Genomic DNA, 72089 nt, shown 5'->3' with positions numbered 1-72089 from the left:
TGTCTGAATATTTTGCCTGTGATTTTGTCCTTTTCTGCTGCAGGCATTCCCAAAGTTAGACCCATAAACAGCTCACGGTAGCTTTGTTACTCCTTGACACAATTTAGTCCCTTCATTGTAGGAATGTCAGATGCCTCACTGAGCTGCATAAGCACCATTTGATTTCTCTCAAAGGGAAGTAGACGCAGAAAGACGAAATGACTTGGCAAAGGTCAGGACATGAACAAGAGAAACTTGGGGCTCTCATCCTCCATGATCCTTTCCTTTCTGTTAGGTCATCCATAGAAAAGGTCCTGCAAGCACTCCCAGGCCCATCCCTATAAGACGGGATCCCATTCCTATATAAGAGCACAAAAATGCTCACGGCTCCTGCAGAACTGGCAAGCATTAACTCACGCTGTCCTATCTCCATAACTGCACTTCTACCCTCCTGGACTGGAAACCAAGTGAAGGCAGTGCTGAGCTGTGGTTATTATTACGGCCTGTTTTAGCTGGCTGTGTTAAACACATTCACACAACTCCCAGAGTTGTGCACCCCAGCAATGGTGTGTAGAGCCAGGTGCCCCAGCCCACAACAGGTCACACAGATGTACCCTTATAGATGTCATGGCCTGCACTAGGCTGGGCATCCAGCAGCAAGGCACTTACCTGGCCCAAGTGAAGGATACAGAGAATAAGGGACAGATGGAAAGTCCTGATGCCATCTCATCTCTTCATGCTTCTGGGAGATACAGAGATGAACTACGAGAGGAATAGAGCAATTGCGAGGAGGTGGGGTGGCGCTTACCAGCTCTGATGAGGCTGGAGAAACACGAGACCTGTCAACAGCATTATAGTGGATCATAGCAGTTCCCATGTTATGGACCAGCTCAATGGAACAGGGGAGGATAGAGTTTGAAAGGAGGCTTTCTGAGATGCCCCAGCTGGCCTAGGCTCATTTATTTGGCTTCTTCATGGCTACTCACTGTTATCACACCCCACAGGCTCCTTCTGGAAAGGAACAGCAAATGGGACCAAGTGTGGTTGGATGGCCACAGCCATATGCTGAATAAGCAGCCAGCAACAGGAAGGAAGCAATGGACTCTGAGCTTTAGGAAGGAGATGTTCAGCTCTAGCAGCCCAGAACTTCTAGCTCTTTGTTGGCTTTTATGCCTGGTTGTGCCATTTCTCGTATCTGTTAAATGAAGCAGAAGTGTTTGTGTCTTCTGGCATCCAATGTTAAGACTACAATACCTTTGTAGGATATTCCGATGAAGTTCTTCAAGATTTTCCATGATCTACGAAAAGAGAGCTTGGCCTGTCCTTGGATGAATGATGTCTGTGTCCAAACGACACAAAAAGAGAAGATGTGGATTTCATAGTCACCAAATAATTCACTTCGTCCTAAAGGGAAGAACTTTCAACCCCAGGGTTGAAAAGGGATATCAATTTTGAACCTTAGAGGTATTTTACCTTCTTGGATACCCCATTTCTGTTTTCTGCTCACTGTCCTGTCAGAAGGTGACACTATGAATAGAGAATCAGTGATGAAATGCTTGAATTATTTCTCCTAATCATGAAAGTGGGCAGCTAAGCTGCATTTCCTTGCAATCTTAAGTCTCCTGTGATTGTGAGCCTCTCCCATAGAACACCCAAGTACCTTCTCCAGTGATCAAAGACAGCATGTCAGATGATGGTCAGGTGATTGGGAAAAAGCTGCAGCTTCAGACTGCAGGACAACTCCTCTGGGAACAGGAGACCCACTAACAGGACATCCCTCAGCTGTTTTGTGGCCACCAGGTGATGAGTAAGCTGCTGACAGGTGAGTCCAGCTAGCTGTCCCATGAAAGAGAGGTTAGAGTACTACAGAGTGGAACTGCAAATATATGACTGCAGAATGACAAGGCCCCGAGAGGGAAGCCAGATGTGGGATTTCTCTGCTCAGTAAATCAAGTACAGTATGTGTGCACCCAGCAAACATACTCTTGACCCTTCCGTGTTGGTGTTAAACCAGGCCCTGCATGGAGGAAAGGACTACAAACCTTCTGAGCAGAAAAGAGTGGCTTGAGTGCCTTGGGATGTTCTCTCCTCAGAAGAACAAGATGACGTCCTTCCAACTGTCTCTCTCCTCCATCTCATGGACCACGTCTGATCTTAAAAGACCTGGTAATGAGCATCCTTTCATTAAGGCCACTTTGATTTTCCATTTGGGGAGGAGACTAGGCTCCTAGTTTTGAACTGAAACAAAAAGAAAAAAATTCCCAATATTCAGTAGAATGAAACAATTAATTTTGGCTGACTGAAGCATTTGAAGTGACCCCAAACAAATGATTTCCTTCCATTGTCTTGAGACTTTAAAAAAAGCCAAGAGGCAAAGAAAGTCAGATAAGGAGGCTGGGTGTCCTAGCCAAAGCCATTGAAAGAAATGCTGCATTCCTCCTCACTTTGTGGCTGAAGGTCTTAAGCAGTAGTGAGAGGGGGCTCTTGCCTCTGATGTGCACAAATGGGCTTCAAACCTTTGGTATAACCAGTTCAGACTAAGAGACTTGCATTGACATCTCATAGAGGGTGAGAGAATGGAGATGTGCTCTGGGTGTTGATGTTGTTCCAATTGCTAAAAATGATAACTGTACCTACAAGAGGAAGTAAATGTGTGATGAGGAGGACTTGAGGCTGGAGCTGAAGGAAGCGAGCTCCACCTGCGGGCAGTGAACACCCATCTTCTTGCACCTGACATTGACAATGACTGAAAACCACAAATGAGTCAGGACAGCTTCAACCAGGATGCTGGGGAGAACGTCCTGATGGTGAGGAGATTCAGCTGGGGAGCCCCTGAGCAGAGCCTTGAATCAGGCAGTAAGGATATTTGAACTCAGGTCAAAAGTATTTGAACCAATTGCCTTTGTACTAGGTAGTCAGGGGAAGCTCCAAAAACAACCTCTCTTGGCAAAAAGGGCCCCAGTTCCCCTGAGAAACCAACCCCTTCAGATGGAAATCATTTGTATCAGAAATGTCAGCACTGAGCATAACTAATGCTGGTGGCCACCCAATGTTGGCTTTTGGCAAACCGAAGGTGTGTCCAACTCTTCATCTCTGAACACGTTCCTATTATCAGCATTGCCACAGTTACGAAATGAAGGACAACCATAATACAGGAATTTACTGAGCCTTTGGATAAACAGTATGATGGCACATTCACTACCTAGACTCACTGGCTGCTAACCGTGTCATTTACTCAGGTTTCTTGCTCTGCCAAGTCCGCATAAGTCATCAGGAGAAATGCAAACACATTTCCAGTTTCTTACATGAACCAGAGTCACGGCACAGGCTTTCTTATATTTTGCTTCTATGGAAAATGCCTTTTTTTTTTTTTTTTTTCATTTTGTACCCGGCAGTTTTCCTCCTACACATCATGGAGACAAATAAATAGCCTCACAATCTAGCCAGGGAGGTTAGCAGGCTTGATACTGTGCTGCGTCTAACTGAGCCAGTCTTTTACATATGTTATATATTCACCTTTTCTCTGGCATCTGCATTGCACTTGGGAAAACACTCGCACGCAAAGGGATGGGCTCTGGGGAGTGGAGAAACATTATCTAGCACGGGAATACTCAATTAATTTTCAGCAAGCAGCTTTTATAATACATAACATACACTTAACATAATACACTTTGGTCTTGTGCCAGAGATTCTAAATGATTAGGCTGTATCAATTTACTCTTGAAACACTGATTAAAATCTCAAAACTTTCATAGCAAATGATGCATGAACCAGAATCTGAAATGTGATGATTGAAATATTGCGATGTCACAGATTCATCACACAGCCTTTCCAAATCCACTCTCGGTTTCAGCTGGCCCCTTAAATGTTCTCCTCACACGTCCTAGTGATCAGCTTTTTTCTCCCGCTCTGTCTCCCCCCTCCCCAACCCTCTGCCTCTTGGAAAGATAATAGCCAGGCCTTAATTGAAGCAAACAGGTCATTAAAACAGTAATTTTGTAGACATTCGCAATGACAGACATTCATTCACTGCCAAAGACAAGCAAAGAATCAAGGACTGGATATTCCACGCACATTAATTCTACCATAGACCCAATCAAAGTTAAACATCCTCCTCCCTTCTTACTGTGAGAAATTTCCGTTGGGCACAGGATTTAAACAAAGAAAAACAAAAAATAACTATTCAGCTCTTGCCCTGTGAATCATGCCCTCGAAGCAGGACTTGATAAACAGTGTCACTCACCTTCTCCTACAAGGAGGACTCTCATCTCCTGTTTCTTGGTGCACAGTCACATCTCATTCTTTGTTGCAGATAAGAGAGGTCAAATCACCCCAATTATTTTTACAACTCCTCGGTAGGGTAACTCTCATCACAGTGTCACTAAAATGCACTTATTTCTCAGTGGAATCCAAAAAACCCAAGCCAAATTGCCTGCTGTGTGAAGCACGTCCAAAGAAGATGCCTGACCTAGGAACCATTGTACAAGAGGTTTTTTTAAATGATACTTTAGCAGCAAGCCATTGCTGTAAATCTAGTATTGAGTCTCAAACGTCTGTACAGATAAGCACACTTGGCCTTCTTCAAATTGCCAGTTACAGGTCCCTTATGTAGCTGTCAAACTGCAGTGTCTCCAGGGAGAAGTGATGTGCGATTCGGATAGTCTGATGGTGAGGGCGTTCTGACCTGCTCCTGCAAAAGGGAGCAGTCATCACCCTGAAGGTAGGCATCTGAGCCTAAACTCACCTCATTTAACTTCAGGTCAAGCTGAGAGTATTACACCAGGATTTTTCCCCCACAATCCATGGAGAGAGGCATCACAAGACCCTTTGTCAGCACTCAAATGAAGACACATTTCTGTCTCCAGTGACTCTGGAGAAACTGCTCCTAAAAAAGTGTTCAGTTAAATGCCTGAAGTGAGGTGAGGTGACCTGGGCCAGGCAATAGCCCAGTGTAGCTGCCTCCACACAAACTGCCTAGGTGTTCCATTGCCAAGTCCACTGGCAGGTTAGGACCAACATGCCTGGCCATGACTGGCATCACATTAGCACCTAAGGATGCTTGGAACTAGGGCTTGGGGAGATGACCTCAGCGCCAAACTTTTTAGGGGCCATGCAAAGGAGGGAAAAGTCAGAACAAAAAGCACATCATCATTTCAAGGTGCATAGTAGATGTCTGGCTAGAACCAGCAGCAATCCCCTGAGGGCTCCCGTCCTCCCAGCTGGCAGTGCTCTCCTCTGTGCTTCCTGTAGGCTTGAAGCCACCTCCGTGAGCTCTCCTGGTTCATCACACTCCACTGTTAGGGGACAACTGTGTTCTTTTCAGAGCTTTTACTCTGCTCCAGCTCAAGCTCTATGTATGCAAGAAGGAAAAAAAATAAAAAAAGCCAACTGAATGAGATCATTTTTCTCTTCTCATCGCAGACATTCAGCCTGCTAGCCAGGGTTACTGGAATAAAGCAGGGAAGCTCTTTTTCCATAGCAAGCCATCTGGTTGACATAGACTCACACTGATGCTAATCTGTTGGTTTCTTTCTTTTTCTTTTTTTTTTTTTTTTCCTGAGGAACACTTCATCTGCAGCTGTAAATTCAGACCTGCTCCCTCTGTGTGCGGAGCATTCATTTTGCACACATATTTATTACCGCATTATGCCCCATTGTAGGTGTCAGGAAATCATTGTTATCCTTGGTGTGTCTACGTTGTTCTAATGTCAGGGATGTACTTTCAAATGGAAATTAAGCAATTATGTTTCACATGGGGAAACCTGACAGACGCATAGATTTTTACACCACTGGCAATGTCGCTGTCACAAAAGCAGACATTGTTCTCGGTGGACTGTCAAAGAAATATAATGTATTTCAAGAGCAAAGCGGGGCGAGGGAGGGGAGCAAGGAGGGGGAATGCGGCGTAATTAACTGTGTGATTCAAGTTCATAGATCACGGAGCTGTATAACTTCAAAACGCAGTAACGACATGACAATGAGGCTACTTAACTCATCCTTGAAAATGAGGTTTTGAGTAGTCTTTTAAAACACAAGTAAATGGTTTCAACCCTGTCTTCACCTCTGCCCGGTTAAACCGGGATGCTGCTATGTGTTTACTCTTTGCACTGTTTATTTAGGAATTGGTTTAAGTAGCCACCAGGACAAGTGCTGCAGGAGCGAAGAGCCGTGGTGGTTCCCAGCTTATTGAAGATCAGCCCTCTAGCCGAGCTGGCCGGGTGGTGTCCTTGGGGCAGGGAGCTGCGCCATCCTTTGCCTGGCGAGAATCCTGTGTCGCAGATTGGTGCCGCACATAAAATAGGGACGGGGACCTTCTGCTCGGCCATCGTGGCTCCATCGTTGTGATGCAGCACACAGCACCAGTCTAGAGGCTCTTGCAGCACAACCCGCCTTCCCTCCTCCTCGCCTCCCCCCAGTTGTTTTTGGTTTGTTACAGGCTTTATTCAGGAGTCTTTTGTGTAACTCTCCTCTGTTCCTGGTCATTAGATTCATGCTACTCCCCTGCGTGTAGTAGACCATCAGCAGTCCAAAGCTGGCCTCCAGTGAGCACAGGCAAAGGGTTATACTTGTGCCCAGCCGAAATCAACAGGAATCTGGGGCCCAAGGAAGACGATATCTTAAATAATGAAGTATTTTTAAAATGTTTCAATAAAATATTCACCAGTAAACACATACGTTTTACAGCAAGAGCTGTACAGAAGTACAGCAGTGTACATCGAAAACTAAGCATCCAGTTAAATGGATTTCTAGACAAGACCAAAAAGCACGTAGCACTGTTCAGGGAAACTTGATTTGTTTAATGGATATTTCATATGGGTAAATCCTGTATTTTCACTAAGGCAAAATTCTTACTATTGAGATTACAGAGGGATAACTGAAGATCAAGACTCTCGTAAGCCAAGAGCTGCATGAACATGGTTGAGGAAATGGGCCTCACCTCAAGGAGCTCACATTAAAAGTATAAGGCATCACAAAACCACTAACTGGGGAGAAAAGCAGAAATTTATATATTTCCTCCCTTCCATGAGGCAAAAAAACCCCTATATATCTCACTCCAGGTCTCGGCAGAGTATTGGAGCAAGCCAAGAACTGAACCCAGGCTACTCAGATAGATAGAATCGTAGAATCATTTAGGTTGGAGAAGATCATCTCCTTTAAGATCATAAAGTCCAACCATTAACCTACCACTGTCAAGTCCACCATTAAACCATGTCCCTACGTACTACATCTACACATCTTTAAAATACCTCCAGGGATAGTGACTCAACCACTTCTCTGGGCAGCCTCTTCCAATGTTTGACAACCCTTTCAGTGAAGAAATTTTTCCTAATATCCAATCTAAACCTCCCCTGGTGCAACTTGAGGCCATTTCCTCTCGTCCTATCACTTGTTACTTGCAAGAAGAGACCAACACCCACCTCACTACAACCTCCTTTCAGATAGTTGTAGAGAGCGATAAGGTCTCCCCTGAGTCTCCTTTTCTCCAGACTAAACAACCCCAGTTCCGTCAGCTGCTCCTCATAAGACTTGTGCTCCAGATCGTTCACCAGCTTCGTTGCCCTTCTTTGGACACGGTCCAGCACCTCAGTGTCTTTCTTGCAGTGAATAGCCCAAAATCGAACACAGTATTCAAGGTGTGGCATCATCAATGCTGAGTACAGGGGGACAATCACTTCCCTAGTTCTGCTGGCCACACTATTGCTGATAGAGGCCAGGATGCTGTTGGCCAGCTTGGCCACCTGGGCACACTGCTGGCTCATATTCTGCCTGCTGTCGATCAACGCTCTCAGTCCTTTTCTACTGGACACCTTTCCAGTCACTCTTCCCCAGGCCTGTAACATTGCATGGGGTTGTTGTGACCCAAGTACAGGACTCAACACATAGCCTTATTGAACCTCATACAATTGGCCTTAGCCCATCAGTCCAGCCTGTCCAGATCCCTCTATAGAGCCTTGATGCCAGTCTGGGCTTTTAAGCTCCTCCTCTGATCAGTCAGGTCACCTTTACCTATGTGAGCGGGGAATAAAACCCATGGCTGTTTGTTTAGGTCCAGCTGGGTGAAGGTGTCCAGGGTCCACTGCTCCTAGAGATGCAGAGCAGAAGCACTTTTTGGTACCTGGACACATCTGCTGAACGTGAGGAGACCCTATCCTGTCCCCAAGGAGCCTCACTGGGAAACTACGCCTACTGCCTGCCACCCAGAGCTCTCAGGCTGGGAATCAGTGTTGATGTCATTGGCTTCATGACGTGAACCCTCTATCTCTGTCTTCTGCAGTTCCCTGTTCACTTTTCCTGCCTACTCACTGACCCTGGTTGCAGGCACTCCCCTCCTAATCCTTCCTCTTGACTCTTTTATTTCTGCTCCTTGCAGAAGATAAGCCACATGAAATCTGAAGGTGCTCCTCAAGGAGATTAAAGATCACTGGACAAACAAGTGCTGCTGTAATACCAATAGATTAGCACCACAGGGCTTCCTCAACAAGAGACAAAAATCAATGTCCCACAGATAAGGTGGGTAAAATGAACCAACAAACAAGCCCAAATGATAAAGCTCCCTGTAAGTGCAGAAGGGGCATCAGTACCAGCATCAGCTGGGCTTCTGCCAAGCAAGGATGAGGCGGAGTGAGATGACCTCTTTTGGTCCTCTGCAAATATATATTTTACAACAACTTGGCAAAATGCACAAAATCTTTCCTTGGAATATCTGCAGCTGATAGGGTGCTAGAGGAGAAAAACAAGTTAGTGACACTGTCAGAACCGTAGGCCACAAGAAATTCATGTGAACGGCAGTGTTTTCATGCCTGGGGGTAAAGAGCAAGACTGTTCCAGAAAGCAAAGAATCTGAGAAAAATGATTCCAAAGCATCAGGCTTTTACCCATCTGGTTGCCCATCCATCTAGACCTTAATGTCCCAACTGGGTAGAAGAATACTATGGGAAGGCGTGTCAAAAGCTTTACTAAAATCAGTGCAAATAACATCCACCGCTCTTGACTCAACCACAAATCCAGTCATTTTATCACAGAAACTCATCAAGTAGGTCAGATGTGAATTATCTTCTCATAAATCTGTGCTGGTTTTCTTCTTCATGTGCCTGGAAATGTGCTCCAAAAGAACTTGTTCCATGCTTTTCTCAAGGACTCCAGTGAGGCCAACTGTCCATTAGTTCCCTAGGTTACTCTTTTAGCTACTTTGGCAGATAGGCGCAATGTTCACCTTTGTCCAGTCATCAGAGACCTCCTTCAGTCTCTACAATCTTTTAAAAATAGTAAAGAACAACCTAGAAAGGGCATCAGCCTGAACCTTCATCAGCCTTGGATGCAGTCTGTCAGTCCTATGGACTTGTACAGGTCGGATTCACTCAAGTGGTCCCTGACACAGTCCTGCACTGCTGGTTGTTCTCCTTGAATCCTTTCAATGCGCACAGAGGTCTGGCACACCTTTTTTTGGTGAAGACTGAATCAAAAAGAGGCTGGAGAGGTGGGCCCGTACCAACCTCATGAAGTTTAACCAGGCCAAGTGCAAGGTCCTACATCTGGGTCATGGCAATCCCAGGCACAAATACAGACTGGGCGGAGAATGGATCGAGAGCAGCCCTGAGGAGAAGGACTTGGGAGTACTGGTGGACGAGAAGCTCAATATGAGCCGGCAATGTGCTCTTGCGGCCCAGAAGGCCAACCGCATCCTGGGCTGCATCAGGAGGAGCGTGGCCAGCAGGTCAAGGGAGGTGATTCTCCCCCTCTACTCTGCCCTCGTGAGACCTCACTTGGAGTATTGCGTCCAGTTCTGGAGTCCCCAACATAAGAAGGACATGGACCAGTTGGAGAGGGTCCAGAGGAGGGCCACGAAGATGATAAGAGGGCTGGAGCACCTTTCCTATGAGGACAGGCTGAAAGAGTTGGGGCTGTTCAGCCTGGAGAAGAGGAGGCTCCGGGGTGACCTTATAGCGGTCTTCCAGTACCTCAAGGGGGCCTACAAGAAAGATGGGGAGAGGCTGTTCAGGAGGGCCAGTTGTGATAGGACAAGGGGTAATGGTTTTAAAATAGAGGGAGGTAGATTCAGATTGGATATTAGGAAAAAATTTTTTACCATGAGAGTTGTAGAACACTGGAACAGGTTGCCCAGAGAGGTGGTGGATGCTCCATCCCTGGAGACGTTCAAGGCCCGGTTGGATGAGGCCCTGAGCAACCTGATCTAGTTGGAGATATCCCTGTTTGTTGCAGGGGGGTTGGACTAGATGACCTTTGAAGGTCCCTTCCAGCCCTAACGATTCTATGATTCTATGATTCTATGATTCTAAAAGAAGGCACTGAGCACCTCAGCACTGTAGGTGTCCACTGTCAATATATCACTTGCTCCATTCAGCAGCAAGCCCACATATTTATTGTTCAGCCTGTTACTACTAACATAGAAGCCCTTTATGTCCCTTGCAAACCTCAATTCCAGTTGTGCTTCGGTTTTCCTGACACCATCCCTTCATGCCTGGGAAATGTCTCTAAATTCCCTCTCTGTCATTTGGCCGTGCTTTCACCTTCTGTATGCTCGCTTTTTGAACTGGAGGTCTACCATGAGTCCTCTGTTTTACCAAGCTGGTCTCCTGGTTTATCTGTTTTCATGAATTTTGGGGTGACCCGTTCCCATGGTTGAAGGATGCTGTCCCTACAGACCTGCCAGCTTTCATGAAGTCCTTTGCCCTCCAGAGCAGCCCCCATGGGATCTTACCTACCAGTCCCCTGACTAAGCTGAATTCTGCTCACCTGAAGTCCAGGGTCTGCGTTCTGCTGCTCTCCTTCCTCAATCCCATTAGGATCTTTAACTCCACTATTTCGTAGTCATTATAGCTAAGGCTGCCATTATCACATCCTCAACCAGTTCTTTCTTGTTAGAAAATAGCAGATCCAGCTATGCATCACTTCTGGTTGGTGCATTCAGTTACCTGAGTGAAGGAATATCTCTGACACCATCCAGAAATCTTCTCGACTGCTTGTGTCCAGCTGCGTTGCCCTTCCAGCAGATGTTAGGTAGGTTAAAGTCTCCTGTGAGAAGCAGGGTCTGTGATTCAGGGACTTCCTCAAACTGCTTAAAGACTTTGTATGCTTCCTTGCCCTGGTCTGTGACACACTCCCACCATGATGCCAGGCTCACTGTCTTCTCTTCTGGTCCCATTCCACAAGCTTTCATTCAGGCCGTTGTTGGTCCTGTAGAGGAGCTCCATACATCCAAACCACTCTTTCACATACACAATAGTCCCTTTCTTCGTCTTCCCTGCCTCTTTCCTGAGCTTTTATCAGTCCATCACAACTCTCTACTTGGGCAAACTGTCCCACTATGTCTGTTATACCAAATGGTGTTGTAGTGTTGTGGCTCCATGCAGGGGTCTAGTTCCTCCTGCTTGTTTCCCAGACTGACTGTATTTCTGTAATTATACTTGAAGCAAGAATCCCTTTACCCTGCTTTATCATTTATGAAGCCTTTCTTTCATCCAACAAGCCACAACCTCTGCTTTTGACCTTGTACACTGCTACCTCGCTTAACGGGATCATCATCACCGCCTTCCTCCCTTGTCCTTCCTAGTTCAGCTCTCCTTACCAGGTTGGCCAGACTATTGGCAAAGATGCTTTTGCTCCACTTTGTCAGGTGGATCCATCTCTCCCTAGCAGCCCTCAATCCTCAGAGTGGGTGCCATGGTCAGAAATGCCTGATTCCTGTTTACACCGGGTGTGCAAACAGGTGTTGACCCACTGGATCTCTCTGTTCCTCCCCAAGCCCTTCCCTTCACTCATGGAGACCAGGTATTGTGGGCATAATGGCTTAGGCTCTGCCAACCTATAAACATAAGTATGTTATACACACTGCTCATTTAAACAATGCTTCCAAATCCAGGAGAGAATTTAGCTGCACAACTCCCACTCTACTCAATGGGATTTGTGTGGTTACACTTTGGTAGAGTTGAAAATACTCACATGCACATAGAGCAGAACACAAGTATGAGGACATCTGAGAATGTCACTGTTTGTAGTTATTCTGCAAGTCCTCTGGGACAGATACCTCATCCTTCAGTGGTCTTCAAAGCCAAGTAGGACTTTTTTGTACACTAAAAACAGTCTTCTATAAAGAACTGCTGAAAAGGCCCTGGAAAACTCTGGACTCAGAATCTCGCTGATCCTTGTAAGTGCTACTGAGAAACTAATTTCTGTGGTGGTTTTCTCTTTAAAAGTTCCAGTAACTCTTCTTGCCATGGAGTAGCATGTCCGTTCTAATGCGTTACTGCTTTTTAGTAGTTGCCTGCTACCTAGTGGTTTTCACATACCACTGGCACAAGTAAAGAAGAACATTTATTGCACAACTCCCAGACAAAATGAGAGGATGGAAAAGCGCTGAACCACGGTCCTCTTTGCTCCTCTGTGCTGTCCAAGCTCTCCTCTCTGCCCTGTGTGTGCACCCTTATTTCCCATCTCGAGCCTTTTTTCCCCCTTAACTTCCTGCAAAAAAAAAATTACTCTGATCCCTGTAGAAGACTATTGGGCCCATGCTGCTGGTCACTACGCAGTAGCCCTGGAAGGGAAATGTCAGTCTCTTCAACCTTGACGTATGCACACAGGGACAACTTGCCTTGGAACCAAAAAACACAGCAGACAATCCTCCCTGAAGGTCTCCCCTCTGCCAGAGCTGCACTCTTTAACCAACTGGCTGGGAAAAAAAGGACATAGCACACCCGCTGCAGTTCTGTGGCAGTACATCCATTACAGATTTCATAGAACAGCCCAGGCTGGAAGGGACCTCAAAGGATTATCTGGTCCAATCTCTTGTGGGAAAGGGAGCCTAGATGAGATTACCTAGCACCCTGTCCAATCGCATCTCGAAAACCTCCAGCAATGGGGACTTCACTACATTTCTAGAGAGGTTGCTCCAGTGAATGATTGTTCCTACTGTAAAAATTTCCTTTCTTATGTAGATATAAAACCTCTCCCAGTGCAATTTATACCTGTGCCCCTTGTATTCTCCATGTGACTCCTCATGAAGAGAGAGAGCTTCATTTCTCTTTGTAGCTGCCATTTAATCACCGGAACACTGTGATGAGGTTCCCCTTCTCTTCTCCAGGGAGAAAGGACATAACTCCTTCAGTCTTTCTTCAAAGGGCAGGTTCTCCAGCCCTTCAAACACCTTTGTAGCCCTCCTTTGGACCGTCTCCAGTCTGTCTGTGTCTTAGTTGAATTGTGGGGACCAGAACTGGATAGTTCTCCAGGTGCATCCTGACAAACACTGAGCAGAGTGGAATGACCATGTCTCTATGTCTGCTAGATTTCCCCACTACACTCAAACTTACTTCCTCATTTCAGTCTCACTCCAGTTCTGCCCCTGCTCTATCTGCTTAGAGCTGGAGCAGGGCATACTCTTACGTCTGTACTGGGTGTGGAGCACTTGCGAAGGTTAAAATGCTGTCCTTCCTGGGAAGAGCCCACATGGGGAATCTCTCCTTGTCTTCACGTATCTTGGCAAGTTGCCTAAATAACCTGTCATTCAGTAAGTTATCCTGGGAGCAACTATCCTGCTAAAATGCCATTAACATGATGGGGTTTTTTTGCTAGGCTTATGGTATAAGCAGACTCCAGGAAGGCCAGAAGTTACAATTTGTGCTTTTTAAGGTCAAAATGATACCAAAGCAGCCCAAAAACTGTAGAGGCTTTTGTCTGTGGGAGCAACTGGCAGCATTAAATCCTCCACAAAGCTTCTATTCTGCAGAGCCCAGCCTAAACCAACAACTTGTGACCTGGATCTAGAGAAAAACTTCCCTCCATTAAGATTTGGGAGCCTGGGTCAGGGCGCAGTTACTCTGCAGCAGGTTGTCTGCCTCCCACGGTGTTAGGCACCAAGTGGTAATCTCACATTGCTTTCCCTGAAATTGGAGAAAATCAGTGTCTCTGCGTAACTCTGGTCTCCAAAGAGGTATTCCTGCTCGTGGCAGGCTTATGGGAATTCAAAGTAGTTCAGGCTGAGTTCACTGGATTCGTCTTTAAATGTATTTTTATTTAAACTGTAATCCTGTGAGCTAGTAACTGTCACAACTTACCGTGATGAGGTAGGGAGACGTAATTCACAGTTTATAGATCGAAGGCTGAGGGACAGAGAGCTGAAGTACACTTGGACACACTCTTTCGGTGGAGCCTTAACAGCTTAAGCAGTTACGACCCAACTGGCTGTTGGTCGCCGTTTTAATTCACACCGAAAAGCTGACTGTGCCTCGCGCAGTAAGTCACGGCATCGCAGCCAAAGGGGCAGGGGGCAGTCAACAGCTGAGAAACAATAACTGGAAATTAAGGGGCTAAAATTCCTTGAAATCAGTCACAAGAATACGTCTGGAAAGGGGAGGAGAAGCCCAGATCAACTTACCTACCTTCATTGCTTGCAGATGAAGCTGATAGTCCAGCCTAATGCCTCAGTGCTTCCTTGTGGGCTGGTGGGAATGTTATAGGCACCAGAGAGTAGACTGCAAAATTATTTAAAGAAATTTTGCCCTCTCAAACACAGAAGAGTAATTTGGGGAGGGGGGGATAGTAATAGGGCAAAATCTCATTGATTGCATTAGTGGGCTGTAGGGGAAAACAATATGGCAACACTTCAGAAAATAATCCATAGGGTGGAGAGGTTTCTCCTCCCAACAGAACAGGTTAAAAATTAAGTTTATTATGTTTATTACGTATTTATAAAATGAGGAGAGAGAAGAGAGAAATAATATTTACTGGAAAGCTAAAGAGAACTTGAGAGCCTGACCTATCCTGTCTAGCCTGGAGGCTAAATTCAATTCCTGAAACACAGGACTGCCTCCCGTTCTTGAAGGCACAAGAGATAACACTGAAGGCAGCCATCTGCAACTTTTGTGTGCAGGCACACACAGTGTCTAGGCTCACCCCACCGTGCATGAGAAACAGCCACAGTTCTAGTGGATGATTCCTCCTGGAATACAAAAGTCACCTTTTCAGGATGCTCTCTATTAATAACAGAGAAGCCGTGTAGAGATGCAGAGACCTAACTTTCAGGTGGTTAAAATGAGGTGGAATGACTCCTTAATGACTTCCTTCAAGGAAGCTTCAGTTATGCCCAGCTATGAACCTCTGTAACCACTGTGCTCAGTTTCTCCAACGTAGGACTGACTACAAGAGCAGAAAGTGTATCAGCTTTTTTTTTTTACTTTCACTCCTACTAAATCAAGTTTGAACTCTTTATGAAGAACCTCTAGCAATGTCAGCTGCACAGGGAATTCGAGAGGAAGAGGCTGGTGGTTTCATTCACAACCAGGACCAGCTTCACTCATTTGTAGAGTTGCACAAAGCTTTGATTTTAGCCATCTTCATGAATCATAGAATAGTTTGGGTTGGAAGGGACCTCAAAGATCATCTAGTTCCAACCCCCCTGCAATGAGCAGGGACACTCTACACTGCACCAGGTTGCTCAACGCCTCATCCAACCTGGCCTTGAACACCTCCAGGGATGGGGCATCCACAACTTCTCTGGGCAACCTGTTCCAGTGCCTATGCAGGTGTCAGTTCTGAAACAGTTTGCCTGGTCAGCCTCAAGTCAAGGAGAGGCGGGGCTGTACCAAGTTCTCATCTTTTGAAAAAGAAGAATCAGGCCCTCGGAGTGAAAAGACAGAGGGTGAACACAATGAACATAACCCCAAATCAGAAGCCAGATTTTAAAGCATAGCTTTTCACTTTTCTATCAGCTTCTCTTTTTTAAAATGGATGAGGCTCACTGGGGCATTGTTTTACCTGCGATAAAATTGCTTGCTTTGCAACTATCTCCGGGTACCAAATGCATTTTAAAAAGGAGCTTTGGAAAAATTGGGGCAATTTGCAATGTGACAGACACTAAGAGACTTAAGAGTTGTGCTCACAGAGCGTACTAGGGAGCTAAGCTCAGACAGGTGAGCTATGGCAGTTCTTTGAAGACGAAAAGCGATGTGCCATTTCCTTTAGCCTCTGCACTACTTTGTGAACTGGCTTTACTGAGCTCTGCAGCATTTCATATTCAAATAGAAGCTGCCTTAGTGCCGTGTCCTTAGCACCCGTAATTCTGTTTCTACAGAGAAGCGCAGGTGAGTGATGGGTTTGGGAAATGGTACAAATCTCACTGCTTTTCTTGCTTAGTTCTCATTAACACCAATAAACCAACTTGACCGCCAAATAAAAACCCGCCACCTTTGCTTTGCCTCTTGTTCCCTGGATTTTACAAACGAACAGCAAAAACTCTCCTAACAGCCTCGAAGCCTCATGTCAGCACTTAGCACAGCATCATGGTGATACCAGTATAGTGTTTTGGCAGAGGAACAGCTTTTCCCTCGAGTTTGATTAACTGCCTGCTACAGAACACATGGGGAAGAACTGTCTATCAGTTCTGTGCGAGTCCGTGATGGAGCACTTACATACTACGTATGCGATGGCACAGAACATGAAATACGTAAAAAATGACATGAATATCACATCGTTCTCTTCACCTCAACTCTCCTCATCCTGCCATCACTCAGAGATTCACCACCACATTCATGAAAATCAAAATGGCCAGACTGCTTAGGCCAACAACGGTATGTACACAGAAAATGGGTTTTCACTAGAGTATCTGTACAGTAAAGTTCCTCCAGGATTAGCCCAGTTGCTTCACTGAATCTGTCTTGATGAACTTTTAGCTTCATTGTCTATCTCAGGATTCATTATTTCCTTCAACTCAGTCTAAGGACTACTGCTAGCTAGCAGTAATCTGATGAGTAGTCTGATTGCACTGCATTTTTTTTTTTTGTATTTCTTTGTGAAATTAATGAAGTAATAATCGACAAATTATTTCAAAGGTATTTATTTCTTTCTTCTACATGAATTAAAAATAAAACTTTACCAAAAAATGGATCCACACTTTACTGAAATACATAATCGTACATTAAGCATTTTTAAATATAAGCTAGAAAAATACAAATTTCATCTTGATCCCATATAATATTCTTGCAGTAATGTCTAGAAAACTACATTAAAATAAGTATTTTTTCCTTGAAAAGTGACAGTGCACATTGCTTAATCAGACGTGTAAAAGTAGCAAAAATAATTCAGTGCAAATTTCTAAAACAAGCATTCAGATTACATTTCCTTTCATACATGATTTCTAAGTGGTTAACAGTTCAGGTTTTTCATATTCTGAAACAGATTTGATCAGAACCAGTTGAAAAGAAAGTTTAATAAGCTATCGCCTCTTTGTCTTGGAATTTAGTTTTCAGCAATGTCCTAATAAACTCTTCCTGGAACTCTCGTTTGACTTGAAGTTAGGCAGAATTTGCTAGAGTAGAAGCAAAATATTTTTTTACTTTTCACCTAGAATGCTTCAAATATATTCAGGCTCTACAGAACAACATTTTGGCTATTTGCTGTAGGTGTCTGTGAATTAGGGTCATAGTTAAAATTTACAGAAGTACACATTCATTACGCTCAAAATCCTGACAATTATTACTTTTTAAAAAGTTTTGTAGCAAAGAGTTGGATATTAATGTTAGTTTGATAAACAGGTATTTAAGTTAAAAGCATCAGATTGCATCTGACACACATCACGTAAGGATCTCATTAGCACCCATTTTCTGCATGTTTTAGTCACAAGTTGACATTCTGGTTGAAGTTCACTCCACAGAAAGTGTCCCTTACATGATTAAAAAAATAATAAATAATTAGGTCTTTTTTTTTCACCTTGAGGATTTTATAGGTTTTGGTTTAGTTCTCAACACAAAATGTACATGTTATTTCACACGTTTCTAAAGTTTTAATCCCTTAGAAAAAAAGAAGTAAAATCAAAATACAACTTCTCCATCTGTCCTTCTGAACACACATCCTACCTCAAGCTTTAGCACTTCAGGAGTCAGATTGTCTGCACAACCAGAGCTAGGTGACATCTTCTGGATAAAAGGTCAGGGTTGGACAAAAGGATTTAAATGAAACTCAGTGAAATAATTTCAAAATATGCAAATGTCCTAAAAAATAGAGGTAGCTTTTTTTTTAATTTTGGATGATTCTAAGTCTGAACATTGGACTTTCAGTCCAAAAAGGCCACCTTGCTGAATTCGGCTAGATTTTGAAAAGGAGAAAATTGCATACAACGTATTTTGCTATGCAGCTTCTAAAACTTGTAATTATGGCTGCTAAAATCACATGCTCTGTTAAAAAACGAGTACGAAAAAACAAAATTCATACAAAACCAAGTAATTATTTAAGACTTGCTCAAGGATGCTGTTAGTCTGACCTTGCAAAATACTTAGTCAGGTGCTTAATTTTAAGCACGCGAGTCATTGCGCCAAAAGCGATTTTATGGTGAACACTAATGCACAAATATTAGTGAGGCTGGCTCTTCCACTTCAAGATAAGCATGGATGTAAGTGCTTTGCTGGATATGGATCAGGATGCTCAGCACCTAACAGGACTTTAGGCGCTGATCCAGCAAAGCACTTATCCACATGAACAACACTGCTGACTTTAAGATCACTGCTCATGTGCTTAACATTAGGCATGCTCGTAAGTGCTTTCCTGGAAGGGCCCGATAGACCAATAGTGTATAAGCTATAAAATTTGAAGCAGTGTATGTTTAACACACTGCATATTTAACAATGTTAATCTGCTGAGATTTGATTTTTCTTGGAACAAGGCATGTCTAACTTCAAGCATTTATTTTCAGAAAGTGCGTAAAAAAAGCCTTTAAAAGCTGCTTTGAGATTATGGCAAGTTAAAATAATATTAGCGAGTCTCCTTATGCTCCTTTCATTTCTTCTTTGCATGTCTTTTTGCAGGCATCTGAAAACGAAAGAGAAAACCCTAGTCATAAATGTTAATGTATTCAAATAAGCATCCGTGCATTTAGTTTCCCTCTAAAAAGCATCAAGTCATGCAACCAACACCTGAAAACAAGCACCACCAAACTCTTCTGAACTCCAGATCTGAATGCGAATTCTGCCAACTATGCCGCCTTTTCCACTGAAAATACTCAAATCACCAATTGCCACTTCTACAAATAGAACTAAGTTTATTACTTAAGACTGAAAATGATGTGTAAGTTCAACCCTTACATATCCCTAAGCCAGTGCTGGTATTTCCACATGAAGGCTTCCATGCCCACTGATGTCAGTCCATTCGCAAATGTCTAAAAACGTGGAAACGTTAAGAGGTGCTTAATCCCAAAACAACAACTACAAAAGCATCACAACTCATCAGATATTTACATGAACATGTAGAGATGGTATGTTAATGCCAAAAAGAAATACAGTAAGGCCACGTTTCTACAATGGTGCAGGCATATTGTTTCATACTAAGCTAACCAAGAAAGAAATAGCAAAGCAGCACTTCATAATGACCTACTGCTACTGCTGGCCAGGCATAGTAACTATATTTAAACCCTCATTGTGGTAGGAAATATTGTTTTATGTATTTGGCACCAAATGCTCTTCATAACTTCTTAAAGCTACATGTTGAGGAAGTTTCAAAGTTACTAAATGTATTTCATTCTTTCCTAAAGGGAAAAGAGTTTTTGTTTTCACGTGAAAGCTCTAATGGCTTTTGGAAATAGCTTATTTTTTTTTGGCCATATACAAATTCCCGTTCAACCAAAAGCACAGTCACTAGTAAAATTACTATTGTTGTAAGTTACGGCATAGCTGACAGCTGAAGTCGAGATGTGACACACTAAAGCACAACGCATCTACGCAGAGAGGAAGAACTCCAGATTTAATCCTTGAGTGTAGCAGCAGATGCAAAAGTCATGTACAGAGAAATAAACTGGTACCCCACATAGAAGTCAGCACAAAGCCCTCTCGTCTCTTATCGGAATTGTCCCCCTTCTGTCCTAAATTCTCACCAGAGAAACTCGGACTTTTGCTTTGAAGATTCTTGAACTGTTCAGTTGATGAAAAGATACATTTCCAAAATTTATTTCACAAAACTTTCGAACTATTAAAAACCAAACCCCTACAGCTAGCAGATTTAAATATCCAGAAGAGCTTCTGCCATGTATCTGTCCTACCTCATAGTTCCTGTTTCTAATGTAACTCACTCTTGGTTTTCCACTCAAACATTCACCCCATGCTTGTTAGTCTTCTCAACGTCTTCTAGTGCTTGGAGTTGGCTTTCCCTTAATAGATGCACAACTCCTTTCCTCTCATTTACCAAAATACTCCCTAAGATGTTGCTTACTGCACAAAGAATCATAGAATCATAGAATCGTTAGGGCTGGAAGGGACCTTCAAAGGTCATCTAGTCCAACCCCCCTGCAAGGAACAGGGATATCTCCAACTAGATCAGGTTGCTCAGGGCCTCGTCCAACCTGGCCTTGAATGTCTCCAGGGATGGAGCATCCACCACCTCTCTGGGCAACCTGTTCCAGTGTTCTACCACTCTCATGGTAAAAAATTTTTTCCTAATATCCAATCTGAATCTACCTCCCTCTATTTTAAAACCATTACGCCTTGTCCTATCACAACAGGACCTCCTGAACAGCCTCTCCCCATCTTTCTTGTAGGCCCCCTTGAGGTACTGGAAGACCGCTATAAGGTCACCCCGGAGCCTCCTCTTCTCCAGGCTGAACAGCCCCAACTCTTTCAGCCAAAGCTTCTCCATTGACAGGACAGTATGTGCCTGTTGTTTTTATCTTTTTTTTTTTTTTTCTATAACATTATCCTGCACTTTTGAGTGGTGGTTTCCAAAAGTCATCATCACTGGTGCATTCCTTTTCCTACTTATTTGAAGTTGGGGGGTTTCTTTGACTGTCAAACAAACTGCTGGGCTAAGCTGAATGTTTTTCAAAATCATACCAAAGATCCATTGGGTAAATCAATACATGCTGCTACAGGGCTGGTCTTCACTTACAGCCTAGACAAGTTAAGGTAGGAAAAAAGCAAGATGGCAGTTCTAAAGGTGCTGCGCATAGGAATTGTCACAGACACCTACTATTAATTTTTAAACTCGTCTGACAGTTAACGTCAGAAAAGGAAGCTTTATTGATATGGCTGGTGAAATTCTGCTACAGACAGCTGAACAACAAGGCACTGTGGTATAACAGGAACTTCTCTATGGCTCCATGTACTAATTCTTAGGGTTTTTTTGTGTTCCCTACCACTCCCCACCCCCTTACATTGTTTCAGAAAGTTAGCATTCGTGACTGGAATTTTATTCAAGCACCAAATGGCTTGGGATAATGATTCTAACTGAAATATCAACAGTCTCTCCATCTGAATCGCACGCTTCTCAACCTACGTTCAAATACTAGTACTACAGGGTGATTTTCAGAGATAAGGAAGACTTACAGCAGTGATTAGGAATGCCTGGAGCATTTTTTTCTAAGGAACTTCATTTGGGTTCTAGATAATCCACTTCAGACAAACATTTTTAGAACTGGGAACATTAACTGTAAGCTATTGAGAGGCCATCCAAATTTGTTAAATAAATCTCTCTGTAATCAGAGATAATAAATTCCATAGATTTCCAAGTACTTTCCTCTATCTGGAATTCCAACCATACTGACTTCCCCATTTACAAACTATGCTCCAAACTTTGAAAAAAACGCTGGTTTGAAAGGCATACAAACCTCAACAACAATTGCAAAACCGGACGCAACACACAGCAAGGCTTCTCATTCATTTCCGGTTGGAAGAGAATGCCACAGAGCTCTTTAACCTAACAGACATCACTGCAATCTACAGGTTGTCAACAGCAGCAAGATCAAGTTGTCAACAGATCCCAGTGACTCCACCTCTTTTTCAATTCCATGAATCAGGAAAGTTGCAACATAGCAGCTATCCCTCTGGATATACAGGAATGCTCTATTGTCATGGTTTAGCCTAGCCAGCAACTAAATGCCACATAGCCTCTCGCTCACCTTCTCCCACCCCCTGGGGAATGGGCAAGAGAATTAAAAGGGAAAAGGAAGGAAACTCATGGGTTGACATAAGTACAATGTAATAATAATAATAAAAATTAAAGTAATAACGGTAAGATACAAATGTATATTATTTAATGATGATAATATATACAAACAAGCAATGCAGAGAGTAATTTCTCACCATCTGGTGTGAGATTATGAAACAGTCAAGTCCTGACACCACAATCCTGGATGACTGAGAGGCCTGAAAAGAGAGCGAGAGAGACACAGCACTCCGAGAGAGCCCTCACAATAGAGTTCCTGGAAGAAAAAAAGCTTCTTCCTGATCAACCCTCATCTATATACTGGGCATGACATTGCGTGATATGGAACACTTCATTGGCCAATTTAGCCCTCAATCCTAAGTCTAAATTCAAATCATAAGGGGAGCTGTGGATCCTTTGTCCTGGCTATGCTCCCCCCCAGCCTGTTGTGCTCCTGCACACTGGCAAAACACAACAAGCTGAGAAGTCCTTGCTGCCTCAGTACCAACTATAAACATCAGTGCGTCATCGACACTCCCCTCCTAACGAATCCCAGTCTGAAATCAAAACACAGAGCTCTTCTAGCTGCTAAAAAGAAAAAGTAATTCTGTCCCAGTCAAACCCAGGACATTTATGAGGAAAGAACACATCCAAGAGCAAGTAGTGCATTTTAAGTAACAGTCCCACCTAGCGCAAAACTTCATAAAACTAAATCTTATCCAGGGCACTCATACTTAAACATTTGAATTATGCATCTAGCTCCAAACAGGCTTCTTCAAAAGTCCCAGTTTTACCTTTAAATACATCTTTCCTTAATTATTTTTGTAAGGACCTGCTGATCTTGGAACTGAACATAAAAATACCCCAATATTGCTATGTGTTAAGAGGTATATCATGTAAGCCCAAAGTGATGTTGTAATTCTTTAACAATTAAAATTTATACACAGGAAAATTATAGAATCATAGAATGGTTTAGGTTGGAAGGGACCTTAAAGATCATCTAGTCCCAATCTCCCCGCCACAGGCGGGGACACCTTCCACTAGATCACGTTGCTCTAAGCCTCATCCAACCTGGCCTTGAACACTTCCAGGGATGGGGCATCTACAACTTCTCTGGGCAACCTGTTCTAGCACAATATCAAAATCCCTCAAGAAATGTCCTGAAGCCTAATCTAACCCTGGAAACATACAGCAAATACAACAAGCACGGATTTGTTACACAGAGCACTTTATTGCATTACATGCACGTTGACATTTATTGCAATTTGGTTTTATCATATTCAAAAGAACCACAATCTCAATATAGACACTATCTCTGCCTCAACAAATTGCCACCAACAGCAATGCTGACATCAGCACTTAGATTTGGGTTAACATAAAAATCTGATGATGCCATCCTACTCTGGTGTTGTACTGAGTAAAAATCTCCAGAAAGTCTCAAAAAATAATGCTCCTTGTGAACAAAAAAAAAATCTCTCCTTAAAAACTCATCAAAGGAAGGCATGTTTGCAGCCCAGAATGGAACGCAATGGAGAAAACTCTGTGGTGGCCTTGACTGAGCTTGCTCTAGAACAAGCAGCAGTACAGCACGGTACTGTGCTAAACCTTGCTGCTCAACTCACAGGACCATGCAAATGCAGCTAGACTGTCTTTCTGACCTAGGCTGGAATATCTGCATGGTACTGCCTTGCCCCACTGAGAGGTAACAGCTCTGTCCCACACTAGCTCACAGATCTTCTTCATCACACTCCACCATGTAGACAGACATGCCCTGCATATACTAGACTAACAAAAAAACCCAGGAGACATCTTTAGCTTAACATAAAAATAACCACTGTATAAAACTCTTTCAAGAACAAGTCTTTATTTTGATGCTTTAGGCTTGGAGCTGAAGAAAGTAGAAATGGATTTCATTCCACTCTTATCAACTTTGGCCAGAGCCTTCTGTGCTGCAGACATCTTGCTGTTTGCCTGTCAGTGAAATGATAAACAGAAAAAGTTAAGCAGCATCTCCATAGGAGGGGAGCATAAGCTACAAACTCCTAAATACAGAAGTCAAGCAAGAAGTTGAATTGCTTTTTTAGTATACAGCAGTAAAGATAATGTTATGCAGGCTTTAAATTGTAGGGAAAAAACCTAAGTAAACAAATTTGAGATTATTCAAACAGAAAAATACTTGTCATGAATTACTTAACCTCAGACAGAGACAAAGAATCAATTACAAGGACACGGAGGTGAAACATCTTTCCTTTCTGCAGAATGAGGTACCCCAACTCAAACATTTACTTTGGGATAATTCCTGAGCGTATATTAAAAGGAATAATGCATGCAATATAACAGATGCATACTGTACCCTCCAACTCAATCTCATGATTATGCTGTCAGCAGGCTGAATTACAGCCTTGCATTACAGATGATGAATAATTCACACTGATTTATTATCAAAGACTCTATGCACAGCGAAATAAAGGGAAAAGAGATGAAAGAACTAAGAATGAAGAAGGTAACTAACATTTGCAAAGCACCTCAAGGCCACTGGGACAACTTCCCAGACTTTTACGCCTAAAACACATTTTATGAGCCACGTTTTATAGAGCTGACTTCTTTTCTTCTTTACATTTTAAAATGTTATGTTTTAAATCTCTAGCTGTTTTCCCTATTAAGAAAACTTTGCATTGACCTTTCTTTATGATACTCCTCAGTCTGCAGGACTTCATAATTACAATACTTGGGATCAGCTAGAAGGTTATGGATAGGATGGAGATATGCAACAACAGTATGATCGTCTGTGTTACTATACAAACAAAACCACTGCCAAAATATTTAAAAAATAGTAGTATACTGTACGGAGTCCAAGAGCTATCTTTTCTTTCCCAGATTCTCTCATCAATGTGCTTCATTACTTCAGAAGTAAATCATACTTAATGTTAAAATGAATTATCTCTCCTCAGTTAATTTCTATCTTTATGCTCAGTTCAAAAGCTATAGGTACAAAATGGAGGAAGGGGGGAAACGTGCATATTTTAAACCATTTATCACCTTCACTTAGGGGGAAATCCTTTTCTTACTTCAAAATTATCATATGCCCTGAACACAAAAAATTCTGGAGGTTTTGGGGTGAGGAACGAATGCATGTGTCACCAGCTGCTTCTTTTTGCAAAGGGATAAAGAGTAGTGAGCATTAGTCTGAAGATCACAAGACCAGCACAGAGGGCCTTTTTGGTTCCCAATGGACTGGAGAAGGATTCATTTTCTTTCAATGTTCAGACAAATAAGCCAGTGCAAGCCTCACAACTTTGGCACACACAGAAAGAATCTATTTCTTTTCACGTCTCTGTTGCTCTCCTAGGAATAGTACAGTGGCAGGCACCACTGGACTCAGATTTGAATTGGCCTCCAAACTTGCGTTGGAGCTGGCAATCAGCAAGCTCTGCGTTGATTTACATTAAGTTGACAGAAGTAAGTGCACAAGCAATATTTCTAGGTAAAAATAAAGCCTGTCTTAGCATCCTTTGGAATTTAAGTGAATGCTGCCATCTTTATTTCTTTTTCAAATAACTTAAATTTAACAGTTGCTATCACTAAGCCATAGGATTTCTTATCTAAAGATATCAAAGAGCTTTGGAAACATTAGCGGAGCACCTTAACACATGTCAAAGTCTGCGAGGTTCACCGGAATGTTCACAGATAAAACACAGTCAAACAGTAACAGAATAGAAGAGTTCAGAATGGGACTATCAAAGTTAAATTAAACCTGAATGAAAAGTTCAAGGAGATATAACTATGGACATCTGCCATTTTGCATTTGCTTTTCTCATATAATTTGGACGAGAAAAATAGGCACTCTGCTAATGCTGGATATTAAACCATGCTTTAGTAAAACATGTATGAATGCAAGGCTTGCTTACCTTTTTGGTTTTCAGATTGCTGCTGTTAAACTTAGTATAGTCTTCTCCTGCTTCCACAGGGACATCTGATAATTTCCTTTTCTGAAATGTTAGAGTGAGGAAGTTGCTCTGTCAACCGCTTTTATGATGTATACATCATGGAAGTTTAAAACTTTGGTTTTATAACGTAACCATAGCACCAAAATAGGACTGGCAACCAACTGAAGAATCTGCAGTAACAGTGGAAGATTTCTCTTTGTAATTGTCTTCTTTACACGTGAATATATACCATCTCTACAGTATTCAGAAGAGATCATTCAGTGTCATGGGAAGCATATTCTTCTTCCTAGCCTTTTGAAGAATGACTTCTAGAAATCACTTGAATACTGTTTGTAACATCCATGACTGTGACTTTGGTGTCAAGAGTCTATATACGGAGAACCTTTACAGAGCAGCTGTTGGAAGTTAGTGCCTAACAGCCAGGGAACCTAGACTCTGGTCCCCATGTCTCATGGAACTGTGCAGCAACTCCAGTGTTACTGCTATCTGCCAACACGAGCGTGTCATCATCTAGTCTATTATCTGTTTGAGCACAACCTTCAGAAGTAATTAGTTTCTACAGTTTGGCAACAGTGAAACACTGACACAGTTCTGCTGACTGCTTCATCTCTTGAATCCAACAGTATATTAAGAAGCTTGACTCTGCATGTGAAACTTCAGAAATAATGGAAGTGAACGGTTCTCGGCACCTCACATGATCAGGCCATAAGAATGAATATTTCTTTCCATAAACTGTGAGCATGTGTTTAGTATAAAGGTGAAAACTTCCTGGTATGTTTCCAAATGTGAAAAAAAAGTATATAGTATTTTACAACACTGTATTTTTATTATTATTATATCTGATATTACTATCCTGTCCTTAATATCCTGTGAAATCTAAACTGTGGCCTTCCTAGTTTTTGTGCCAAAGAGTGATTTTGCAAGCAGCTTGGATGGTACCATACATTTTAAGATCCTGTTTTATTCATTTTGTTTATGGTGCTTGTGATCTCTCTCCCCCACTCCCCGTCTTTGGCACAGAGGCCAGGTCTGCAGCTTAGATTTCTCAGCTCTTAGAACCAGATCCAACAGCAGCCTTTTCTTTTGATTTCAACGGGATCTGGATCAGTCTCTCTAGGAGGCTGTTTACTGTGCTGTGATTACATTTTCAAATGACAATTTAATGAATAATTACTATTCTCCTCTTTTTGGAATCTGATAAACAAGTTTTTAAAACTTACAACAAAATGTTCGCATTTCAGCAAAACATTTGCTGTTTAGTTGTAGCAGAGCCTACATATTCTTTGTAGATGTCTGTCATCATCTGCCAACGGCCAAACTCCCTGTGCTGACAAACTGGACAGTATGACGATTACAACATAAGATCAATGGCTTACAATTAATACAAAGAACATGCAATTTTGATTTAATCATTAAATCACAGAGTCCAGCCTGTACCCAGTTTACTCTTGTACTAGAAGAGAGAGAATCTGTTGTAGCTTTTCTGTAACCACTGAAGTGTCTAAATCTCTCCTCCCTTCAGAATTTATTTTAACATCATTTCTAAACATGCAATTACTTTACCATAATAGGAAATACATCTTAGACCCTTCTTTATTTGCAATAATCCTATACTATGTCTGTCAATACACCTTGCCCTCATGAAGAGAAATGTCAATGCAAATGAGTAAAAATAGTCTGAAGGAGACTACAGGTTTCAGTGTACAAGCCTGCCTTGCTCCTCTGAGTTTAGGAAATAAAGGAGCGTTTTAATCTCTGAAGTTGCAAAGACTTTAACACAGAAGCATCATACACACCCTGGTCAGTGCTCTGGAAATTAATCAGATCCTCAGCAAGATTTTACTGCCCAACAACTAACAGTTCTAAGCCTCATTTCCTCTGTAACCCAACTGCTGAAATAAAACTATTTTTAAAAATAGATTCTCAGAACTATCCCAACGGTATAAAAGCTATTCGTACATAATATGTAATGTACATCACATGTAGTTTAATATAGCTGTTGTAGAATGCTTATATGGCTAATGAATATCAGTTGGCTCCTGATGTGTGTTTAATATTTCTTACAATGCATAAAGATAATTCTTAACTGAATCAAAGGGCCAAGTAGCTATGCAGCCAGAACAACTGTCCAACCACATGGAAATAACTTATATCCATGGATATACATTGGAGAACAAATGCTATTAATAACAGTAGGGCCCAATTATTCCTGCATGTGCTAGCTGACATACTGCTTAACAGAACAGGCACTGAAGCAGCCAGAAATAAGGTTATTTTAGACTTTGTTTCAGTAAGTAGAAGGGACATAAAAAGTGGAGTTCTTGATTCTAGAGGGGCAAACTTTGCAAACCATATGCCTTACTCCTCTAAGCCAAAGCAAAAGGACCTGACATGTGAGGAGGACACTTGGAATGTAGAAGAAAAAGGTGGAAGAGGCGATTTTGGATCTTTTACTTCAAACAAGGTGAAAAATCTTGAAGGAAAGAGCTTCTCAGACTAAACTATATGAATGTTCCCCCTTGCTCACACAGATTCACACATATGCCACCCCACTAAAAAAAAAACCAACAACTAGGAGGAAGCAGAATTCTACAACGAAAGGGGAAAAAAAGACTGCCAAAAAAAAAAAAAAAAGAAAGAATTGTTTTAGGGGTCAGGTAATACTGGGATAAAGCAAGACCTGCCAAAAAGTCAAGCTGAGTTAGACCTTGGAAAGGAAATTAAAACAAATAGTAGACGGTTGTTTAGCCACAGAGGCAAAAAGGGAATCAAAAAAGAAAAAGTGAGGCTGCTATACAGTAAGGATTGGATAGATATTAATCTATGTGTAGCCCCAAAATGGAATAAATCCTTTGCCTCAGTAAATTGTTTTCAATAAAGATGAAGAGGTTAAAAACAGGGGCAGAAAAGAGAATAGAAATAACTCTATTCAAGATGGAAGTAAAACTCAGTATGCTGACACTGTTGGGAGACTGCCCCAGAAATCACAAGTCCAGAGATAAAACCTGGGAACTCTTCTATCAGGTAGGGACCATATTGCTGCAGAATAGCCAAACACCCACCTGTATGTAAGGAGGAGGAAAAAGTGATAGTAGGCGTCAGTAGAATGGAGGAGGGAGAAAAAGTGAAACAAGGAAGAATAATTGAAGATACAAAATAAATGAAAACTAAACATAGGTAATGCCTACCGACTTATCTTTTTTTTCTCAAAGAAAGGATTGCCCGAGGACTTGACATGGTGCCACTTAAGCAAATGAAATTATAGAAAACAAAGACTGCATAAGAATTTTAAGGTAGGTAAGAAACCGGGTAAAAAGGGAAACAAAGGCAAATAATGCAGAATGGGATGTCATTGGATTGGATGGAGATTACTAGTGGAGTGCCATGAAAATATCTATTCAAAACGTTCATTAGTTTTTAATTAAAGACAACAGCATGCTAACATTTGCTCCATGTACAGCACGGAGTAGAATTATGAATACCTCAAGAGCTTTTAACACTGTTAAGGAAAAGACAAAGAATTTTTAAGACTGGAACAATTAAAACCAGATGAAACGTACAGAAATACAAGGTCAGGTACACAGCAGCTAACTGCATCAATTTCTTGTAAATCAAAATGCTGATCAACTAAAAATTGCAGTGGAAAAAATCCCCACAACTGTGTCTCTCAACTGTTCACAGCATGGCTGTGAGCTATCTCATACATCACACAGTAATAGAGGCAAATGGGATTCTAAGATGTAATGAGATAAAGTACTTCCAGTTAAGACAAGAAGGGAAGAATGCCATCATATTGTACTGGTAAAGGTTTTATAACGAATAATTACATAGGATTCTGGTCATCTGCTTTGAAGCAGTTGAATTCATCTTGGAATAGGTGTAAAGAAATGTTCCTGCAATGATGAGGGAATGGAGAACCCATCTTACACAACCGAGTCTGGCTTCACAAAATGAAAACAGAAAGAATATACATTTTCCCTTTACACACTGAGAGAACCAATGTTAGGGCGGGAAAAGAGCCATTTCAATTAAAAAAAACAATGATAATGTTAGCATAAAAGCGCAGGGGAATAAATTGGCCATGAATAAATTCAAGGTGGAATTTACAGGAAGGTTTCTGAGCATCAGAGGAATGAGGTTATAGAACAGTCTTCCAAGAGAAGTAATGGAAATAAAAAATCCTAATGAGACTTACAGTGAAGAACGGTCAGTGTATGAGAGATTATCCAACACGGTTGTCTGGGAATCCATGACCCAGGAGGTCCCTTTCAGGGTCCTCATAAATTACATATGAAAGAAAACCTATGAGGTCATATTGTCCCATCAACCTCAATAAAACTAAATAAGCAAAACATGTATGAAAAGACTACTGACCAAAACCATAAAATATGTCTCTCTCTTTCCCTCTCCTTTTTTAAGCAGGAAAATCAATCAAAATATTCCTTATTTAAAAATATGAAGTACCTGGTAAATTTCTTGTTTTATTTCAGACTGGCTTTTCACAAGGCCAACTTACTTATTGTATTGTATCCAGTGCTTGGCCTTGTCTAGTTTTCATAATAATTCAGAGAAATTAGCTCACAACATAATGTATCTGTCAATATCTTAACGTTCTCCTACCTTCAGCGGCGGCTCTGGTGCTGGGCTTTTAAGTTCTGAGAGCCTGCAGAACAAAAGATTTTAAGTTATAAATTAAGACAGCTGGATTGAACAACCCAAAGCTTATAATTCCTTCCCCACAAAGGCTGCTTTGGTTATCAGCTGCTCACACATGGCATGTGTTCGCAAAAAAAGCAGCTCACGAACTCTGTATTTCTGAGTTAGATAACTAAAACAGAGCCAGACACCATCTAGAAACATGGGCTCTTTTCAAAGTTAGATCTGGCAACCAAAAGAGGAGAACTCCACCTTACTTTTGAAAACCTTGGCTATTAGTAAGATGATATTATAAAACAGATAACATCTCTTCAATGAAACTGTTAAGCTATGGGATTTCAAGCTGCAAATTGCACGTTTTTCCATAGGCCACCATAACGGAACCCTTCGAATGGAACTGAACTGAGAGGCAGGTGCGGGGTCCCAGTGATGCTCCAAGCGAAGCCTGCTGCTGGCAGGGAACACCAGGATGAGGATGCTGGCTCACCTTCCGGATTTAAATATAAACTAACACAGGTTAGATATGTGAAGTCAAATCCCAGCAGCACTGAGTGAGTAGGGAAAAGGAAAGAGGACTGGGGATGAGGATTCTACTCCTGGCTCTGCTGCTTGCGCTTGATAGTTCTGGACAAATTGCTTTAACTCTTTGGATTTCCTTCCCCGTCTTGCTTTAAAATAGGATACATTGTTCAGGGTTTCACGATGGAACTGTGATAACAGACATATCAGGCTTGTATATTACATCTCTCCTTCAGCCCATCGTCCTTAGCATCACGGGAACAACAGAAAGGCATAATCTACATTTGAAAAAAATCACATTTAAAGTGTGGCAAATACCATTTCTTGTGTCATTCACTGCAACCTCGATGAACAAATTTCAGTATTCAATAGAAATGACCAAAAGGACATTAATACATGCCATATAAAACTATCAGCTACCTGGAAGAATACTTACCCTAAGTATTTTAACAACTCCTTACTCAGATCTTCAGGAATATATTCTGATATTAACCCATGGGCATACCGTACATAGTCTTCAGGAACAGGGCAGGGAGAGGGAAGAAGAAAAAGAACATTCACATTATATAGTCACGTTGCCTTAGCCATGCTGTGCGTGCTACCATAAATCATAAGGTTGAATTAATAGTACGAGACTTCTAATGGATACACTGCAATGGTTCTCTGTGTTGAGTAGTTTATGTTATATGACACTTGTAGGTTTATTTAAAAAGTAAAGACTTACTACACTCACTTTGTCAGCACATGTTATTAATATCTGCCGTATGTACTTTACAAAAGCTGTTCACTTTCTGAGAATACTAGATATCATGTATTTTTCTGAAGAAATTAAATTTTAAAAACCTGCAAAAGCAAAAAGCTGACTCAACAGAACACGCTATCATTAATTTTAAAGCATCTGGATCTTACAATTATTTGGCAAGAGCTTCAGTACTAAAGTACGTTTTCTGGCTTCAACTGAAAACAATTAGATGAGACAATGAGTCTATTTCAAAGTCTTGTACTTAATTTCAGTACTTTACCGAAAACGCCAAGGCCTATCTAAACATCACTGGCAAGACAGGATAATTATCTGTGGAAATATGAACTACTAGAAGCTGTTTTCAGTACAGGGCACTCCTGCTATAAATGTTTTTCTGAGAGACTGAAGAAAAAAAAAAAGTGACCCTTTTATAACATGAAGTCCTAAACCAGATCTTTTCCGGTCACGTTCTACACAAGCACTTACTGATCATGGGCTGGATCTTTTAAATTTGCTGTTGTTGGGGTTGCTAGGGAGTGACTGCACCCATGCACAGGAAGTATTTGCCAGACAGACATTAAGCTAAAATCTCACCTCTTGAATTCTATCTACAACAGGCCAGCTCTATCTGTTCATATGCCTACACACTTAGAGAGTTCAGAAGCACGTGGTAAACTAGCCTCAGGGTGGTAAAGAACTATTTCTTCTGTGCCAGAGACAGTTTCCTCTTTTTTTTTTTTTTAATCTAAAAAGCCCAGTTCAAGCTGGCATTGAAGCAGAAAGCATTAACAAACCGACACCAGCCTACGCATTTCAACTATACTGACATCAAATTCTTAGTGTCTCCTATCTGCACTTCTCTTTCCTCCACTGCCTAGATTCATCAAGGATTTGTCACTCCCGAAGCCCACTGTAGGGTCAGGAGAGAACGAGACACAATTCCAATCCAAGACAATTTCACCTCAGCACTTAATATGTCCAATTTATCGCTGAAGAAAAATACTCCCATATTTCACTCTTTGCATTATGACACTGAATAGTGAGTCCAAGTCAACTGCTGTTATTTTGTACTAAATACAGAATCCATTCTCTTTGCATTTCTGCCTTGAAGCAATCTTCACCGACTTCCTTTACCAATTTTAAAATACCACTGTTTGCCTTCTAGGGCGTCTGTGTTCTCACCCTAGCCTCGCTTTGTTATTAACCTCCTGTCAAACATCAGGAATACTTGCACACCTCCCCTCTTTGTCTTCTGAATGAAATATTCAGGTCTCAAATGTTAAACTTCCCCTTCTTCCCCATTTGCACTCATTATATCCTCCCAGATCTTTGCCCTACAACATCTGTACATGCTAACTACATATATCTATCTATTTATAAAGTACTGGAATGTCATAATACGCCTATGAAAGCAATTCTCTACAGAAATAAATTGTACTGTCATGGCAGTGAAAGGATCAGACAAGAAAATTAGTCTTATTAAAAATAAGTGTTGAGTAAGGTCCATTTGACTTCCTGTCATGCACCTTGCTACATACAGTGGGACTGCCTCCAAAACTTACCTACTTTTAACTCCCCGTATTCCCTATTTTAATGCTGCTCTTTTAAATCTAAAAAAGGCTTTTTAAAAGACTATTATATCCATGTTGTTATAAACAAGGAGGAAGGTGGAAAAAACACTGCAGATGAACTGCTTAATTACAAATTTCAGAGATAAAGTATTTAAGCATAGTCAAGATGGTTGCTGTCAGGACAATTTTCCCTTTCTTTAAAAAAAACGAGGCTGGGGAAAAAGATGAAAAGCTACTGTAAAGTTAAAGTCACTTACAAGTTTAGCAGCTTTGCCTCTTTTCAATAACCATATATTACAATCTCTGTTCTATAAAACTGTCTAGTTGCCTCTTAAATCTCGTTTATGTTGTTTCCTTTGATATCATTACTTGGTAACTCATTTTCCACTTCGTCAGCAAGTTGCTTTGTTTCTCCCTGTTTTTCAACAGCATGCAGACTTTTGAATGTCTTTGTAACAAGAAACAATTTGCTTTCGTTTGTCTTGTTCTAAACTTTTCTTAATTTTCATTAATATTTGAAAATTTATTCTGAGTCTGTTTTCAGGTTTCTCTACACAACTTCATATCCCAGTAACATTCAGGACACTGCCCTCCTCAGACAAAAAGTGACTAGAAGCAAAAAGGATGACTCCAGACTTTTTGGTACCAGGACTGTCAATTTCAGGGCAATTTAATATACGTATTATTAAAGATTTTGCCCTTAATAAGCACACATTTGTATATCCTATACATTTGTCACATAAAGTAATGTTTGGATCAGAACCTTTTACTGTGACTATGACTTCCTAAGATCCCTTCCCTTTTTGGAGAATTCTGTGAAGAGTATTTGCATGCTAATAAACATAATAATAAAAAGTAAGTCTGTCCAATACAGAGACACTTACTGAGTGGATACTCATATATATTATAAGCATGTGTCCTATTGTCCAAGACAGTCTCACAGTTCAGCAAAGCACTTCAGTATATATTTCACTGGGAAAAACATCTTCGCCTTGGACTAAGCAGAAGCTAAAAGAATTCCTGCTGAGACTTACTGTTAATTACAATGTCATCTGAAGAAGATGCCAAAGAACTCCGAAAAGTTGAGGCACACAGTCACAACATATATGGAACTTTCTGTACAAGGAATAGATTTACTGCAAAAGCCAGTTTCAACACATTTTGGATTCTAATCATACGTTTTATGTTCACGTATGCAATTTCACAAAAATCGAATTTATGACAATGTTTAGTTTTCTTACCTTCTTCAGTATCTGTGATCTGTTTACCGCTGACAAACGTAGGTGCATATACCCTTTCACCTACAGATATATTGTTGCTTTTAAGTGCTTTCACTGTTTGATTGACCTATAGGAAACCACAGAATGAAACGTCTGTACCAGTGTTGTTATGCACATGTTAATGCAGTGACAAAGCTCTTGTAATTTTGTTTCAAGCATATAAAACACTCAAGTTATGGACTGTGGTGAAATTTAATATACATTTGTAATGACTAGCATATGATCTCAAAAAACCCAAAGAAACTAGCATGTCTTTGAACATGTTGCCTTGGCAACACAGCACCAGTTTCACAGCACCCTATGACGAGCTGAGCTACTCAGATTCAACAGCCATGATTATACAGGTGAGAAATACACCTGCTCGGAGAACAGAGAATGCCTGAGCTCAGCTGGATTGCAAAGGCAGTCCTGATGGAAATCAAAGATTAAGGACTTTACAGGGCACTGCTATGCTGGATCTAACAAAGAGATAACTGGCAGAAGAAGATATTTTCAACAACACAAACAGCTATCTGTTCAAACGGAACTATTCAGGTATTCATTGCAAAATAGATATTCCCATGTCTCATTGTTGCAGAAAGCAGGCAATATCTTGTGCTTGCATTGACTAATTTAAATGACAAGGCTTCCTTGTATCACGTGATGCATACAGTCTTTTTCTAGAAAGTGGCATCATAGTAGGGGCACACGTGTACGTGTATGTAAAATGAGATTCACCTTTGTTATACCACAACACAGATCACAACAAGCTTAGCTATACAACTAGTTTATTTTCTGCATACTGTTCAGACCTCTTGAACAGCATGATCAGACCAGAATAGCAGCAACCATACCAGGACTATTCTGAAAGACTGTCAAAACTTCACAAGGAAACCCATTTGTATCACAAAACCAAGGCATTTCTGTCCAGCTTTAAGTCATGGCAGAAATTAAATGTTGCAACAATTAAAGCTCTCCTCTAGCCTATCTGTGAAGTGGCTGAAGCAAGAGAAGCCCTCACCTTATGCAAAGCCTACAGAACACAGTGATAAACTGAACTACTTCTTCTTCTGCCTCCCCACATTCCATGAATCCCTTTCATGCCCGCTCATCAGAAAGAGGAATGTAACAAACTTGTCATTTCTTTAATACCTTATCACATTCTCAAGTGCGACAACTCTACTGTGATGTCTGTACTTCTTGGACAGGACATTTACCTTGAACAAAGTCACATCACATGGCTCAAATGCAGATATGGACAAGCTAATAAGCATTTTCATCTTAAACATAAAGCAATTTTGAAAGCAAAAGAGAAATGCAATACCTTTTTCTTTAACCACTTCAGTGTCTTCTCTTGGCTGTATTTGTGGAATTTTTGACTGCCAAACTCTGAGAAAAAAACAAGTAAGGGAAAAAGTTGTGACTGGTTTGGATTGTGTTTTCAATACATTTAAAATTTTAAGTTGTAGATACAGCATGAAAGTTAATTTGCAGCTTGCACATGTTTGATATCAGGGCAACAAGTTTCAAAAATATTGGAAACATGGAAAAATAAACAGACTGAGCGGATATGCACAAGGCTGAACAACTTGACAATTCTTCAATTAGGCCCTGATCCAGCAAAGCACATATTTTATTTGTGTGTGATCTTGGGATGCCTGAATAAGTGCACTAAGACTCTTCTCAAGCCCTTGTAATTTGACAAACCTTCACTGTCCTGTGTCACCAGACTGGTCATTTTAACTACATAGCTCACAACACAAAATGTTGGTTCCAGGACTGCTTTTTTTTTTTTTTCTTTTTAAACATAATATCTTAAATCTTTACTTATTGAATTCCAACACGCAGTAAGGAGCCAAGACAGACAGCTGGTTAGTGAAGTCAAACCATCTACCCTTTCAATAAACCCTTTTCCTATCAGTTCTCCCCTCTCACTTCACAGGGTGACTAACGCAAAAGTTTTACTTCTATTTCCCTTCTACTTAGTTTAGCATAGTGTCATAGAAAATACAGAATCCAAAATAGTGAAACACACTCCTTGTGGGAAGAAGTACACGATTCATTTATGATTTACTGAGCAACACAAATTAACTCAACAATGTAAAAATTTCAGAAAGTGTTTCCCCTGTGATAACCAGAGTACCATGAACACCTGCTATTCACATGTGATCAGTTATCTGGAGATAGGCAAGTTCACAATGTTGAGGCAAAGCAAAGAGAAAATTAAAGGTTCATTGGAAATTTCAGTATGAAAATTCAGTATTAATTCACAGAAAGCCACATTTTGGAAATGGAATGAAATGCCTAATAAGATTACACAGGAGATTGCAGAGTCCACTGTGTTTCAGTCTTTAACAGGTATTTCAATAAGTTTTAATCTTCTGTATACCATTCCCATAAATACCTACATCTGTTTCATGTCATTTACTGATCCAGTATCATATTCCAACACTCAGTTCATGGATTTTCCTTCTCCCCTTGCAAACAACAACATATTATTTATGATTCCTTCAGCATTTCCTTCTTTGGGGTTTATCTTGGCTCTTTCAAATTGCATACAAATGGCTAACTATTACGTGCTCTTTGTGTATGCATGGTAGGGGGTATGGAGAGGTCAGGAAAAGCTGTTTACAAGCTAAACTTTAAATCTATCTCAACAGTTGTAAAAGAGTAAAATGCAAAAATTCTTCAGAGCAAGAAGGAAAAACAACCACCAATATACACTTTGCTTCATGAAGTTGATGAGTTGCAGGTAGAGTAATCAGCTGTGACATTGCTGGCTGCAGTCTTTAGGACTTAGAAGCTTCTAAATGGCTCTGAAAGAAAAGAAGCAGAAAATGGGGGAGACACTCTGGATACTTGAACCTGCTTCTCAAAGAGCGAACATGGTTTGGGTCCAAGTACAGAGAGTATGATTCGTGGATTCCTCTCTTATCTTAGAAAGTTCGAGGAAGGGACATCCTCCAACCATCGTCCCCCAACCCTTGATGAAAAGTAATTCTAGTGCGGATTCCCAGGCAGACACCCCCACAACAGCACGATTCAGAGTGACTCAGTTAGGGAAAGGAAACGCAGAACTGTGAAGCCATTTTCATTAAAACATGTGAAAAATAATTACACTGAACCCTTCAGAGATCACTTTGTTTGAAAATACTTTGTGTGCTTGACAGTTTTGACTATTAAACTCGAGAAACTGACAATATTTGAGACCTCTGAAGAATTAAAGTGAGTTGTTAAAGTCACAAACTGCTGACAAAAGGATTCAATATTGGAACGTGGATTTAACATGTGATGCACATTTGATATTGGTGAGAGTTAGCGACTATGTTTGATAATATGAGCATATATTGGAAAGCCTTTTGTTCCCTAATGTGTCTGGTGCCTATAAAACTGGTCTGAGACATCTGGAAAGATTGGGTTTGAGAAATACAGATGGAATATAAGTGGTTCTACAATTAAATAATATGTTCAGCGATCGGGTAATCGCTATGTAGACTTGGAAGTTTCCCTGATGTATTGTTGAGCAAACTGCCTAAAGCACATTTTAACATCCATTTTCTCAGTGTTTTCCATAACTCTGAAACTCATATGGCCCCTTTTTTCCTACCTTCTGGGAATACAAGCTTGGCAACATTACTTAGTTATTCTAATCAGGTAAGTTTTCTTGGCTCTTCATGTTAATCACATCAGACAAGATCACAGCACAGTTTTTGCCTTGCAAAATGAAACAGAGTAACACTCTAGAACTGGAATTCATAACCCTTTCTTAAACCTTCTCTATTGTACTTTCTATCCAATGTTTAAATTTATTAGCAAACAACCTGCCTCACCCAGATTTGGCGAACTGTAACACACCCTTTCACCAACTACTAAAGCAGGTAACCATGAATTTAATCCAGCAAAGTGAATTTTCAGTGCCCTTCAACACAGAGGCCAGGGGAGGTGGACTTTCTGATAATTCAGTAAGTGTAAACTGTGAGCACTCTAGAGTAAGAATTTGTTAGACAGATGTTAAATGCCTTAAGATTAAACTACGAGTGAAATAATGATGATGTTAGGTTCTGCCAAACAGATGAGAGCTGCAGAAGACTCAATACAACAGATACTTCTTGCCCTAAAGCCCTACTCCTTAAATGAGAAAGGCTACAAAGTGGACAAGTCTCAGAGCTAGAAAAGAGTACCTTAGTCATAATATTGCTATTTTTACAGGCAATAAAAGACATGAGAATATGAAACACATAGAAGTGGATTGAACAGAAAGGTGATCTGTGCATGACAGGCAAGCATGCACCATTGTGTCTGTTGCATAACAGTAAGCTTGGTGTTCTAAAAAACGGAAGAAGTCCTATCAACAAGCCCTGCTATTATTTTCTACCCAATCCAAACCTGAACAAGAAGCAGCAGGTACTTGCCTAGGGACATCCAAGAACATCACATGCAGCAGGTGTGTGCATGTGTGTGCAGGCTTTAATGACAAAAGCAATTTTTACCTTACATTTCAAAACAAAAACCAGGACGTGAACATAATTCCTTTAATAGTTAGTACCATTTGCTGGCAAAATGACACAGACTTATAAGTGTACGTAATACATTATGCTCTGACGGGTAGCAACTGCAAATACAATTTCAGAATGGATACAGAGGTTAGACCAAGACAGAAGACCTTTTCTGTAACAAATACTTCTATTTTTTTTAATTTTTCTTTTGCTGTGAAGAAGTGAACATAAATACTGCACAAAGGCAGCACTTTTCTTCGGAGGAAGTGCCCCTTCAGAAAAATAGTCCAGACCTTGTCCTACATTCCTATACAGACTTCTTAGTTTGACAGTTCATCACCCCTTCTCTCACCTCTAGCTCCTTAGCGAGTGTTAGACAAGTTGTAGGGCACAGCAATTACTTAAAAGCTTAACAATAGTTTTTACTGGAAGTATTTATCACTTCATGGGAAGGCAAAAGCAATTTTGCAGTTCAGATGTGCTTGTATTAAAGAAGCCTTCTCAAAAGTCAGAACTCACCCAAAGGAAAAGGTCATTTACTCCCAGTGACATCGAACGTAACCAAATGTTTTCCGAAGGTTCTTTCATAAATCCAGGAGTATCACAATAGCGCATAATTCCAACTATTCCACTCCCAGAGGAATGCAACAACGGTCTTGCTGCCCAGAGTTCCTGTTCTCTTGTTAAAGTGATCATTTTCAATGGAAACATGTCTTGCCCTAAAGTTCAGACTGTTTTCTGGGGGGAAGTAACTGCCCTACGTTACTGCATATGCACCACATGACACAGGAAACACTTCAACTTGTGCATCTAAATCTTTCCGGAAGAACTCACAGCTCCTCCCCACCGTGATGTTTTATGCAGCAATAAACCGGTCTGGTGTTTTACTTCTTACGGTTTTTATTCTTCCATCATCTTTCTTTAGCCACTTCCCATTTATCTCTAGATCATCTAAATATTTCTTCTTTTATATATCAGCAACAAGGGCAGAGCATTTTGTGAAAACAAATTCCTAACATTTTTGGCTTTTAATCTGTGTACCTCAGCTCCTTGGAGAACTCTACATGCATAAGGGTCAGACAGCTTAGCTGTTTTGCACTTGATGGTAGACTGCATGTTCTCAGACTCCTGTAGATCTCCATCTGCATGTAGGTAAATCTCCATTCACTATGAGGAAGTCAGCAAGCATAAGGATGCTCTTTAAAGGGTTGAATATAAGAACTGAGGTCTTGCATCTCTTGCAAGGTCTGCCAAGCTGTGAAAATGATGTGAATGCTCCTTCCTCTTCCCTAGAAAGCATATACTGTCCTCAAATAAAAGTCTCCATACCAAAGGAAATTCTAGGCAAAGGTTGAGGACACTATGTACAGAATTGATACTGTTATTTTTTTTCATTTAGGTTTTCTCTCTCATACACTTTTGCACCCCAATCAAGGTTTATTTTAAAAAAATTAAATCTTTGAACTTAAACCCATGTCCTGGTTCTGGCCAGGATATAGCTAATTTTCTTCTTAGTAGCTGGTACAGTGCTACATTTTCAGATTTAGTATGAGAACAATACTGATACTACACTGATGTTTTTAGTTGTTGCTAAGCAGACAAGGACTTTCAGCTTCCCATGCTCTGCCAGGTGCACAAGAAGATGAGAGGGAGCACAGCCAGGACAGCTGGCCCAAACTGACCAAAGGGATATTCCTTAACATAACATCATGCTCAGTATATATACTGGAGGAGTTGGCCAGCTGCCAGCTGCTGCTCAGGAATGGGCTGGGCATCAGTCAGCAGGCAGTGAGCAATTGTACTGTGCATCACTTATTTTGTATATTCTTTTATTATCATTATTTTTTTCTGTCCTATTAAACTCTCTTTATCTCAACCTATAAGGGTTTTTTTCTGATTCTCCTCCACCTCCCTTTGAGGGATGGGGAGTGAGCAAGCGGCTACGTGGTTTCGGCTGGGGTTAAACCACAACAATCCACAACACTAAATTATGCAAAGCTAGAAAAATTGTGCTCTCCTTTCTCTCTTCTTCAGCTTTTTCCTACTTATTGTTTGAATGCTTTGTGACAAAGGGAGGGAAAAAAGCCAAACAGGTTAACAGTTGGCTTCTTACACACCAAACCATAGTATACTAAATAATTTAGAGAGATGTAAAATTTCCATCAAAAGGCGAAGAAAGTTCATAACACGCACAATAATGTCAAGAAGCCTGCTTTGATCAGTTGATGATTTTATGATACGTAGCAACGACACTGCACAAGTAATTTAGAGTTACAGTAGATAGTCTGAGATCCACACATTACCATTTACAGTGCTGCAGTGGTGACTTCTAAGCCTAAGCTTCTGTTTTTAAAGCACAGCTTCATCCAGCACCTTGGGTGTTTGGTAAAGCAAGAAACAATATTTGAATCTATCTTGTAATGAAGTGGCACTAACAAATCCAGTCTTTTTTTTTGCCCCCCTCCAGCCCCTTTTTTTCACCTTTTTCTTCTGTTACATGATGTATGTATTGTTTAACATCTGCGCACTTCAGCAGCAATGGGCAGCTAGGGTAGTCTGAGTCTAGCACAACTTGATCAAGTGGCTGGAACTTTCCTTGCTGCTGAAAATACATCAAAGAGATTATAAAAGCATTATTATAATGTTAAGACACATATACACACTACATATATATAGAAATATATATGCATGCAATGGCCATAGCTTTAAAATAAAGGATTTAAAGAGGATTGAATTTTGAACAGTAACACATGACACATTCAGAAACTGATTACAAAGCAAACTATAAATATTTATTTCAAACCAGTAAATACCTGCAAAATGCTGAACTCTTCAATTACTGCACTTAAAAGACCAAATTTAAAACAACATGGGGAGAAACTAATGTGAAGTACAGCGGGATTTTCTGGAAGATGACATAAGACACAGTAGTCAGTATGTGCCAATAGTGTTTTAGACCAAAACCTGTTGGATTAAACCCAGTGTCATAACTTCCATTTGAATTTTGCTTTTCCTTCCATAAAGATAAATCTCAAAGGAGCAGGGCAACTTCTGGAACACAGTATTAACCTTTCACCTCTGCAAAGTCAATTCCAGTTTGGCCACAGTATGTATATTAAGTGATTTTGGCACAACTTAAATAGCCCTACACATGACAGAACCATCAAACAAACTTTGCTTTTGCCAAACAATGCATCATCATTCAGCACGGTTTGGCACAACTGGCAGCCTTCCCTTTGGAAAGATCCTTTAGTGCATCAGTACAAAGACTCAGAGAGCTCTCCATCCTTAGAGAGTGCATGGTCTCAGGGACCAAAGCTGAAGTCACTATACTGGTCAGGATCAAGAAAAGTACTTAGGTATATTGCTTTCATTATTAATTAATTTTCTTGCTAGACAGTCAGAGACTTAATAAAAGTAGCCATCTATTGTTAAATCACAATAAAAAAACCCAAACAAAAACCCTGAACCAAACAAAAAAAACCCACAGAAAGTATTTAAAGTTTTTTTTCTCCTAAAAAAAGAAAAGGCGCAATAGCAATGGCAAAAAGCAGGTTGTGAGAGGCAGAAATAAAGCTGCAATGAACTGTTTCCTACAGGTAACTTACTTGCATGAACCTGCTTGTATCCTGAAGCAAGACAGCCACATTTACATTGTGCAGCGGCACACAGCCTAAGCCAAGAAAGCCTGCTGGATAGGAGATGGCTGTGCTCAGAAGACACATTAAGCAACCCTGCATCACACTATCTAAAACAAAGGATGATCCTAAGATACCCAGTGAGTACCTTGATAATAATTAGTTCAAGCCAGAAGTGACTGTGCTGCATTCAAGCTGGCCTTGCATGAGGAATCTGCAACACAATCCTCAAAACCTCCCTTTACTGAAGAACACGCTAACTTAAGCAGGGCACTGCAGGAATGCATTTGCCCTTATTTAGGACCCGGAACAGCTCTATGCATTTATCTGGCACCATGCCTGGCCTAGAAAACCAGAAAAAAACGTACTGAGAAAATAAAGGGCAGTATAGGACTCTTCCCGTGCACAGAAACAGCAGGAATAGCCCTTTATTCAGGCTACCTCAACGCTCTACCGCATAGACAGCAGAGATTTGGTGTAAAGCTTGGTGTAAAGGGATGCTGAATTCAAACATCGAGCACAACACCTAGAGAACGAGCTCAACTATTGCTTGTGAAATGACTGCTTCTGATGGGCCACCCTGAAGCAGGAACAGACCACAGAAATATGGAAAACGTTTGCACATGCTATACCATAAATAATTTAAAAATAATTACAGAACAATAGGTTACTAGTACAAATGTCTAGCAGGACTTTATTTCTTCACCATATAAAAATTGTTCTCCTGCATTCTCTACTTGCAATCTAAAGCAGAAAGTAGCAAGCAATCTTATAGGAAATGCTCTTACAGCAAAAGCCCTTAGGATGCATAAAGTGAAATTACTGCCTCTATGAAAAAAAAAAAAACAAACAAGGATCAACATTTTTTGAGGTCCTTTCCAACCCTAACCATTCGATGATTCTATGATTTACATTTTGCATTATGTCTTTTTTTTCTACAGGCTGATTATGAACAATAAATCATTAACTTTGCCTATGCCTTTTGATACACTCTGGAAATTTAAGTGAGGTATTGCCACACCCAGGATAACTCAATTAAGCCACTTATTAATTATCCAACTTCTGGATACTTGATCATCCCGTTGCTGTTCTAAGACACAGCATCTCTACAAATACTGCTTCTACAAAGGCAATGTTTACCTTCAAATTTGAACTGTCACAGAAATGGTGGTTCTTCCTCTCCCACAGCATCCAAATTCTTCTTTCTTTTTCTCTTCTTTCTGACTCATCTACTGATGCCTCAGAAAGGGCACTAGTTTGTTTTACTCTGATGACATCTCGTCATTTAAAATTCAATAGTTCTGGGATAGGCTCTCACAAAAGGACAAAAGAGATTCTCTGCTTCTTTTAAAAAAGGAGGTGATTAGGTTTTGTTTAGACTGCAAGCTGACTCTTGGAATATGCTGACCAAAACACTTGATGCAAACAAAAATACTTCTAGGGTGGACATCTCAGCTTTAAAAGCAAATTAAGTTTCCATTATTTTGGAGGCCCTTCTTTGTAAAATTAACATAACTTCTGCAGAAAATGAAGTCAGAAATAACACTTTCTCCTGAGAATTCCAGTGAAAAAGTAAAGCAGGCTTACCTCCTTGTCTGCCTTTATGAGGTAGTAAAGTACCAGAAATAAGGGGTCCATCGGTGTAACAAACAGCAGGCGCCCATCTAAGTCACAAATATGTAAAAGTAAGCTTAGTACCAAGAGACACAATATATTGTGCTTTTGGGGTTTTTTTTTAGGATGTTTTTCAGGAATGTGGGAGAAGAGGAGAATTTTTTTATATATATATGTAAGTATCCCCACATTTTAATAAAACGGGCAGGAAAACAGTATTGTGATTTTATATTAAAAATACAGAGAGAACTCGATTCTCAACCCTGGTAAACCAAAGCATAAGCTCCACTGCAGATCTGCTGGCTTCAATCACTCTTAGTTTTGCCTTTTTCTGGACTATATTAAAAACAACAAAATTGAAGCTGCCCTCTATTGGCAGATTTGAGTGTAACAGAAACTTCTTTTGGGATACCAGATGTATCCAGTGTACTCCACCTCAAACACTGCGCAAGGCAACACTGCTGACATAAGAGCTGGGAAGGGTAAGAAAGAATTCCAAAAGCTAGTTAAGTTAGATCTGCTTCATTTGTAAGGGGAGAATCTGCATGCAGTCTCCCAATAGAACCAAATAAATAGATCACAAAATATAGCTCAGTACACTGTATTCAAAGTTACGCACAAAGGAAGAACTTGGTCTCCCATTGAAACAGACACCTCTACCCATCTGGAGCTTATTGCAGGACAATGGCTTAGTCAGGCTTTTTGTATAATTGTAGATAATTGGAAACAATGTAACATCAAGGAAATTCACTAATGAGACCCAAAAATTGATGGCAATTTGACATTAATTAGCAAAGCTAAAGCAAATAAATGTAATGGTTTTTGTTTTAACTCTCATGATTAAGATAATTACAGAAGAGGAAATCCTATTGCGATGGTCCTAAAACTAAGAGAAGATGGGGTGGGAAGAACATGGTTTGGACAAAGCTGATACCCAGTCTAACATCTGTATTACTACCATGATGCATTGCATAAGGCAAAGCAAGCACCAGGACTACTTGCAAACATGAAAGCTTTGATAGTAAAACTGAAGGGAAAAAAAACACTAGCCATGTTCTCAAAGCTTCCATTTAAATGCTTTCCACTGTAGCTCTGGGAAGAAGTATTTTTATTTGTTCTAAAGCATTCAGACTCACTATAGGCGTATAAAGACCTCTGCCCTTCTCTGTAGATAACAAGATAATTTGCTTTAAATGCAAACACACAGCTTTTTTTTTGTGTTCTTCCCCTGACCATTTCAGAAATGCAGCAGCCCTAACATTCAAGAACAATTTTTTCCCCTGTACCTTTTAAAGAAAACTGAGGTGATGATTCCTTAAGGCAACTGTTTCTCAAGGGCCAAAATAGAGGTTAGAAAGGGAGGGAGAGAATACAATGTGGAGCAGGGAGCCGACCCAGTCTTTTGGCTCACCCCCAGATAGAGCACAGAAAAGCTCACAGACATACCGCTTTCATTGCCATATGCACCTGTAGAGGATGTTTAAAAGTTAACACACGCTTTGGGATATTACCACTAAAAAAGGCATATGTCCGGTGGGGCTGTTTTTATTTATTATATAAACAGTCTTTTTTCTAGTTAAAAAAGGACAAAATAAATGCACCTTCATCTCCTGAATTAATACTTACTGCTTGGTCTATGGACACGCTGGCAGAGAAACACTATTCCAAACACTCCTATAAAGGACTGTTAAAGCTGCCACAGCAGTTAGAGAAGTTTCCTCCTCATTTTCAGAAAGGCAAGCTAGGATCAGAGAACAACTGGGATGATACAGACAAGCTCACTTCAGACAAAACACTGAAATGGTACCTTCAGACAGTAGGCCTATCCTGAGATCCCAGCACTCACACAGGGGACTACAGAGGTAATTAAAAGAAAGCAAGACCATACTTTCCAATGCTTGGAGCTCTAACACACCACTCTGCTTAGCTAGCTAAGGCCTTCCAGCCCTTTTTCCCCTCCCATAGGATAACACGTATTTTACTCACACTGAGGACTTGCTGGTCTGATTGACAAGGCAAGCTAAGTATTTTATGGCACTTCAGTTTAAATACAATTGAATTACTTCCCCCCTCTCCCCCACCCCCACCCCTCCTCAAAGGCAAATGAACATCTGTCTAATTGAGGCTGCCAAAGGCAGCCTTTTAAAGAGAGACCACAAAGCCCCCAGCCCTGGTTAAATCCAGATGGCAAACGAGTGTGTGAGAAGGTGGGGATGTGATGCAGCATGCCTCAAACAACTAGGAAAAACACCTGTAAATTTACTAGAAGAGAGAGGGAAGGTTTGTGTATGAACAATAGTTACAATTGGAGGAAGGATACATTGTATTACTCACCTTGTTGAACAGTCTGACCTATAAACCAGGAACGATATTCCTCATGAAAAGCTTTTACTTCAAACAGCTGCTGTGCACCACTATTAAACAAGTAAAGGGTTGCTTCCCCTGTTGAAAAGAAATCTGGTTTGTGTTTGTAAGCTTTCACAAAAATCAAAAGAATACCCAATACGTCTGAAGAATGTGCCTTATATACATACAGACACACAAACATACACACATTCTATATAAACTCACTACAAAGAAAGCTCTGAGAAAGAAAACTATTATATACAGATGTTCGTTTACCAGCTCTATAAACCAAACTGAATTTGAATCAATAAATAAGATGTGCGAATACTTCATCTTACAACGCAAAGCCTTTGATCCAAACCCAAATCAACATCACTCAAGAAATCAGCTTTTGTCTGTACTGAAGGAGTAAAGTGGAAAACAAGAAAATTCCCTCTCCTTCCATCCTGTTTGTCTCCAAGGTATCAGGCTCTGGGTTAGGGGAACAAAAGTCTCAAACCTTCAAGTGACAATTGGAAGTAATTTTTTTGTTTGAACCAAAATGGATTGCCAATGACTCAGTATGGGTAGAGAAATAAGGTGAACAAGGAAGCAAAAAGAAGTTGCTTCAAAGTCCCCATCAAAATCTTGATAGTCTGGAAAGGAAAAGGAAGGCTTTATTTCAGGCCATCCAGGCAGGCACAGCTCTGCCACTTCACGTTAGTTCTGGGTTATACTGAAAGGGTGCTGAAGATGTTGCAAACAGGATTGGCATTTTCCGTATCTAAAACAGGAAGTTCTCAGAACTACAGAAGGGACCACGGAAATTTGGTCAGCTGAGTCTGTTGGCTGGACTGGTCCAGTCTTGGTTATCAATCCATCTTCAAGAGACAAAAGCAACTACAACATGGTAACCCTACTCAAAACACATAAATCACAAAGATGCACTGATTTGGAGATCATGGGCTGGCTCAAAAACATCTCAGTGTAAGCCTCTACAAGTCGGCGTTAGCCCCGCTGTTCTCAGTCTACAGAGATCCCTAGGTGCAGGGGGAGGTCAGCTAAAATAGGCAGACGCATCACTTCCCAAAAATAACTGATAATGCATTTTTCTCCCTTTATCCAAAAGGCTGACCAGATGTTTAACCTCACCTAAGTATACAGTTTCAGTTCTCCAATAATAATTTTTCTTTTGGGGAGAGGAGGGGAGGAATGAGGAGCAGATACAAGAGGGAACAGAGGTTTTGATCATTACCATGTGCTTCTCAACAAGGGTCTACACCACAGTTTGATCAGCGCCAGACATCAGACTACTCACAGAACAACTTATGCCTCCTACACCAGTGAGCACACTAGCCAAATGCAGTGGCAACCTAAAAAATCTCGGGAAAGGGACCATTCCTATTGCCTGACTCCAGCTCCTTAAATTATTTGCTTATGTTAAAAGGATGGTCATCACAGGATCCCAACAGTGTCATTAGATAGAAACTCTAGGGGATGGGGAAAGAACCTAGGCAGCTTTGCTCACAACTTTACCAGTTCAATTAGTTGCTTCGGTCTAGTGGTATGGTTATTTCCCTTCTTTTAGTTCAGCACTTTGAAAAATGCTTCTTGTGGTACTTTGAATTGCAGGCCAAACCCCAGTTTATAGTCTTTGCAAGGGATAGAAATTTTGTCCTTTTCACCTGTCTATAAAAAGGGCCACGCATACTTCTATTTAATAAAGTAGTTAGCGTGAATTCTATAGTGTGCTGAGTTCTTCAGTGCGTATTTGCACAATATCTGGCATCAACAATTCATCTGTTAGACCCAAACGTAAGGAAAATACATTAATAGGGTGTTCTCATTCCTTCCGTTTCCAGACCCTATACTTATAATAGGCTACATGACTGAAATATTTATGCAGGTCTATAAATAAGCTCCTGTAAATTCTAAAGGAACACACCCAGGTAATCATTGTACTTTAGTTTTTTCCCAGAAACCTTTCCCAAGACCTCTAATTCTACAAGGTAAATAGATCTCTTCTTCCACAGCAAAAAGCAAATTAATATCTATGCTTTTAAAAACACAACAAATTAGAAAGTCAATATAATACAGCAGGTGGAAATTATCCACGGCTATATATTCCCACTGTAAATCTGAGCAATCAAAACACGGGTATCATGATGAATAAGTGATTTCACATTCTGTATTTTTTTTAATGATTTTCCTCTTTCAAGAACAAGTAGCAGTTATTATATCATGATATTGTACCTGAAGACTTCCATTACAAACGTACATAAATAGCAGCAGTGAATTTCAAAACAAAAACATACAATTTAAATCTACAGAAAACAAACGAGCTTATGAAAAAAGGAAAAAAACAGCAAGAAATGAGTTTTTCACACAAAATATGTTAAGCCCAGCCAAGGCTTAGTGCAAGTTTCTGCTGCAGTATCTCATACTCCAATTATTACATTACTCATAAAATAATAAACCCTTGACAAAAAGAACAATCTGACTAGAAGAAAGTAACTGTGGGATGGTGGTGTCATTATATCGCCTGCATTTGATGGTCTTAGCAATGTATTTTGAATGAAAAACGCTTCATCATCTACAAACGAGAAAAGAGACACCACCACTTGGACCAGGGAAAGAAGAAAATTAGATTTAAAAATGAAAAGACTCAAAAAGCTTGGTAAGTATAACTGACGTACTTCTTCTAACTCTAACTATTTATTTTATAGCATAAGATGAATGCTATGAAGCCTGAATTTGGATTAAAAAAGTGCCCAGGCTCAACACCCAACACTGTAAGCTCCCCAAAACTAATGCACTTAAAAGCAGAACTTAAATTACACCTCTTTTTTCTGCTGCCAATATTCCTGATGAATAAACAGTTCAACCAATTTAAATTATAAAAGAAATCCTAAATGTTTGCACAGCATTAACTATCTGGCATCACCAGCAATATCTTTGGCATGTAAGACTTACACTATCATCACTATTTCAGCTTGCAAAATATGAATCTTTTGGTGGTGGAAGCAATCAACTAGAACATTAACAGGCTCATGTCACAATTCCAAAACTTGCCTGTGCTTGGATTGCGCAGTTTTGTAAACAAAGGTTCGCTGTCAGGTGTCTTAGGGGGGTCAATAGCAGCCTCTGTAAAGGGAGAGGAAAACATTATGAACTTTTAAATTGAGAAGTATTTCACATTCTGCCATGCTTCTCCAAGAGACTCAGAATTAATTGGATTGACATATTTTGAAAACTCACATATTTTCTGCCTAAAAGTTACATGCCTCAGCCCAAATTCATCCTACCTGATCAAGGCACCTAAATTATGATTCCAGACTTCCTGGCTCTCTCTTTCTGCCACAGGAAAGATAAGTAGATTTTGAAAAGCACTTACCCCCAGAAAGCCTCAGGCAAGAGGGCTCCTAAGTGTGACATTTCAGTAAAGTGAGATGAACTGATATGTTGCTCTGATTAGTCACAAAGACAACAAGAATGCTCTGGTAAATTGGGCCATGCACAGTGTGGACACGAAAAAGTTAAAAGCGCAAAAAGTATAATATTTGTGGGAAGAAACAGCAGTCCTCTAAAGCTTTCACAAAGTCAGATTAAGCAGGAATATGGAGCAGGAATTGTCTGAGTGGCTGTTACTTCTGTGAAAAATATGCATGCTTGTTTATCTGTTATGTATAATATTGAAAAATAGGGAGTACATTTAATTCCCTCCACAGGAAAAAGAAGCTGAGAGAATACAGCACCTCTGGCTTATGCTTCTGACAGTCGTTCTCTTTTCTGTGTCTTTAAGCAAAAAAGACAAAAAGCAGAGCCCCGCAAGTACAATTTCTCTGTGAAGTTAAAAAAAAAAAGTAAACAGCTTCCACAAGGATGCTGAATTAAGTCTGAAAAAACATCTATAAGGATCCCCAGTTAATTATATTCTATCCAAGTTCTCTTTGTAGGGAAAGTCTCACTCATATTTATGAAAACAACTTCCCACATCTGAGTGAAGGGCAACATGACAGCATCATCTTTCTTAGCTTGCACGCTGCCAGTTCTGTCCCAATTCCTTTCATATAGGCATTCATCAGAGCAAGGAGAATTACTAAAGCATTTCACATACATAACCAGTACCCAGGCCCCAGAGAATGGACTGACAGGGATCAGGCTGATGTCTATGTTATGATGCTGCTGGGGAAAGCAGAGAGGAGCAGCAGAAGCTATACACAATGGAGGCTGTTGGAAGTAACAAAAGTGCCACTTCGTCTGTCCGTCCCCTTCCAGTAGCACTCAGGTTTGCAGAAAGGGAGAGAGCACAGTTCTTTTCTATGGAAAATAGGGAAGAAGGAACCTTAAGTATAAGCAAAAATAGCTGTCCTCCACTCTGGCTGACAGCCTATCCCCAACACCTCTGGAAAGGACAGGTGGACTTCTCACAGGCTGTTCACTGGCACCTCAGTAGCAAAAAATGCCCCAAATAACCCTTATCTTTCACATCCACTCTTTGTTACTCAGTTGTGCCACAAACAGAAATTGCCCACATAAAGACATAAGCAGGACTTAAAAAGCAAGTGCGTTTTGTGATAAAGTGTTGGAGGACAATAGTTCTCAGAGCTGTTTGGAGAATTTATAGTAATTTTCTTCTCCTGAATTTTAGCTGAGTCTTCAGGTAGCTTGAAAAAGTGCTTTAAAACGTTTCAATGTAAGTTGGGGTTTTTTAATGGAAAAAATCCGTATTTGCTAACCAGACTTGCTTCATATGCTGATACATAAACATACACGGTTGTCAAGACACATTTGTCCTGGCAAAGGCAAACTTCAGATTTCTAGAGCTGTGTATATTTCAATTCTTGACCACAGTTTAACATTAGTGTATTTTTTGTTACTTTTTAAAACACTACAGTGATTAATGACAGTGAAAGAAACACACTGCATGTGTTTACTTTGATGTGTTTCACATGAACATGTTAAAATATACACACTAAATGTGAGTTTCAAAATTTAAAACAAAAAGCAAAACAAAAGAAAACCCCAAAGGAACTTTTAGTGCTCACTTGCTCTGCTTTCTTCATGCATAGATTTATGAACCCTGGGAATGAGTCCAGCTGAGCCCTAAGTTGCATCTTGTATAACGTGAGCAATTGGGTAGACAATCCTTCCTAATAGAGCTGTTTTTAATGAAGTCCACATCTTTATATAGTCGATACGTTCTTTTCCTGACCTTCTAGAAACGCTGAATTTATCCCTCCTCACTAAGCCTGGGAGACACCTGCACACAGGGAGTGCGCAGTGTAACAAACCCAAGAGATAACAGTGTCCCATCTCTTCCTCATCAATCTCCTGCCTCATCAACCCAGACAACCACCCTCCATCACTTTGGCCTGCCCCATGCTATCCCAGGCCCAACACCCTCTGCTCTGCCCCTCTGTATATGCAGCCTGGCTCTGCAGCTGCCTTCGTTCAGCCAGTAGCTCTTCGCCATGCGAAGAGCAGCACAGCTCCAGCTGTTTACTTCTTTGGACCTCCCTAACCTCCGTGAGGTTCATCACTGCACAGATGACAATGATCACACCCTTATGAAGAGCCGAGTTGTATCAGTCCCAGTATCTCGTGCGGATGGGATGAGAGTATACATCACCTTCTCCACACAGCTGCCACAGAAGAACATTCACCAGAAGGGACATGCACATGTGCACACACACAAGAAGAAGTGAAGGAGTGGACAAAAGCAAAAGTGGTTTCTTTGAGTTCCTTTTACCTTCAGTTTCCTCAAAATGTAGGCAATACCCCACTCCATTTCCAGGGCCAGCTGAAGTGTATTTTTGTTACAGATTGGCTCTACTAGATGTCAAGTTGTCAGCTAAAAAGAGGCAATCAGAAGGACGACTGCTTGAAAAACTGGATGCAATATTAATGTGGCCTTAAGGGCGAAGAAGGCCCTATTTATCTGAATTTAAACACTTCATGAGTAGGAAAAAGCTGAGCAAGGGATTTTTGAAGTTAGATGTCCAAACCTAACTTGTGTGTGTTCTGGCCTTAGGCCAGGAAAGGTAACTAGATTTCTTTAATGTCATTACATTTATCAGTCCTTGTATTTGGGCAAGGCTCTCTTACAGTTAAATAAATAAAGACTCCTTAAAAAGCAGTAATTTTCTAGCAAAACTAAGAGTTAAACTAGTTTTCAGTTGATTTTTTTTTTTTAGTTGTAAGATTCACATCTGGATAAGAAATAATCTTACAGAAAATAAGCAGACAAAACGGACATTACAAGAAGAGCTTTTTCTGTTAAATCCTAAAGGAAAACATCAGATGATTGCCACTACACTTGCTACAACAGTTTCCATAGCTCAGCCCTGAGAAACTTGTTCATCTAGAAGAATAACGAGGGAGGTAAGACCTTCATGACTGCATATTATACTCTCTACCTACTGTCTTGCAGCTGTAAGCTGCGGGTAACACAGAGTCAGTATGGGTCAGCTTACCAATAGATGTGCCAGTACAGTGTGCTATTCTCTCAGGACGACATTCACTACTAGGATACAAAAGTTTGCTGATGACATCAAACAGTGTGATGTGGTTGACACGCTGGAGGGAAGGGATGCCATCCAGAGGGACTGTGACAGGCTGGAGAGGTGGGCCTGTGAGAACTTCATGAAGTTCAACAAGGTCAAGTGCAAGGTCCTGCACGTGGGTCGGGGCAATCCCAAGCACAAGCACAGGCTGGGCAGAGAATGGATTGAGAGCAGCCCTGAGGAAAAGGACTTGGGAGTGCTGGTGGATGAGAAGCTCAACATGAGCTGGCGATGTGTGCTTGCAGCCCAGAAAGCGAACCACATCCTGGGCTGCATCAAAAGAAGCGTGGCCAGCAGGTCGAGGGAGGTGATTCTGCACATCTACTCTGCTCTCGTGAGACCCCACCTGGAATACTGTGTTCAGCTCTGGAGTCCCCAACACAAGAAGGACATGGAGCTGCTGGAGCGGGTCCAGAGGAGGGCCACAAAGATGATCCAAGGGCTGGAGCACCTCTGCTATGAAGACGGGCTGAGAGAGTTGGGGCTGTTCAGCCTGGAGAAGAGAAGGCTCCGGGGTGATCTTGTAGCAGCCTTCCAGTATCTAAAGGGGGCCTACAGGAAAGCTGGAGAGGGACTTTTTACAAGGGTGTGCAGTGATAGGACAAGGGGCAATGGCTTTAAAATGAAAGAGAGTAGATTTCGATTAGCTATAAGGAAGAAATTCTTCACTCTGAGGGTGGTGAAGCACTGGAACAGATTGCCCAGAAAAGTTGTGGATGCCCCATCCCTGGAAGTGTTCAAGGCCAGGTTGGATGAGGTGTTGAGCAACTTGGTCTAGTGGAAGGTGACCCTGCCCATGGCAGGGGGATTGGAACTAGATGATCTTTGAGGTCCCTTCCAACCCAAAGCACTCTATGATTCTAAAAAGTACATATAAGGGTACAGAAAGGCTCAATTAATCCCGTCCCAAGGAGGCATCTCAATTAGCAAGCCACTCTCTAAATTGCCAGGGAAGACAGACGAAAGGCATTGCCAGGAGACAGTCAAACCCACCTAAAGCCTTTATCGCCCCCTGCAAGTACATGCCTCTGTCTCTACTGAGCTTACAGACACCTCCAGCAATGCAAAATAAATCCAGACGCAGTACAGCTACAGTAGAGGAGGGAGTTCTGAGGTAAGCACAATGCAGGACAATTAAATACCAACACTGGAGCTGATAAGTATGTCTGCTTTGCTTAAGTAATACTCTACTGTTCATTCACTATTAACCAAATCACGCAAAGTCCATCTAAAAATGTGGGTGATATATCCAACAGTTTTACTGGAGTCTACAGGCAGAACCTCAGAATCCTGAAGCTGAGCAAAAAAGACTATAAAAGCTCAAATGAAGCTTTCCATTACAGGAAAAGAGAAAAGCCTATCGTATTTCGTGGAGGTCAGACATACAACCAGGCAAATTCTATAAAATATATAAACAGAACAAAGTGAAAATGAACCAGCTGTCAAAGGATTTCTGGCAATAATTTCTTCCACAATGGATAGATACGAGGCTCTAATGAATCTGGCTATTAAAAAAAAAAAGTGTTCGCTGGTACAGCAACATGAGTAAATTGGAAAAGAACATAAAACTCCCACTAAGATCTATGAAACTGTTATGGATGATGCAAAATCTATTCACCTTTTTTAAAAAAGAAAATGCTTATAGAATATTATATATAACAGACTAATATCAAGTTATATGGAATTCCCATGCAAAAAGCTGCCAGCCAAGCAAGCAAAAAGGCTGTAAATATCTGTCAATTGCGTAAGAGGAAAAAACCCTGAGAGCACAAATTTCCCTACCACCATCACCCTGCAAAAAAACAGGATTATTTAAAAGTCTGGAAATATAAAGTTAAGATTTCATTTAAAAACAGATATTAAAGTATACGTCACCTACACAAGTCTTTTCCATTCCCTTCTTAACTTCTAACCATGCACGAAAGGTGTGTCAGATGGAGACATTATGATGAAGCCCATTCAACGGACATTTTATGGAAGACTTTAAACTATGTAGCCTAAGGGTGCAGATACAGCTTAAGGGTGCAGCTATGTTAGCTCTAACAATAGTTTTATTTATTTTCTTTTTAGAATCAGTTAATCCTGAAGTAAATAGTTTTAATTCAGTGCCTGTGTTAATGGTATAAACGCAAGGTGTCCTCTGTCCTGCAGCATGCCGTGAAAAAAGCCCAGTGAAAATGAATTAATAAATCCAGTACTTTGCAGCACCCAAACTTTTGACAACTTTTACAAGTTACAAGGTAATTAAGTATTAGCACAATGACTGAATTCAGGTATCCACAGACTGAGGATGTAGCTTCACTAATGCCTTCAAATGACCAAAGATCACGGGCCATCAAAAAGCATAGTCCCGAGGTCCCCATCTCCGCTCCCTCCCTGTTGCACATCTCTTGTTGCTTCCTTTCCATCAAAATTAGCAATTCCATGGCCACACGGCAAGCCGGCTCAGTTCACTGGTCCAGCTGAGACACAACCAGTCACAAAATAGAAGTATTCATTCTTACTCAGATCAGTAAGCTGTTCTCACTCACCATATGGTTACATGATCACCGGAACAAAGGGACAGAACCCATGGCAGGAGCAGATGGCATAGAATATAACCTACTCTGTACGTGACACTAGGGTCTTTGATCAGTTTAAGCTAATTAGAAAACTGGATCATATGTGACTTTACAGAGGTGGGAAAGCAAGAGATGAGCCACAAGACTATGTTGTTGCTTCCTTGGCTCACAATACTCTCGAGGGAGTACTAAATAGCACAAAATACTCTCAGAGGAGTACTAAATAGCACACAGTTTGATTGACCTCTGCAAACAGCCTCTTTTGCAGGTGCTTACATGTAAGGTATGGGTTTGCACTTGCACACGCCTGATTTTTGGAAATATCTTCTTAGTTGTTACTCAGTTATGTTCACTTGATGTTGCCTGCTTACCCTCTCCTTGACCATACACAGTACTAGCTTCAGTGAGGGGACTTTTGCCACAACTGTTGTAAAACATAGAATGGTTAACAGTTCAGTAATCACAGCGTTTATTATTTTGTGCCCTAAGGAAATAATGTTTAATGTGACATAATTTACACCCCTTAAACTCCCTCTTGCTCCCACTTTCCACCTGAAAATCCTATGATAAAACACAATGAGATCTAAAAATGGCACTTTCTATCTTGAGCAAAACTTCACGTGGAAATGCTACTAAACGCTTGGAGTGGTCTTTTGCTCCAGCATACAGCTAAATAGATAGAGCTAAATATTAAGACTTCTGCCTGAGAGCATCTTTTGGCTTTCCCTGATGCTGGCACAGCTCACTTCTTAGGCCAAAAAAAACACATTCATGGGATCACTGGCAGCAACAGACAGTACTAATTCATCCATTTCTGAAATCTAGATGCTAGGCAGATCATGCAGGGGTTTGCGCTCAGTGAAGGAGAGGTCAATCTTGAGAAGTTCAAGAACAGGTTATCAGTTGAAAAGATAAAAATTTCAGACTTCCCTTCTCAATATTTACAGGGTCAACACTGGTGCAGCTGTATTACTGGCTGAATCAGCCCTATTCCCATGTGCAGAGAGGCCTAAGTTGGCATAAGTTGGTGTCTTCCAAGCCAGATGGCAGAAAGCAGAAGTAGGAGATGGTGTTACACATTAAAACATCTCTTTTCAGTTATTTTATTTGCTGTGCTTCCTTCTGGCTCCTTAGCTTGCCAGTTATATCTGCTTTACACACAGCTGAGCTCAGTATGCCTTTTAAGAGATGACATATAAGAAATGGTGCAAATTACCTGCAGGCAAAAGGCTTTGTTCAGGAGACGCAAATGCCAATTTAGGGGGAGGTTAAGTAAAATATGCCCAGACTGCTAACTTCTAAAATAAGTGTATTCACATTCACCTTATTAAGACAATATACAAATATGTACACATATTTTATGTAATTTTCTGATGTTTTAAGTCAGCTGTTAAAAACATACATATTTGTTTATTGTACACATTACTCCCGAGTTCATCTAAATTATTCTGGAGGTATTAATGCCCAAGTATCCTGCTCAAATTTATCATTCATTACAACTTCCGAATGAAGCTTCCTAACAGCCCAACAGCATGGCCTATTTTGTAGCAGATAAATTGAACTGGTTTTCTAATGATAAATAAAAGCATGTATCAACACATTTTTTAAGTGCAAGGTGCCAGAATGGAAAAAAAAAACAAAACCAACCTTACTTGATTTTAAAGCAAACTACTGTTACACAGTAAGTATTTGACAGCTTCTTTTGCTATGACATCTTCTCTCAATATGACCCAAAATTTTCAAGTCAAACGCTTCCTCTGTTGTTGCGCGGAGACGAAAGTTCCTTAGTCTCATTTGAAAGAAAGAAGGGTTAATTTAATGTGTGCTGATGCCCTATGGTTTGGCATCACAGTCCATTTATTTCTGCCTCCATCTAACTTTTGGCATCTATGAGATTTGTTCAAATGACTTGCCAAGTCTAATGTGAAACTGCTCCTTTTATTTTTAAATAAGTAATTTCTAAAAATAATAGGATTGTTAAATTTCCCTCCCCCCTTGCAATCCTTCCAGTGCTATTCATATGGCAGTTGCCATAAAACAATAAAAAAGCTAATCAATTTACTGTTTAAGAAAACAGCAGACTGAAAAAATGTGGTCATCTAAATTTGTCTCGTCCAGAAAAATAAAGGTTGAAAATAATTTTCAGCTTGCAGCTAACCCCTACTTCTTTTCCTAATATAGACAAACACAGAACAAATTAAATACAGCAGTCTTAACTTCAGGTGTAGAGTGGAACACCAGACTTAGAAAACTGCCTTCAATTCCTGACCTCTTTGCTAAAATCAGTGAAGGATATAAATAGTTCCAGTTCTGACATAACACCTATCCCTGACAAAGTGTACTGAAAAGAGACTGCCCTTCACATCCATCCTGTTAAGCAGCTGGTGTGATTTTGGTTGCTATTGGTAAGACCAGTTTGAAGCCATTATATAAGAAGGTTTATTTGTTACAGAGAGCCCAGGTCAGATCTATGTCACACACAGTGACATTATTGCAGTATTTGAGTTTTCCAAAGCCCTGCCCTTAGAACCCTACAATTAGGTGGGGTCTAAGTTTTATTTCTCTGTCTAGAAAATAAGTTCTAGTTCTTAAGATTTTCAGAGAAAACATTAAAAATGCTAGTTCCATGGGTCCAACTCAAAAAGCAAGTAGAAATATCCTATATGCACATAAAAAAACCCTCATTGGTTCAGCTAGTAGGATTTTAAAAAAATGTACATGAATACTCAGTAAACACAGGCAGAATCTCCTCCACTAAAGCACATCGCTAGCAACTTTTTAGTTGTAAGAAGGTCAGGTTTAATCCTTAGGAGCTACTTCTTTCTCCTTGTATTTGTTCAGTAGCTAGACCAATACAACAGGAAGCCTGCATAGGAAGCTCTACATCTCTCAAGGAGAGGTTTGATACATGGGCAATATAACATCCCTGATTATTCAACTACTACGAGAAATGCAAAAAAGCACAATCTGGAAACTCAGCCACCCACCAATGAAGCCCATGTGAGTCCTTCAGGACTTATTTAGCACTTTGGTGTCTCTGTATCACGGTTCCTTCGGAACTCCAGATTCGGGAGGTCTTCTTAACCATCGACGTCAACTACCCTGCACAAAGCAAGTTCAGATCTGAATTTCCAGCCAAGCTAATAAAATCCCCTGGAACGTGGAGCACAGCACAGAAACACCCAAGCGGGTCTGCACAGAGCCAGCTTGGGCCCATCAGGACTTATTAGTTCAGACACTGTCTGAAAGCAGCTGCACTGCCAAGCCGGTCCTGGAAATAGCAGAGATGTGTTAACATGGCACAGCACTTGAACTAATAAACTGTTAGTGCTGAGCTGAGTCTGCTCTAGGCCAAATCTGGTGCCTGTATATCCACAGCATAGTTAATCTGCAACTGGAGAAACTGCCCAAAGAGTTGACTCTATTTCAAGCTCACCATGCACAGTTCTGCCCCTGCCCACATGCCCAAGTTTTTCGTCCTCACCAAGTTTTCTGTCCTCATCACCTCCCTCCATATGACTAATCCCTCCATCTACCCTCTTCCTGTTTGTTCAGTGTTCCCTCTCTTTTCACATCCATTTCTCAACCTTCCTCTAAACGTCCATGATAAGGCTGCACAACGTAAACCAGCAGCTTCCAGTCTTTCAGAAGTGATTAACGTGGTTACCACCCACTCCTCATGCTACCTTCTCCACAAGACCAATGCTTCCTAACTCCTCTACCCCTGGCTTCCAAGCCAAGGCTTCCCCCTTTTTCTGGTCCTTGGAGTTTCAAGCCCTAACAAAGGAACAATTACACTTATAAAAACAAAATAAAAAGATGATTGTATTGGCATATCAAATCACCCTGCCTTCATGGAAAAATACAAGCATCAGCAGAAACATCATCACAAGAGCTCTCACCAGGACAAGGGCAGGCTACCATTTCTAAAGGTAAAATTTGCTATCTTACCTAGAAGTTGCTTACCAGCCAGCCCCAAAATGAATTTTTTTGAAAAGTCATATATGAATTTTAGGAAAAATTTATTTACTGAAAGGGTTTTCAAGCACTGGAAAGGCTGCCCAGGAAAGTGGTTGAGTCATCATCTCTGGGGTATTTAAAAGACATGTTAGATGTGGTACCTAGGAATGTGCTTTAGTGGTGGACTTGATAGTGTTAGGTTAACGGCTGGACTTCATGGTCTTCAAGGTCTCTTCCAACCAAAATGATTCCATGACTCTACAATTGTCTGAGGCTCTCTTTTCTCCTTCCTATTCGAACTTCCCCTGTGTATCCGTTCCAAGCCAAACAGCTTGAGTGTCTTGGTGTGGCAACGGGCTGGTGAGAGCAAAGACTGACATCAGGTTGCTACTGATAAGAACAGTGAACAAGGCTCTTTCACTGCCATAGGAAAGCATGAGGGGAGGCAAAGACTGCTTGAAATGAAGCACAGGGTGACTGGCATGGTGACTGAACATGAATTCTGCCTCCCAGTTCAGGCAATTCCGCTCCTCCTTCCCACTCTCACACCCCTCTATAATCCATCCAAATTACCTGCTGAGCTGTGTAGTTTGTAGCTCTGTCCTATGATGCGTAGGCACGAGATAGACACTGACAATCAAAGTTTTACAGTACTGGAAATATAATGATAGAGTTAATGACTTGCAACAGAAAGTGACCGAGTCTGGCCCTCCAGAACAGTACAAGAGGGCTGGCATAAAACACATCACTGGTAAAACAACCACTCCAACTGCATTACTCCTCTACCCATAGTCATGACTATAACAAAGAAAATGGTCAGTTCTACCTGACAAAGGAGATTTCTTGTTTCTGAGCTGTTTCCAGAACATTGAAATAAATATAAAAATCAAGAAATCAGAAACAAAATTGAAATTTACCTCAGTCATCAAACATGCTCTGCATAGCAAAGCAGCAATTTATTGTCTACGCAACATAACACAGCCTATAAATGTGTACTGAAACAAGGAGATTGGTAATAATTTTATAACCTTCAATACTAAAGCAGACAAGCATACTCTGCTCACTTTCTATGGCAATTAGAAAATGAAATCTGCCTGCTTTTTAGCTGCTGTGTTCCAGATATCAACCCAATGTTGCCAGTTGCTGAAGTCCAAATAAGAAAGAATCTCGCTTTTTTCTTACATGTACTTTTTACACAGTTAAGTGTTTCTACATGTCACATAAGCAGCAGAACCATGGTTAGAGACTTGTACAAAAATCAGACAAATTCTCAGAACGACACAACTAAGGAATCAGAGCAACATATGCACTGTTGTTGAGAACAGTCACATCTCTGCCTTGTTCTAGGAAGCTATTGTTGAAGCTCTAACAGTCTAAAAGATTGAAAAACACCAATATCTAAGAAAACAAGTTCCAGTTCTCACTGTTTTGTTTCTATACTTCTGACAGACCTCATTGTTTTTTAGACTAAGGTATCTAGCCTCTTTACAGAACTAGTCACCATCTCAATCCACACAGGAACTTTTAAGATGTCACAGTCAAAGCAAGACGAATGGTATATATCCAAGTGGAGATGCTAAGAGGTTGTGTAGGATGGTATACATTATTAATCTTATAAGGTTATAACCTTCTTAACCTTACAAGCTGTTCTAGGAGGCAGACTATCCTGGTGAGTAGTTCAAACTAACTCAAGCACTTGAAATCAGAACCTTAGAAAGTGCCTTTTTTACAAGAAAAGTTTTGGAGCTTCTTGCATAGCATTAAAACACACCTTGCTCCTTCCTCCCACTATGCACAGGGTAAGTGCCACACATACAAGAAGATAAATAGGCTATTTATACCTACAAGGTGTTGGTAGACTTATTAACCAATGATATTAAACCCACAGCCAGAATCAGATCCTGCAATTACTTACACCAGTCATTTTTATGCATGTACGTAGCATAATGCCACGCAGGTGTTATGAAGATATGGATTGCCATATGAATAAAATTTAATATAATCAAAGCAAAAGCATTTTTTAAATAAATCAAATTGCATCCATCTTCATTCCTAAAACTACTCAGGTCTTCCTACTACAAATTCTGCTAAATGGCCAACGAAGAACTTCTGAAGTCCACTCAACAAAGCAGTTATGAAATGTAAAACTCTGAAAACTGACAGATATTAACTTTAAAAATCTCTTTTCTGAAAAAAATGTTAAATCCAAACTAAAACAATTAAATCTATTTAATTTCAGCAGTCCTATTCCTACAATTGGCAAGTCTCATCAGGTGTGGAGTTTTGAAATTATCAGCCACAGCCTTTTTTTAGAACCACTATGTGCTTTGAGGTGCTACTAAGGCTTAATAAACTTTCTTACAGGTCTGGAGTACTATATAAATTTTGACAGAGCTGTGCTGGCATAATTGGTAATACAAACTGTCTGGCTTCATGAAAGTTACAAGCTCTGGCTCCAATCCTGCAAACACTTACTGAAGAATTTAACTTACTGCACAGAACTGACTACTCATGCATAAGTTAAGCATATTTGTAAATATTTGCACAGTATGGACATCTGTTGGCACAGGCAGTCATCTGATACAAGATTCAGCTTTAAATCCTAGTCTGTAGAATCAATATTAAAAAAAGGAATTCCTCACTTATAAATTCCTTTCTTAGGCATCAAGCATGTCAGATACCAAAGGGTGGAATTGAAAAGTTAAAACCAGAGGAAGAGAGGAATCGGTGAAATCGTAATAATTGGTTCTGCTTCTCATGCAACTAGAGAAGCGTGGTTTCTTACAGATGCATGTCTCAAGACTGAACCCCTGCCTCGTTTTCAGCCTTTTCTGAACAAAGCTCTTGCTATACCTTTCCTTTAGCAATGCCATTTATAGCATTTCTCACATCATCACAGACATTTTCACAACCCTCATAAGATTACTCCAAAGAGCTCCTCATTTTTATCAGGCTTAGTTGAAATTAACACTGAAAAGCTTTGGGCGGGGTAAGAAACAGGCACAGCACAAAGCTGACTCACAGATAATTGTGGAAGTTGTATTTCCTTAGGAAATCAAATTCAAAAAAGCACTTACGAAATGCCTCCTTCCTCATTTATTAGTGTCTTAACTTTAAGCACGTTTCACTCATCCTCTTTACCACAAAAACTTCCCACAATCTGTGCATTTAAAATTTTAAAGCCTAATTAATACTAACCAGAAATAAATGTAAAGGGGAACAGGCATCTTCCCATTTATTCAGTGCTGTGACAAAAACTAAGCCTATGCAGTGTTTAAGGCCTGTGTATATTGCACCTGCAGAGCTGCCATGGGGAGGTCTGCTTCTTCAGCCTAGAGAGAGGAAGAGCTGAGGAGATCTCACTCTGACTTAGGGCTTATGGTTTCCAAGGAGTTTTTTTTAAAGCTAAGGCTTAGGGCACTAAACCATTTCCTTCAAAAAAATGCAGTAACGGACAAAGACAACGGAGGCAAGGTGGGCTGCCAGCAGCAGAGAGACGTCAGCGAGTCTCCATCAGGGACCTCAGTGACTAGATCTCTTCTACAGCTCCTCCTCTCAAGGATCACAACTGTTTGCAAATCAGGGGCTAGCTGACCTTTGGAAAACCCTAATGACACACAAAACCAAAACGCATGGATGCAATGAGGGAAACAGGGCCCCTGGAGAGGAGAAGGGGGGTACTCTGTAGGGCCTTGTGTAAAGGCTGTGTCTCAAAACGTCCTTACCACACACCGGGGCCGGCTGCACGCAGCAGCCCAGAGACCTGCCCTAGCTCTCGGAGAAAGGCACCCGTCTCTTGCCCGAGCGACAGCCCGGCCCGGCCACGATGCGGACAAGCACCGCCGGGGCCAGTCAGCGGGGCGCGGTGGAGGGCGAGAGATCGGCGCTCCGGCAGAGCCTGCCCCGCCTCAGAGCCCCGCCGAGTTACCTGGTGCAATGAGCACCCACTGGCCAGGGTGCGCGTCCGCAGGACGCTGCTTCGCGCCGTGCATGCTCCGAACGCCCCGGCGGCCGCCGCCCGCGCTGCCGCCGCCGCTCCCGCCGCCGCCGCAACATGGCGGCGGGGGCGGGGCCGAGCGAGGCGGGAGGAGAGGCGGGAAGAGGCGCCGCGAGCTCCCGCCCGGCGGCCGCGCGCTCCGCAGCCCCGCGCATGGCGGCGGGACGGCGCCACCCCGCGGGCGGGAGAGGGGGGCGGGCGGCAGCGGAATGCTGAGGCGGGTGCGGGCTGCGCGGTCGCTGCCCCTCTGCTCCCCCCTCACGGGCGGGGAATGGTACGAGCCGCTGCGGGCGGCACAGCGCCGCTCCTCAGCCCTCACGGGCCGTTGGGCGTGTAGGGGGAGAGGCGGCGCCCCGGAGTCCCTCAGAGTCTGTGTCCCCGCCCGCGGCCCAGCAGCGGACGGGCGGCAGGGCTGCCTTCCCAAACATGTCTTCCCTCTCACACGCTGAGGTCCGGCAGGCAAAGGCTTCCTGTTAACCCTTTCCGACCGCGGGACGGGAGGTGGACGTTCTGTTAGGGTCCGTGGCAGACGCTGGGGCGGCCGTAGCTGAGCGGTGCCTGCCGCTGCCCCATCGCCGCCAGCCCCTGGCAGGAGGCAGTGCCTCTGCCGAAAGCTTTGTCTTCAGAGGGGCACAGCTTCGGTTAGGTGCCATGAGTTTTGGCTTAATGGCAGAAATGCGAGGCCGTGGAGGTGATTAACAGGTTTGAACGTCCGATATGAGGAAAGGCCAAAAGCTGAGGCTGGAGAAGGAAAGGCTCAGGGAGATGCATCTAAATCCATGTACATAAATACCTCATGGGGGGAGTAAAGAGCATGGGACCAGGCTCTTCTTAGTGGTGCCCACTGACAGGGCTCGAGGCAAAGGGCACGAACTGAAATGCAGAAAATTCTATTTAAACATAAGAAAAAACATCTTTAGTGTGAGGGTGGTTGAACACTGGAGCAGGTTGTTCTGTTCTTAGTGATAAGACAAGGACTACTGGCTTTAAACCGAAAGAGAGGAGATTTAGATTAGATATAAGGAAGAAATTCTTCACTCTGAGGGTGGTGAGGCACTGGAACAGGTCGCCCACAGAAGTTGTGGATGCCCCATCCCTGGAAGTGTTCAAGACCAGGTTGGATGAGGCTTTGAGCAACCTGGTCTAGTGGCAGGTGTCCCTGCCCATGGCAGGGAGTTTGGAACTAGATGATCTTTGAGGTTCCTTCCAACCCTAACCATTCTATGATTCTATGACTGTGGAGTCTCCATCCATGGAGATGTTTAAAACCCAACTGGACACTACCCTGAGCACCCACTGTAGCTGGCCCAGCCCTGAGCAGAGAGCTGGACTAGACCCTCTCCAGAGCCACCTGCCAGCCTCTGCTGTTCTTTGGAACTTTGGTCCTCCAAGGCTGGGCACGTGCAGAGCCAGAGTCTCCTCATAACAGTCATCCCCCCCGGTGTATAATATGATCCTGTTAAATACGTCCTATATTCAGATTGCACCAAGGAGCCACAGTCACAAAATAAGATCCACACTGATGCGTATTTTCATACACATTTACATATGTAAATAAAATTAGCTTCACCAACACAAGAATGGGTTGGTGGCCACTACCCTAAGATTTTGGAGACAAACATTATATGTTATCAAAAATATTAAAGTATAGGCATCAGTCATAATTCTCAAAGATATGAAGCAAATTCTAAAAACATACTAACATTTATGCCCCAAAACAGAGCAGAACTAACCAAGGCCAACATATGTCAAACAGCTGAGTTGATGTAAGACTGGAAAAAAAAAAAAAACCAATTCCTGAAGTCTGAGCATATACATTCATAACTCTGAGATTACATTAATCTAAATTTGTTTTATTTTAATTTTCCTGATTTTTTCCCTGCCTGAAGTAGGGCAGGATCTAAGTGCCAAAGACCACACCATGTGTTTTGAAGAAGTCCCCACTGAAATCAGTTGCTTTCAAAGTGATTGCAAGTTGCCATAGCGTGTGCCTGGATTGCAACATTGACTGAAAGGTCTCATAAAACCCTCCTCAGTACTTGTGCTAGAGAAGAGAGAAAGAGGCTCCCAGCTATTCCACTGTAATTGGTACAAGAGCACTGGGAGAGCAGAACCGAGCTGGTGGCCATGTTTGAAACCTTCCTGGAAGGAAAACCTTCCATACAGAGAAAAGGTTCTCCATAAATAACAGCATTGATTTGGCCTCTAGATCTGAAAATGGCAACGAGTCGCAGGCTGTTGTACACTGCTGAGCTTGACAAAGCTCTGGGGAATCTGGGAGTCCAACCCTGGAGCCTCCGGACATGATGTGTGTCAGGATCAGGTCTACAGGCATAACCTGCAGTTGCTCCAGACATCCTGTTTCCTCTCCGACCGTGACGTGTGATGGAAACGTTACAGCAAACATTGCTGTACGTTTGCAAAACTGATTTATTAAGCTCACATTTTTCAGAGCACCGATCCATCCTTATTTAGGCACCTGGTAAGCAGGCTAATTTTCAGAGGTGCCAAGCACTCCTAAGGTCAGCTGAAGTGAATGAACGTTCCAGCTGTTCATTTGTTTTGATTTATGAGCGTCTCCCACAACCTTTAGATGCATATTGGCCCTGGGATCTGTAACATCCTTTTTTCAGGAACTTTCAGATAGAAATGTTTTTCTCAGATGCGTCAAAATGCCCCAAACGGAAATTCTCAAATGGGCCTGAATAAGGCTCTTGAATGGATGACATCAGTTTTGGAATAAAAATAATGCAGTAATTTATACATATTAAATATTTAAAACTTCCTGTTGTTACTTATGGACACTTGAGATATACTATCTGTCTTTATAAACAGAGGATATACTATACCATTATAAACAAAAGATATACTAATTAGGGATTTCTGTCAAGAGCTGATGATACTGAAATCTTATTTGCTTAAGAATTAAATACGTTCCCTCCAGACTTGCCAACGCTTTTAAACCTTAGTGATATCTCCCAGAAAGAAAACGACAGGCTTTAAAACTCTAGACTGACCTGAACTGCTGTGGTGATATCATTGTAAATATTCGAGTCTTAATTTTACACACATGGGTATTCTCACTTGGCTCCGTATGACTCACCATGTCCAGAGGGCTGAACACATGCAGTATGGGACTGCATCCTATCTGCGGACGATCGCTTCGCGCATTTCGGAGCCATTCAATGTGTGTTCAGCCTTCACCTGCACGCCGTCCGTTCATTCCTTTCTGCCGGGCCTGCTTCCCGTAACCCAAATGGCTGTGCAAATGCAAGCATCCCCTTTTGCCAGACAAAGATGACTTGCTTTCCGCTGCCAAAGAAACGCTACCTTCATCCACCTTCAGCTGGGGAATTTACCCTTTCCTCCTCCCCTACACAAGCTTTGAAGTGAAGCAACGTTTAAATCTTGCTGGGAGCAAGAAAGGAAACAATGTTTAGAAAGAAGCATGATTCATTGTTAAGTCAAGGTTGTCATTTAAAAGACAAAAATGTTTCCACTGATGATTATGTTTCATTTTACACTGTTTCAACAAACAGATTGTATTTATGGGCCCAGTTTATCCATTTTATGCTTCAGTGGTTTACACATTTACATGCATAACTTTAAATCCGTTGACATTTAAGGGTCAGCTGTATGTATGCAAGTGTTACTTTTCATCCCAGTAAAAGCCCTATCCATACATGTAACTTTAGCTGATGTACCAGGATAATTATGATTCCTTTTCAGTTATCTAGCTTGAAATACTCTGTTCATCATGGGTCATATTATTGTTTTGTTTGATTTTATTCAAAACAAAATAGATGTAGCATTGAAACAAATTGAAAGTATTTTATTTGGTCTTTTTTTTCCCCCACTTATTTTTCTTCCTGTTAGACAAGAATCACACCCCTTTACCCTCACAACTAATGGTGGATGCACACACACAAAAAGAAAACCAGATAAATATGAAAACTGAGAAGCCTAATAAAACTGTATAAGGAAACATGAATCATGCTTCATTATACATTAAAATAAGCTCATTTAAATGACAAATGGTATGTTCTTAGCATACTTAACAGAACATAAACCAGCGATGAAGTATCTGGGCTTTGACCCACCAAAGCAAATCTTAGTGCTTCCTTACCGTGTCACCAAAAATACTCCCTGATTTGGCTGAAATGTGGTATTTGCCTCCTCCAGTTCAAGTAATGGGATCATCTCGTCACACGTGCCTTGGCACAGCCTCATTCTGTGGCAGGAATAATTGCCATTTTTGTCACACGAAACACACACGTGCTGGCACATTGGAGGGAAAAGGCCCAGGTGTGCAGTTGTCTTGTCCTCCAGAATAGGTTTGCTTGCCTTACAGAACAGTTTCCTGATCTCAATTTTTTTAATTCAAAAGTACTCAAGAGCTGGTTAATCTCTATGTTTAAATCCTAGTGACCTTAGAATGTTCTGCTGTGACTCGAAAGAACATATGGAGCCCTAACACAGAGATGGCGTTGACCAGAAAGTACACATCCAGGCATTACAAATCTATAAACCAACTCTCAAAACTATGAATTTCTAACTGAAATTCCAAGTCAGTTTTTTGAGTTGAAAAATTATTATTTAAAATAGTTCTTCATGACAGTATTCATCTAAGCAAGTACTTCTCTTATTGAAAATGGTCCATTTTAAGGAAAACAACAGAATTCATTTAAAAGCATTCAAGCAATGATGAAAAAGATTCTAACTAGCTCCGAGCTCTTTGTCCTTTGCACTAAGCAAGGTTGCGTCACACCTATAAGAAGCAATGGATTTAAACTGAAGGAGGGGAGATTTAGATTAGATATAAGGAAGAAATTTTTTACATTGAGGGCAGTGAGGCAGTGGAACAGGTTGCCCAGAGAAGTTGTGGATGCCCCATCCCTGGAAGTGTTCAAGGCCAGGTTGGATGAGGCTTTGGGCAACCTGGTGTAGTGGAGGGTTTCCCTGCCCATGGCAGGGGGGTTGGAACTAGATGATGTTTAAGGTCCCTTCCAACCCTAACCATTCTATGATTCTATGATTCTATAGGTAACAATTATCATTTTTTGCCTTTACAGAAATAACCCACTGGGTTCCAAAGTTTTCTTATATGTCAGGTCAAATATGAGTAAGAGAGAAAAAAGGAAAGAAATCAGAATTACATGGGGACATACAGGCACCCCCACAGACACCATGGGATTCATGTTGCCTAATTCTACACTGTAAGCATCTAGCTTCGAGCTGATTATTTAGTGTCATTTTATAGTTAATGGAGAGAAACAGAGTAGCATTCATCCCACCTACTTTGTGTGGTGAACTTTTTAAGTTCATCTGAAAGTTAGCCCATCTATCTAGAGGTAGATATCCAAATTGCAGATACCTCAGATAAGCAGGTAAGAATCTTTCTCTATTACCTTTTTTTTCTGTACTGGGACAGGCCACAGTTTACATACAGTTTTAATCAGTATCTTTTACTTTTTTCCCCTGTCTTTTGTGCATCCATCACACTCTAAAGATGGATCAGGACCTTATTGTGAGGTTAGCACAAGCAGATATATATTGACTCGTGTATGCTGGATCTCCCAATTTTTGTTCAGCATCTTAGAAATATTATTTTTCTTCTCTTTAATCGACCAGAAAATTCACTTATTGGAGGTGTGTTGCTATAGCAAACAGAACTTGGTCCGTTTATAGAAGCTGCTCAGAATGATGTATACTCTTTGGAGAAAAAAAAAGTTGAATGAGTATACAGATTGTGAGCTGGCTTAAAGTGAACAGTAGCAACATTTGTTTAATGTGCATGATGCACTCATCCACAGAAGTAAGTTACTGCAAAATATCCTCCAGATTATGACTCAGACACTGGCCAAAAAAAAAAAAAAAAAAAAAAAAGACGACACTAACATATGTTTAAAAAATCCCCTCCAAACATATGGAGACTTTTCTGAACATTTTCAGGTTAAAAGTTGTTGCATCCAAAGTGTTATAGTGGCATATTAACTCTGCCTTCCTGTGCTGTGGATTTCAATGATTTTCTCAGCCCCATCAGGACAGTCTCAGGAAATAAGCGTTCACCTGAAAATCAAAGCATGAAAAACCCTCTATGCAAACAAAATGTCCAGATCTGTCAGAAGGAAGACAAGACTTGAATTTGAATGTTACAGTCAACCTCGTAAGTGCCACGCGATGGTATTACTGTTATTATAAATCACCGGTACTTTGTCAGTCTCAATGCTGCACTTTCCTTCCACAGTACCAATGGTTAGAAATGTAGTATCCGTAAGGTGAAAAACCCCAAACCAATACCTTTCTACCACAGTTCATACATACGGGTACAGATACATATATATCTATAAGTACGCAGATGGACACAACAATTTAAAAAGTATATATATTTTTCCATATAAAATATGCATATGTCTATCTGTGTGCATTTGTGCGCACCAAAATGTTTCAGAATCCATGTGCCAGCCTATTGGACCTCAGACTTTGCCCCTTTGATGTTGAGGAATAGAAGTCTCGATTTCTGAGACAAATCAGTACTATTTATCCTAGAATGCTATCTATACAGTCCAGAAAATGTCACTTCTCCTCATCCATCTTTACACAGCTATAATTCCCTTTGATCTTCTGTGTTCTCATTTTTTCCCTTTGAGGAATTCTCTCTGAACAACCACTGTGTGTTTAATGGTTTAATTTCTGCCGGTTTTTTCTTCCTTGCTTTTTACTAATAGCAATCCTGTTACTAAAGCAACACATTCATAATTCTAATATCCAGCAACAACTAAGACAGCATCTCATGTTCAGAAATCGTTACAGAGGTCCATCATGTTTAATTATGAAACTTACAGAGTTAACTTCTGCTTTCAATCATACAAGTGTAAACTGACAGGCTTATTCTCTTTCAGAAAACCCTCCAGGTGGGATCCTGAAGAACAGAACTGTTTATGATGCTGTCTTCAGAGACATCCTTCCATATAGGCTCAGTTTCTTTTCTAGCAAATACTGTATGCCAATCTGCCAAGAAGAATTGTTGCAGATAGTAATTTATGTGTTTCAAACCCAAAATTAGCCCCCCAGCAGACCCACTGAATTTCTGTCACTGGGGCCAGCATAACAGTCCTCCTCTAGATCACATAGAGAGTCTCTGTCCTCTACCATGGATAGAATGGGACAGGGAACTAACAGCAACAGAAAAATAATTATGGAAGCTCTGAGTGGTGTTTATAGTTCAGTCTCCTGAGGAAGCGAGGTTTAGGGAAGCATGTTTTATGGATGTATATATGTCTGAGTCCTCCCTCAGTAAGTGGTCACTAACTTCAGCCACCTTAGATGCAGGTTCATATTTTATGAAAACATACAGCTAAGCTGAGGAGAGGAGCTGACATTCAGCTCCTCCTAAAAAAGATGCCCATCTCTGGACAGCCCAACAGCTCTTTAAAATCCATGCCATATATTGAATGCAGGTTTGATTTGGTTGAAGAGTGGGAACATCTGGCCACTCACTTCTGGTCCAGCAGGGCACTGGTCTCCTGTAGGTCTTTTATCATGTTCTCTAGCTCTGTATGCATCTGTCAGATAACTTAAGGTATCTTAGACGGTATTAGTGACCTTTCTGGGTGAGAAGAGGATTGTGAGATGCAGAAATAAAAGCTATAAGTGCTCTAGCCATGAGTATTTTTATGTTCAGTCCTCACAGGGCAATGAAGTATCAACATCATAGGCAAGATTTATCCCTTCTGAGAACTCTTTATGTCAAACTAGATGTGAGTATCGCTGAAGGCTTCCCAGCTATGACTGACAACATTTGTAAAATGGCTAGTATCTGCACAGATTATCTGATGTCTAAGAAGAACTTGAGCTCATGCCACAATTCAAAGGATAGTTCAATCAGCTACAGGACACAAATTCATTAGAGACCAGGCTTCACTGGTGAATCTTTTTGTCTTTGTTTTTTTAAAAGCCAAATATATTAGGAGGGGTGATCTGCCTACTCTTTACTTGTATCCCATCTGTAGTTATGCACAAAAATACCTCCACAGGGCCAGAAATGTGGGCTGTGTAGCGGTTGTGGGAGAACAGAACACTGCTTACAGGAGGAAGGAGGGTGATCTCTAAGCAGAGAGCACTTGTATGAGCAGATTTAGAAAGAACAACCAGGTATGTAGCAGTTTGAGACACCTGAGTTTTAAATGCAAGGAGCCTAACGTAAAGCAGAACACAAACACTGCCCTCGCAGACAAAGAAATGTATTTAAAACAAGTTATCGGTTCCTTATTTGGTTCCATGATATTCTGAGACCAGGATCCAGTACTTCTACTGTTAGAGTGGCTCAGTCCCCCAGGAGACGTAG

At 41.1% G+C, this 72089-nt stretch overlaps 1 protein-coding gene across 4 annotated transcripts; it reads right to left on the bottom strand.

Annotated features, from left to right (window-relative positions):
* Positions 1 to 18109: 18109 nt before the first annotated feature.
* On the bottom strand, positions 18110 to 63746 carry RNASEH2B (ribonuclease H2 subunit B). 4 transcript variants are annotated; one of them, XM_086620832.1, is made up of 11 exons: positions 63674 to 63746; positions 49731 to 49802; positions 46668 to 46775; positions 44307 to 44383; positions 41563 to 41683; positions 35910 to 35974; positions 34568 to 34673; positions 31450 to 31528; positions 30459 to 30501; positions 25800 to 25880; positions 23737 to 23862 (listed from the first exon to the last, which is right to left on the bottom strand). In XM_086620832.1, exons 1-11 carry the CDS (start codon positions 63735 to 63737, stop codon positions 23755 to 23757), a joined length of 924 nt encoding a protein of 307 aa, XP_086476958.1. In that variant the 5' UTR covers positions 63738 to 63746; the 3' UTR covers positions 23737 to 23754. The 4 variants fall into 4 exon arrangements, with proteins under 4 accessions (XP_086476949.1, XP_086476958.1, XP_086476933.1 ...); XM_086620807.1 differs by having other exon boundaries at positions 41563 to 41680; positions 63674 to 63743; XM_086620823.1 differs by lacking the exons at positions 23737 to 23862; positions 25800 to 25880 and adding an exon at positions 18110 to 18792 and having other exon boundaries at positions 63674 to 63743.
* Between the last annotated feature and the right edge of the window lie 8343 nt (positions 63747 to 72089).

The sequence above is a fragment of the Tauraco erythrolophus genome, chromosome 1 (assembly GCF_009769465.1).
Source record: "Tauraco erythrolophus isolate bTauEry1 chromosome 1, bTauEry1.pri, whole genome shotgun sequence".
Lineage (NCBI taxonomy): Eukaryota > Metazoa > Chordata > Aves > Musophagiformes > Musophagidae > Tauraco > Tauraco erythrolophus.
Note: the sequence above shows the minus strand (reverse complement) of the source record. Positions and strands in the feature narration are given on the sequence as shown.

Bases quoted from the DNA above. Each gene is read 5' to 3' on its own strand.
- RNASEH2B (XM_086620832.1), bottom strand. From the start codon at position 63,737: ATGCACGGCGCGAAGCAGCGTCCTGCGGACGCGCACCCTGGCCAGTGG. The intron at 44,384-46,667 runs GTGAGTAATACA...TTTGTGACTTAG, and splicing joins AGGTCAGACTGTTCAACAAG to ATGGGCGCCTGCTGTTTGTT. The intron at 41,684-44,306 runs GTAAGCCTGCTT...ATGTATTTTCAG, and splicing joins TCATAAAGGCAGACAAGGAG to CAGCAAGGAAAGTTCCAGCC.